Here is a 72,089-nt window from a genome sequence, read left to right on the forward strand (position 1 = left end):
CAGAGATACCCGTAGTGTACCTTTATAGCCACCCAGTTACGTTGTGACGTTTGGCACACCCAAAGCACTCCTACGGTATCCGGGAGTTGCACAATCTCATGGTCTAAGGAAATGATACTTGACATTAGAAAAGCTTTAGCATACGAACTACATGATCTTGTGCTAGGCTTAGGATTGGGTCTTGTCCATCACATCATTCTCCTAATGATGTGATCCCGTTATCAACGACATCCAATGTCCATGGTCAGGAAACCGTAACCATCTATTGATTAACGAGCTAGTCAACTAGAGGCTTACTAGGGACATGGTGTTGTCTATGTATCCACACATGTATCTGAGTTTCCTATCAATACAATTCTAGCATGGATAATAAACGATTATCATGAACAAGGAAATATAATAATAATCAATTTATTATTGCCTCTAGGGCATATTTCCAACAGTCTCCCACTTGCACTAGAGTCAATAATCTAGTTCACATCGATATGTGATTAACACTCAAGGTCACATCCCCATGTGACTAACACCCAAAGAGTTTACTAGAGTCAATAATCTAGTTCACATTTACCATGTGATTAACACTCGATGAGTTCTGGGTTTGATCATGTTATGCTTGTGAGAGAGGTTATAGTCAACGGGTCTGAACCTTTCAGATCCGTGTGTGCTTTACAAATCTCTATGTCATCTCCTAGATGCAGCTACCACGTTCTATTTGGAGCTATTCCAAATAACTGTTCTACTATACGAATCCAGTTTACTACTCAGAATAATCTGGATTAGTGTCAAAGTTTGCATCAGCGTAACCCTTTACGACGAACTCTTTTACCACCTCCATAATCGAGAAAATTCCTTAGTCCACTAGTTACTAAGGATAACTTTGACCGCTGTCCTGTGATCCATTCTTGGATCACTCTTGTACCCCTTGACTGACTCATGGCAAGGCACACTTCAGGTGCGGTACACAGCATAGCATACTGTAGAGCCTATGTCTTAAGCATAGGGGACGACCTTCGTCCTTTCTCTCTATTCTGCCATGGTCGAGCTTTAAGTCTTAACTTCATACCTTACAACTCAGGCAAGAACTCCTTCTTTGACTGATCCATCTTGAACACCTTGAAGATCATGTCAAGGTATGTGCTCATTTGAAAGTACTATTAAGCGTTTTGATCTATCCTTATAGATCTTGATGCTCAATGCTCAAGTAGCTTAATCCAGGCTTTCCATTGAAAAAAAAACCTTTCAAATAACCCTATATGCTTTCTAGAAATTCTACGTCATTTCTGATCATTAATATGTCAACAACATATACTCATCAGAAATTCTATAGTGCTCCCACTCACTTCTTTGGAAATACAAGTTTCTCATAAACTTTGTATACACCCAAAATCTTTGATCATCATCAAAGCATACATTCCAACTCCGAGATGCTCACTCCAGTCCTCAGAAGGATTGCTGGAGCTTTGCATACTTATTAGCATATTTCAGGATAGACAAAACCTTCCGGTTGTATCACATACAACCTTTCCTCAAGAAATCGTCGAGGAAACAATGTTTTGACATCCTATCTGCAAGATTTCATAAATAATGCAGTAATTGCTAATATAATTCCAACAGACTCTTAGCATCGCTACGAGTGAGAAAGTCTCATCGTAGTCAACTCCTTGAACTTGTCGAAAAACATCTTAACGACAAGTCGAGCTTTCTCAATGGTGACACTTACCATCATTGTCTGTCTTCCTTTCAAAATCCATATGTACCTAACAGCCTTACGACCATCAAGTAGTTCTTCCAAAGTCTACACTTTGTTTTCATACATGGATCCTCTCTCGGGTTTTATGGCCTTGAGCCATTTATCGGAATCCGGGCCCACCATCGCTTCTCCATAGCTCGTAGGTTCATTGTTGTCTAGCAACATGACTTCCAAGACAGGATTACGTACCACTCTGAAGTAGTACGCATCCTTGTCATCCCACGAGGTTTGGTAGTGACTCGATCCGAAGTTTCATGATCACTATCATAAGCTTCCACTTCAGTTGGTGTACGTGCCACAGGAACAACTTCCTGTGCCCTGCTACACACTTGTTGAAGTGACGGTTCAATAACCTCATCAAGTCTCCACCATCCTCCCACTCAACTTTTCGAGAGAAACCTTTCCTCGAAAAAGGACCCGATTCAAGAAACAATCCCTATTGCTTTCGGATCTGAATTAGGAGGTATACCCAACTGTTTTTGGGTGTCCTATGAAGATGCATTTTATCTGCTTTGGGTTCGAGCTTATCAACCTGAAACCTTTTCACATAAGCGTCGCAGCCCCAAACTTTCAAGAAACGGCAACTTAGGTTTCTCCAAACCATAGTTCATACGGTGTCGTCTCAACGAAATTATGTGGTGCCCTATTTAAAGTGAATGTGGTTGTCTCTAATGCCTAACCCATGAACGATAGTGGTAACTCGATAAGAGACATCATGGTATGCACCATATCCAATAGGGTGCAACTATGACGTTTGGACACACCATCACACTATGGTGTTCCAGGCTGTATCAGTTGTGAAACAATTTCCACAATGTCTTAATTCTGTGCCAAACTCGTGATTCAGATATTCATCTCTATGATCATATCATAGATCTTTTATCCTCTTGTCACGACGATCTTTCAACTTCACACTGAAATTACTTGAACCTTTCAATAATTCAGACTCGTGATTCATCAAGTAAATATACTCAACATCTACTCGAATCATCTGTGAAGTAAGAACATAACGATATTCACTGCATGCCTCAGCACTCATTGGACTGCACACATCAAAATGTGTTACTTCCAACAAGTTGCTATCTTGTTCCATCTTACTGAAAACGAGGCTTTTCAGTCATCTTGCCCATGTGGTATGATTTGCATGTCCCAAGTGATTCAAAATCAAGTGAGTCAAAACGGTCCATTTGCATGGAGTTTCTTCATGCATATACACCAATAGACATGGTTCGCATGTCTCAAACTTTTCAAAAACGAGTGAGCCCAAAGATCCATCAATATGGAGCTTCTTCATGCGTTTTATACCGATATGACTTACGTGGCAGTGCCACAAGTAGGTGGTACTATCATTACTATCTTTTGGCATGAACATGTGTATCACTACGATCGAGATTTAATAAACCATTCATTTTAGGTGTAAGACCATTGAAGGTATTATTCAAATAAACAGAGTAACCATTATTCTCCTTAAATGAATAACCGTATTGCGATAGACGTAATCCAATCATGTCTATGCTCAACGCAAACACCAAATAACAATTATTTAGGTTTAACACCAATCTCTTTGGTAGAGGGAGCGTGCGATGCTTGATCATATCAAGCTTGGAAAAACTTCCAACACATATCGTCAGCTCACCTTTAGCTAGTCTCCGTTTATTCCGTAGCCTTTTGTTTCGAGTTACTAACACTTAGCAACCGAACCGGTATCTAATACCCTGGTGCTACTAGGAGTACTAGCAAAGTACACATTAACACAATGTATATCCAATATACTTCTATCGACCTTGCCAGCCTTCTTATCTACCAAGTATCTAGGGTAATTCTGCTCTAGTGGTTGTTCCCCTTATTACAGAAGCACTTAGTCTCGGGTTTGGGTTTTACCTTGGGTTTCTTCACTAGAGCAGCAGCTGATTTGCCGTTTCATGAAGTATCCCTTCTTGCCCTTGCCCTTCTTGAAACTAGTGGTTTCACCAACCATCAACAATTGATGCTCCTTCTTGATTTCTACTTTCGCGGTGTCAAACATCGCGAATACCTCAAGGATCATCATATCTATCCCTGATATGTTATAGTTCATCACGAAGCTCTAACAGCTTGGTGGCAATGACTTTGGAGAACCATCACTGTCTTATCTGGAAGATCAACTCCCACTCGATTCAAATGATTGTTGTACTCAGACAATCTGAGCACAAGCTCAACAATTGAGCTTTTCTCCTTAGTTTGCAGGTTAAGAAAGTCATCGGAGGTCTTATACCTCTTGACATGGGCACGAGCCTGAAATCCCAATTTCAGCCCTCAAAACATCTCATATGTTTCGCGATGTTTCAAAAACGTCTTTGGTGCCTCAACTCTAAACCGTTTAACTGAACTATCACGTAGTTATCAAAACGTGTATGTCAGATGTTCGCAACAACCACAGACAACGTTCGAGGTTCAGCACACTGAGCGGTGCATTAAGGACATAAGCCTTCTATGAAGCAATGAGGACAATCCTCAGTTTACGGACCTAGTCCGCATAATTGCTACTATCAACTTTCAACTAATTTTTCTCTAGGAACATATCTAAACAGTAGAACTATAGCGTGAGCTACGACATAATTTGCAAAAACCTTTTGACTATGTTCAGGATAATTAAGTTCATCTTATGAACTCCCACTCAGATAGACATCCCTCTAGTCATCTAAGTGATTACATGATCCGAGTCAAACTAGGCCGTGTCCGATCATCACGTGAGACGGACTAGTCATCATCGGTGAACATCTTCATGTTGATCGTATCTTCTATACGACTCATGTTCGACCTTTCGGTCTCCGTGTTCCGAGGCCATGTCTGTACATGCTAGGCTCGTCAAGTTAACCCTAAGTGTTTCGCGTGTGTAAATCTGTCTTACACCCGTTGTATGTGAACGTTAGAATCTAACACCCGATCATCACGTGGTGCTTCGAAACACGAACTGTCGCAACGGTGCACAGTTAGGGGAGAACACTTCTTGAAATTGTTGTAAGGGATCATCTTATTTACTACCGTCGTTCTAAGCAAATAAGATGTATAAACATGATAAACATCACATGCAATCAAATAGTGACATGATATGGCCATCATCACTTTGCTCCTTTTGATCTCCATCTTCGGGGCTCCATGATCATCATCGTCACCGGCATGACACCATGATCTCCATCATGATCTCCATCATCGTGTCTTCATGAAGTTGCCTCGCCAACTATTACTTCTACTACTATGGCTAACGGTTAGCAATAAAGTAAAGTAATTACATGACGTTTAAGTTGACACGCAGGTCACAAATAAATAAAGACAACTCCTATGGCTCCTGCCGGTTGTCATACTCATCGACATGCAAGTCGTGATTCCTATTACAAGAACATGATCAATCTCATACATCACATATATCATTCATCACATCCTTTTTGGCCATATCACATCACATAGCATACCCTGCAAAAACAAGTTAGACGTCCTCTAATTGTTGTTTGCATGTTTTACGTGGCTGCTATGGGTTTCTAGCAAGAACGTTTCTTACCTACGCATGAACCACAACGTGATATGCCAATTGCTATTTACCCTTCATAAGGACCCTTTTCATCGAATCCGATCCGACTAAAGTGGGAGAGACAGACACCCGCCAGCCACCTTATGCAACTAGTGCATGTTTGTCGGTGGAACCGGTCTCACGTAAGCGTACGTGTAAGGTTGGTCCGGGCCGCTTCATCCCACGATGCCGCCGAATCAAGATAAGACTAGTAACGGCAAGCATATTGAACAATATCGACGCCCACAACTACTTTGTGTTCTACTCGTGCAAAGAATCTACGCAATAGACCTAGCTCATGATGCCACTGTTGGGGAACGTAGCAGAAATTCAAAATTTTCCTACGTGTCACCAAGATCTATCTATGGAGAGACTAGCAACGAGGGGAAGGAGAGTGCATCTACATACCCTTGTAGATCGCTAAGCGGAAGCGTTCAAGTGAACGGGGTTGATGGAGTCGTACTCGTCGTGATTCAGATCACCGATGATCCTAGTGCCGAACGGACGGCACCTCCGCGTTCAACACACGTACAGCTCGACGATGTCTCCCACGCCTTGATCCAGCAAGGAGAGAGGGAGAGGTTGAGGAAGACTCCATCCAGCAGCAGCACAACGGCGTGGTGGTGATGGAGGAGCGTGGCAATCCTGCAGGGCTTCGCCAAGCACCTACGGGAGAGGAGGAGGTGTCACGGGAGGGAGGGAGGCGCCAAGGGCTCAGGTATGGATGCCCTCCCTCCCCTCCACTATATATAGGGGCAGGGGAGAGGGGGGAGGCGCAGCCTTGCCCCTTCCTCCAAGGAAGGGGTGCGGCTAAGAGGGGGGGAGGAGTCCATCCTCCCCAAGGCACCTCGGAGGTGCCTTCCCCCTTTAGGACTCTCCCCTTTTTCCTATATCTTGGCGCATGGGCCTCTAGGGGCTGGTGCCCTTGGCCCATGTAGGCCAAGGCGCACCCCCTACAGCCCATGTGGCCCCCCGGGGCAGGTGGCCCCACCCGGTGGGCCCCCGGGACCCTTCCGGTGGTCCCGGTACAATACCGATGACCCCGAAACTTGTCCCGATGGCCGAAACAGGACTTCCTATATATAAATCTTTACCTCCGGACCATTCCGGAACTCCTCGTGACGTCCGGGATCTCATCCGGGACTCCGAACAACATTCGGTAACCACATACAAACTTCCTTTATAACCCTAGCGTCATCGAACCTTAAGTGTGTAGACCCTACGGGTTCGGGAGACATGTAGTCATGACCGAGATGTTCTCCGGTCAATAACCAACAGCGGGATCTGGATACCCATGTTGGCTCCCACATGTTCCACGATGATCTCATCGGATGAACCACGATGTCAAGGACTCAATCAATCCCGTATACAATTCCCTTTGTCTAGCGGTATGGTACTTGCCCGAGATTCGATCGTCGGTATACCGATACCTTGTTCAATCTCGTTACCGGCAAGTCTCTTTACTCGTTCCGTAACACATCATCCCGTGATCAACCCCTTGGTCACATTGTGCACATTATGATGATGTCCTACCGAGTGGGCCCAGAGATACCTCTCCGTTTACACGGAGTGACAAAATCCCAATCTCGATTCGTGCCAACCCAACAGACACTTTCAGAGATACCCGTAGTGTACCTTTATAGCCACCCAGTTACGTTGTGACGTTTGGCACACCCAAAGCACTCCTACGGTATCCGGGAGTTGCACAATCTCATGGTCTAAGGAAATGATACTTGACATTAGAAAAGCTTTAGCATACGAACTACATGATCTTGTGCTAGGCTTAGGATTGGGTCTTGTCCATCACATCATTCTCCTAATGATGTGATCCCGTTATCAACGACATCCAATGTCCATGGTCAGGAAACCGTAACCATCTATTGATTAACGAGCTAGTCAACTAGAGGCTTACTAGGGACATGGTGTTGTCTATGTATCCACACATGTATCTGAGTTTCCTATCAATACAATTCTAGCATGGATAATAAACGATTATCATGAACAAGGAAATATAATAATAATCAATTTATTATTGCCTCTAGGGCATATTTCCAACAGCATTGTCACCTCGTCCTTCGCCAGTCTCCACTTATTCCACAGCTCCTGTTTTGAGTTACAAATATGAGCAACCGCACCAGTATCAAATACCCGGGAGCTACTGCGAGTACTGGTAAGGTACACATCAATAACATGTATATCACATATACCTTGGGTGTTGCCGGCCTTCTTGTCCGCTAAGTACTTGGGGCAGTTCCGCTTCCAGTGACCACTTCCCTTGCAATAAAAACACTCAGTCTCGGGCTTGGGTCCATTCTTTGGCTTCTTCCCAGCAGCTTGCTTACCGGGCGCGGCAACCCCCTTGCCGTCCTTCTTGAAGTTCTTTTTACCCTTTCCTTTCTTGAACTTAGTGGTTTTATTCACCATCAACACTTGATGTTCCTTTTTGATTTCCACCTCCGCTGATTTCAGCATCGAATATACCTCGGGAATTGTCTTTTCCATCCCCTGCATATTGAAGTTCATCACAAAGCTCTTGTAGCTAGGTGGGAGCGACTGAAGGATTCTGTCAACGACCGCATCATCCGGGAGATTAACTCCCAGCTAAGACAAGCGGTTGTGCAACCCAGAGATTTTGAGTATGTGCTCGCTGACGGAACTATTCTCCTCCATCTTACAACTGTAGAACTTGTCGGAGACTTCATATCTCTCGACCCGGGCATGAGCTTGGAAAACCATTTTCAGCTCTTGGAACATCTCATATGCTCCGTGTTGCTCAAAACGCTTCTGGAGCCCCGGTTCTAAGCTGTAAAGCATGCCGCACTGAACCAGGAAGTAATCATCAACACGGGACTACCAAGTGTTCATAACGTCTTGGTTTGCTGGGGGTGGTGCTTCACCTAGCGGTGCTTCAAGGACATATGCTTTCTTGGCAGCTATGAGGATGATCCTCAAGTTCCGGACCCAGTCCGTATAGTTGCTACCATCGTCTTTCAGCTTGGTTTTCTCTAGGAACGCATTGAAGTTGAGGACAACATTAGCGTGGACCATTTGATCTACAAGACATATTGCAAAGATTTTAGACTATGTTCGTGATAATTAAGTTCATCTAATCAAATTATTAATGAACTCCCACTCAGATAGACATCCCTCTAGTCATCTAAGTGATACATGATCCGACTCAACTAGGCCGTGTCCGATCATCACGTGAGACGGACTAGTCATCATCGGTGAACATTTTCATGTTGATCGTATCTTCTATACGACTCATGTTCGACCTTTTGGTCTTACGTGTTCCGAGGCCATGTCTGTACATGCCAGGCTCGTCAAGTCAACCTAAGTGTATTGCGTGTGTAAATCTGGCTTACACCCGTTGTATGCGAACGTTAGAACCTATCACACCCGATCATCACGTGGTGCTTCGGAACAACGGATCTTAGCAATGGTGCACAGTTAGGGGGAACACTTACTTGAAATTATTGCGAGGGATCATCTTATTTATGCTACCGTCGTTCTAAGCAAATAAGATGTAAAACATGATAAACATCACATGCAATCAAATAGTGACATGATATGGCCAATATCATTTTGCTCCTTTTGATCTCCATCTTCGGGGCGCCATGATCATCGTCGTCACCGGCATGACACCATGATCTCCATCATCATGATCTCCATCATCATGTCTTCATGAAGTTGTCTCGTCAACTATTACTTCTACTACTATGGCTAATGGTTAGCGATAAAGTAAAGTAATTACATGACGTTTATGTTGACATGCAGGTCATAAATAAATTAAGACAACTCCTATGGCTCCTGCCGGTTGTCATACTCATCGACATGCAAGTCGTGATTCCTATTACAAGAACATGATCAATCTCATACATCACATATATCATTCATCACATCCTTTTGGCCATATAACATCACACAGCATATGCTGCAAAAACAAGTTAGACGTCCTCTAATTGTTGTTGCAAGTTTTTACGTGGCTGCTATAGGTTTCTAGCAAGAACGTTTCTTACCTACGCCAAAACCACAACGTGATATGCCAATTTCTATTTACCCTTCATAAGGACCCTTTTCATTGAATCCGATCCGACTAAAGTGGGAGAGACAGACACCCGCTAGCCACCTTATGCAACTAGTGGATGTCAGTCGGTGGAACCAGTCTCACGTAAGTGTACGTGTAAGGTCGGTCCGGGCCGCTTCATCCCACGATGCCGCCGAATCAAGATAAGACTAGTAACGGCAAGTAAATTGACAAAATCAATGCCCACAACAACTTGTGTTCTACTCGTGCATAGAAACTACGCATAGACCCAACTCATGATGCCACTGTTGGGGAACATAGTAGAAATTAAAAAAAATTACGCATCACCAAGATCAATCTATGGAGTCATCTAGCAACGAGGGGAAGAGGAGTGCATCTACATACCCTTGTAGATTGCGAGCGGAAGCTTTCAAGAGAACGGGGTTGATGGATTCGTACTCGTCGTGATCCAAATCACCGATGACCGAGCGCCGAACGGACGGCACCTCCACGTTCAACACATGTACAGTTGGGAGAGACGTCTCCTCCTTGATCCAGCAAGGGGAGAGGAGAGGTTGATGGAGATCCAGCAGCACGACGGCGTGGTGGTGGAAGCAGCGGGATCTCGGCAGGGCTTCACCAAGCACCAACGAGAGGGAGAGGTGTCACGGAGGGAGAGGGAGGTGCCAGGGACTTAGGTGCGGCTGCCCTCCCTCTCCTCCACTATATATAGGGGCCAAGGGGCGCCGGCCCTTCTAGATCCCATCTAGATGGGGGGGGGGGCGGCGGCCAAGGGGTGGCTTGGCCCCCAAGCCAAGTGGAGGCGCCCCCCACCCCTAGGGTTTCCAACCCTAGGCGCAGGGGGAGGCCCAAGGGGGGCACACCAGCCCACCAGGGGCTGGTTCCCTTCCTACTTCAGCCCATGGGGCCCTCAGGGATAGGTGGCCCCACCCGATGGACCCCCGGGACCCTTCCGGTGGTCCCGGTACAATACCGGTGACCCCCGAAACTTTCCCGATGGCCGAAACTGGTCTTCCTATATATAAATCTTTACCTCCGGACCATTCTGAAACTCCTCATGACGTCCGGGATCTCATCCAGGACTCCGAACAACTTTCGGGTTACCGCATACTAATATCTCTACAACCCTAGCGTCACCGAACCTTAAGTGTGTAGACCCTACGGGTTCGGGAACCATGCAGTCATGACCGAGACAACTCTCCGGCCAATAACCAATAGCGGGATCTGGATACCCATGTTGGCTCCCACATATTCCACGATGATCTCATCGGATGAACCACGATGTCGAGGATTCAATCAATCCCGTATTCAATTCCCTTTGTCAATCGGTATGTTACTTGCCCGAGATTCGATCGTCGGTATCCCAATACCTTGTTCAATCTCGTTACCGGCAAGTCACTTTACTCATTCCGTAACACATCATCCCGTTACCAACTACTTAGTCACACTGAGCTCATTATGATGATGCATTACCGAGTGGGCCCAGAGATACCTCTTCGTCATACGGAGTGACAAATCCCAGTCTCGATTCGTGCCAACCCAACAGACACTTTCGAAGATACCTGTAGTGTACCTTTATAGCCACCCAGTTACGTTGTGATGTTTGGCACACCCAAAGCACTCCTACGGTATCTGGGAGTTGCACAATCTCATGGTCTAAGGAAATGATACTTGACACTTAGAAAAGCTCTAGCAAATGAACTACACGATCTTGTGCTATGCTTAGGATTGGGTCTTGTCCATCACATCATTCTCCTAATGATGTGATCCCGTTATCAATGACATCCAATGTCCATGGTCAGGAAACTATAACCATCTATTGATCAACGAGCTAGTCAAATAGAGGCTTACTAGGGACATGTTGTGGTCTATATATTCACACATGTATTATGATTTCCGGATAACACAATTATAGCATGAACAATAGACAATTATCATGAACAAGGAAATATAATAATAACCATTTTATTATTGCCTCTAGGGCATATTTCCAACAGCTACTATGTTAGCCTTTCCGGGATGATAATGCAATCTCATATCATAATCCTTGATGAGCTCCAACCATCTCCTTTGCCTGAGATTTTGCTCCTTCTGCGTGAAAATATACTTCAAACTCTTGTGATCCGTGTATACTTCACAATGGTTTCCAATAAGAAAATGTCTCCAAGTCTTCAATGCATGCACTACGGCTGCTAACTCCAAACCATGCGTGGCATAATTCAACTCATGAGGTTTCAGCTATCGTGAAGCATACAAAACAACTCTTCCCTCCTGCATAAGCACTGCTCCAAGTCCTCGACGTGAAGCGTCGCAATATACTTCGTAATCCTTGCGCTGATCTGGCAGAATCAACACTAGCGAGGTAACCAAACGTTTCTTCAACTCCTGGAAACTGGCCTCACATTCCTCAGTCCATTTGAACTTGGTATCCTTCTTCAACAACTCCGTCATAGGCTTCGCAAGTTTTGAGAAATTCTCTATGAATCTCCAGTGGTATCCTGCAAGTCCAAGAAAACTCCGGATCTCTCCAACTGTTGTTGGTGCTTCCCAATTTGTCACAGTGACAACCTTGGTGGGATCTACTGCTATACCTTCTCCGGATATAACGTGTCCGAGGAATCCAACTTCCTTCAACCAAAACTCACATTTGCTGAACTTGGCATATAGCTGATGTTCTCTGAGCTTCTCAAGTACCAAACGCAAATGCCCCTTATGCTCCTCTTCATTCTTTGAGTAGACCAAAATATCATCAATGAACACCACGACGAACTTATCCCAAAACTCCATAAACACCTTGTTCATCATGTTCATGAAATATGCAGGTGCGTTAGTCAGACCAAATGACATAACAGTATACTCGTACAGCCCATACCTGGTGGTAAAAGCCGTCTTAGGTATATCCTGCTTTCGTATTTTTAACTGATGGTATCCTGATCGCAGATCGGTCTTGGAAAATACCTTAGCTCCTTGTAATCGACCAAACAGATCATTGATCATCGGCAGTGGGTACTTGTTCTTGATTGTTACCTCATTCAATCCTCGATAATCAACAACCATCCTTAACGATCCATCCTTCTTCTCCACTAGAAGTACCGGCGATCCCCAAGGCGAAGAACTTGGGCGAATATAACCTTTATCCAGTAACTCTTTAATCTGCTTCTTAATCTCCTCCAAATCTTTTGCGGGCATCCTGTATGGTCTCTTAAATATGGGCCATGTGCGTGGCAAAAGCTCAATCAGAAACTCAATATCTCTATCCGGTGGCATGCCTGACAACTCCTCTGGAAATACGTCAGGGAAATCCTTCACCACTGGTACTTCCTCCTGCACAACTCCTGATAAGGAATTTACTTGGATCCTCTTCGGCACATGCCGAGATACATACTTGATCCTTCTTCCTTCTGGCATCGTAAGAAAAATTGACTTACTGGCGCATTCAATGTTCCCTCCATACTTCGATAACCAATCTATGCCTAATATCACATCCAATCCTTGAGATTCCAATACTATTAGGTCCGAGGGGAATACATAGTTACCAATCCTTAATGGTAATCGATCACACCATAGACTAGCCATATACTCTGCTCCAGGCGAGGTTACTAACATGGGTGACCTAAGGGCTTGGGTTGGCAGTTTATACTTATCCACAAATCCCCTTGAGATGTATAAATGCGATGCACCAGTATCAAAAAGGACGAGTGCAGTAAATGACTTAACCAAAAACTTACCTATTACTGCATCTGGCTGAGCTTCAACCTCCTCCACATTAACGTGGTTCACCTGTCCCCTATTGAAAGGGTTCGGCTTCTTCCCAGAGCTTACATTGCCATTTCCATTCTGGGCTTCAGGACATTCATTGGCGTAATGTCCAGTCTTCTGGCACTTATAGCAAGTGACTTGGCTCAGGTCTCTCTTGGCTGGTGTTGATGGGTTGGTATGGTTCTGGCCATTGCTTCCTCCATTCCCATTACCATTCTTGGGGCCATTATGATTGTGCGAGCTGCCTCCTCCGTGGGTATGCTGAAAATGTCCTCCCGGTTTAGGGGTAAAATGTGGCTTCTGCTGAGCTCCAGAATTGTACTGCCCTTGTCCATACTTCCTCTTGCGGTTTTCAATCTACTGTTGTTTCCCTTCAATCATAAGAGCGTGATCTACCAACTCCTGATAGTTGTTGAAGCTTGCTACCATCAACTGCATGCTCAACTCATCATTCAGTCCTTCCAGAAACTTCTCCTACTTACCTACATCCGTAGCAACGTCATCTGGGGCATAACATGCTAGCTTACTAAAGTCATCCACATACTGACCAACTGTCCGTCCTCCTTGGCGCAAGTTGCGAAACTCACGCTTCTTCATGGCCATAGCTCCTGCTGAAACATGGGCGGTACAGAAAGCCTGCTGAAATTGGTCCCATGTCACCGTGGCTATAGGGTAGGTGATAGTGTAATTCTCCCACCATGATGCTGCTGGTCCATCTAACTGATGTGCGGCAAAGCGCACCTTCTCAGCATTAGTACATCCTGTAGTGGTTAACTCCCTTCCAATCTTGCGGAGCCAATCATCTGCTACTATAGGCTCGGTGCTACTAGAGAACACTCGCAGATTCAGCCTAAGAAAACGGGTTAAGTGATCAACATGTGGTGGCTGTGGGTTGTTTTTGTTGTTGTTCCCCTGATTCTGATTCTGGACTAGCAACTGCATCAACGTATTCTGCTGCTGGATCAACTGAGTGAGCTCCGGTGGGAAAGCAAATCCATTATCACGTCTCAGAGGCATCTGGGGTTTAGAAAAGATGAGACTATAGAATAGAATGAGGTCTAGAGGGAAAACACTACCCATATGCACATGAGGCAAATGCAAACAAAATCACTTCATTCAATTAAACAAGGGCATACAACGGTCTATCTATCGTTACAAAAGTGCTCGGGCTATACTAGATACATGGGAGAATACTACTACTGATATGGTGGTCGACTAGAAAAACTGCTCCAATGAAGACTCCATGATATCTGCTCCAGCTTCATCAACATAGTCATCATCACTATCATCCGGGTCCGAGTCGGTGTCGTCGATGGTGATGTAGTTCTCTGGACAAGTGTAATCTTCGTCTTCTCCTCCAGTTGCGGGAAATCCCATGAACACTTTTAGCTTCTTCTTCAGATCATCACTCTTCTCTACTAGTGTTGCTATTTCCTCCTCATATCCATCGCGTGTAGACTTGAGTTCTTCCTCCAGCTCCGTGATCTTGGTCATGGCCTTCTTCAGGTCTATCATGCATGCGCATATCTGGTTCTCCTGGCGTCGAATGTGCTGGTTTAACTCCTGGATGAAAGCTGCAATTGATCTATCCTTCCTGGTGCTGATCATCTCCCATTGCTCATCCCGGCACCCACAAATCTGATAGATAGTATCCTTGAGATCCTTGTGGTAAACTTCTCCAATGCGCCCCATAGTGATGTGGGCTGCCATACTCTTTCCTAGACTCCAGGTTGGTGCATCAAAGGAAAACTCTATGGGCTCAGTGACGGGCATGAACGTCCTTCCTGGAACTTGAACTTGAATCATCCAACATTCCTCTTCAGGTAAAGTGGCATTGTAGGTCCCGGTGAAGCTTGGTACTCCGATGTTCAGGTATCTAGTGACTTCCTTCAAGTGACGTCCAAAGGGTGTATCTTCATCTGGTTGCGTGAACTTGTTCCTTGCATCCGCCATCCTAAAAGAGTAGAAAAGATGAGGAGTCAGAAATGAGAAGAGTGAGTAGTGATCTAGGGCTTTTAGCTTAGTGGTCGTGTTCTACAGTCAGCGTGGGCTCTGATACCATCTTGTAGCGACCAGACCTCAAGCAGTCTGATCTCTGTGCTTTAGTGTCATCCTTGGATCAGTAATGCTGACACGCACAGTACTTGAAGGATTTATAACAGAGTAGCAATTACACACTTATTACATCAAATGTCTCAAAAGAGAACTTATTACAATAAATATGGCTTAAGGCCATCTAATAACGATAACAGTGGAAGGCTTGGAAGATAAGTGAGTCCATCAACTCCAACGGCATCACTGAGTATAGAACCACTACCTAAAGGCACCTTACTCGTCATCTGAAAAGTCTGCAACATGAACGCTGTAGCTCGAAAATGGGTCAGCACATGGAATATGCTGGCAATGTAACACATAGAGAGTAATGAAATAATAAAGCTATACTACATGCATATTTGGCTGGTGGAAAGCTCTATGGTTACAGTTTTGCATAAAGCCAATTTTTCCCTACTACAAAGGAATAAATTTTATTTAACTATCATGGTGGTTGTTAAACATTGAGAAGATAGACATCCTCTCAATCCCAATTAAGTATCATCATTAAAACCCAACAATATTAATTTAAAGTAACATGATGAGATTCACATGATAATCCAAGTACTAGATACTCAAGACGTCCATAACTGGGGACACGGCTAACCATGATTAGTTTATACACTCTATAGAGGTTTGCACACTTTTCCCCACAAGACTCGATCTCCTCCGTTGGGATTCTCGCACTGCATGATGTTTGAGAAATGGATGACCGAGACATAGTCTTTTAGAAGTGCTAGCACCTTACGATCGGGTAAACAGTACCAACCTACATCCCCTACATCTACTAGTCTACCACTGTAAGAGTTCGCATGACTTAGTTAACTATGCTAGAGCCCATAGTAGCTTGTGGATGCACACGGAAGTTTCTAGTATGAATAATCTCATGATCCCTTTGAGCCTGGGTGGAGGTCCATAAAGAAAAACAGGCAATCGCTGGAATACCCAGGTGCCTCAATCCACCCAGATGAGTGTTTAAGTTGCCACCTTAAATAAACCATTAATTTATCAATCTCACATCTGTCATGGATACACTCACCCAATCCACGTCTACTAGCATAGCATGGCATAATAAGCAAACGTAGAAGTAACTCCCAAGGGTTTGATAATAAAACAGGTAATAGGTACTGCCTCATCTACTTCCCAAAACCCACAATTTAATTAGATCCTAATCATGCAATTGTTTGAGGATTGATCTAATGCAATAAAACTGGGTAGTAAAGAGGTATGATCAAAGTGTTACTTGCCTTGCTGATGATCCGCGAAACCTATAAATTCAAAGTAGCAAGCGGCGCACTCCGGGTACTCTATCGTAAAAAAACAAGCATACAATAAGTACTCATCTAATGCACGGGTAAAACTCAAATAAGAAAACTAACCAGAAAATTCAACTTAAGAACTCCGGTTTGCAAAAAGAATCAAATCGAACGAAACAACGAAAGTCAAACAGCAAAAGAAACAAACTTCGTTTACTAATCTGGATCTAAGTCAAATTTTACAGATGAAAAACTTGTTTGAGTTGGTTAAACGGAAAGAGGGTTTCGAGACGAAACTCCAGGCGCTTGAATCCCCTGATTCCGATAAAAGAGCGAAAAAATAAACTAAAACAAAAATCGGATCAGAAATAGCGATCATAAATAACCACGGAAAATCCAAGAAAAAGAAAAGCTGACGAACAGATTAACGAACAAACGTTCGTTTTCTGAAACTAAACGGTGAACGCGTTCGTTAAAATGAATGAACGAGCGAACGCTCACTAAACAAATAAACCAGGAAAACCGATTTATAAAAAAACGAAACTAGGGTTTCTAAAAAAACGGATCGGGTTTAAAAAAACGGACCACGGCGGCAGCGGCGGCTATACCTCCGGCTCGGCTCCGGCGGGACAACGCGGGGTGGCGGGGCTGCGGCGGCGGCGGCGGCTCCTGGCGGCGGTGCAAGGTGGCTCGGCGGGGCTGGGCGGCGACGACGCTAGGCGGCTCGGCAGGGCTGGGACGGGGTGAGGGCGGCGGGGTGGCGGCGTATTTATAGGAGGGGGGCTCGGCCGGCTTGGGGAAGGGGCGACGGCGAAGGCGGCTCGGGGTCGGACTCCTCGAGTCCGACGGTGACACGGCGGGGCTGGCGGTGGCGCTGGCGAGGCCGGCCCGGCTCGGCTGGGCCTTGGCCCAGTCAGGCTCTCGCGCATTTTTTAAATAATTCCACCGAACTGAAAATAAATTCTAAAACAATAAATAAAAATCTAAAAATGCCAAAACAAATTTTCACCGTCTAAATAAAATATTTAGAATAGGATGAACATTTTCTTGGCCCTAAAATGCAGTTTTGAAAACGTGCAATTTTTCCTAAATTCAAATAAAATAGCGAGAAAATCCGAAATAAAAATCTTACTTGATTTTTTATTAAACCTTCAATATTTCTTTATTTTGGGAAAGTCATTTTATTCTCTCTCTCTCATATTTTATTATAGAAATAATTGAAGAAAAAATAAATAAAATCAATGATCCTATTTTCAAAATTTGAGAAAAACCCAAATATGAAAATAACGAAATCCCCAACTCTCTCCGTGGGTCCTTGAGTTGCGTAGAATTTTTGGATCAGGCCAAAAACAAATAAAATATGATATGCGGTGATGACCTAATGTATAACATTCCAAATTGAAATTTTGGGATGTTACATAATACTAGTAGTGATGGACAGGAAACACGCTAGTACTAGTTAAATTAGCAGTAGCACTGGATAAACACGCGCCGCGGCTATATGTCTTAGCAGTAGCGTGTGCCGCACGCGCTACTTCTAAGTAATACCTGTAGCGCCTTACTAGTAGCGCGGTTCCCCGCGCTACTAATAGGCATTAAACCCACGCTACTACTAGGCTTTTCCCTAGTTGTGGGTGGTCCAGGTGAAAGCAGCGGCTCGAGGAGGCAGGCAGTCGTCCAGGCAGCGTCTCGAGGGGGCTTCCTCCTATCTGGACCTGTGCCTGCGCAGGGACGACGGCTCGGCTTGTCATGGCCGTGGCTGGAGGATGGAGGAGGTACCGGGGTAGCTGCCCCGTGGAGAAGGTGGATGGTGGTGCGGTGGATGTGCGACTCTTGTGGCGGAGCATGGCGGATTGTGGTGTTGTCTCTCCCATTGGCGAGGCTTGAGGCGCCGTTTGTGGTGGGATTGTCCTTGGTCGTGGGGCACGGTGCTGGGCGAGCGTTGCTCCGATGACACTGGGCAGTGCGATGGTGGCACATTGCCTCCTCTCGATTGTAGGCGGTCTTGACACTGGTGGCCTAGGCCCGGCGAGCATGGTGGCTTGGAGGGTTGGTTGTCGGTGGTGGTCTTGGCGGTGGGTGGTTTCAGCTCCGTGTGCGAGGTGGTGGTGGAGGCGGTTGTGTTGCGTAATGCGACGCCTCCTATAGTGTTGGTCGACCTGATTGAACAACTCCGGAACTTTGGATTTTTGTGATCTTGGGCTCGGAGAGATTCCTGCTTCGTAACACCGGGCCTAGCAATGGCGACGTCCGTGGACGACGTTCCCTCCTTGGAGGCGTTGCTTTGGCCCCGATTCGACTCCCTCCCTCGTGCTCAGGGGAAACCCTTGGTCCGAGCTCTAGACCAGGAGGCGGCGACGTCATAGCGTCGTTAATTCATTGGAGGCCGTCTTGTAGCTCGAGGAGTCCCAGTGACATGGCTCAAGTCGGTATTGGCTACTACTCTGGGCGTGGGCCTCCGAGGCGCAATGTACACCATCATTGGCGCCCTCCTGACGACATCGTCTTTAGGTCTTCCTAGGCCCCATCGTCCACTTGTCGACTTTTTCTTGGCGCAATTGGTGGGGTAAGTTGGCATGTGTTGTCATTGAGTCTTGGTCTTGTTGTAGAGGTCTCCGGCGTCAGTTGTGATGTGGCTTGGTTGCTATGTGGCTTGCCTCGCTCATCGTCTTTGGCATGAGGTTGACCTAGGTGTAGCATCGTATCGTAGTTCACGTGATGGATGTGTTCGGTGGATGTGGATATCAATCCTTGTGATTGGTGTGGTAATGGCCAAACGACGTTGTATCCGGCTTCTTTGCCGCTTGTTCTTTACTTTTGCAGGATAAAACATAGTTTTATTCCATGGTAATACTGCTAAAACAATATATGATACACATGCTTATGAGTATTCTAGAAAGGAAAGAATATAAATATTTTTCTCTAGAACACTCATCCGTTATATATTTTTGCATTAATAGTTTGTTCACTACAGACAAAGTAATCAATTATTGCAAGCCAGATGTAGTTAATTATCGGATTCCCTGATACTTTCCAAAAACAAGAACTCAGTTTGTTTGTACATAAATACTACCTCCTCCGTTTCTAAATAATAGTCTTTTCAGAGATTTTAATATAGACTATATACGGAGCAAAATGAGTAAATCTACTATCTAAAAATATGTGTATAAACATCCGTATGTAGCCCGTATTGAAATCTTAAAAAAAAACTTTTATGTAAAAACGGAGGGAGTAACTAATTGTTCATTTTTTTAGAAAAGGATATGATGGCTAGCTTTATTGAATTAGAAAACAGATACATCGTTTAAGAGTTTATCAACAATGCAATATGGGGGATCATTCACCCAGCTACTCAAACACTTATTACAAAAACTATAGCAACAAAATTTACCAAATGATAACAATGTTTAAATTTGACCTTCCCAATCAAAGACGCCGTATCAACACAATCTGCAAAAATAGATGTAGCCGCATCCCACCATTGACTTTGGCCAGTGCAAAAATTGATCACATTCAGTAAATCAGACTCAGCTTCTACCCGATTGAATCCAAGTGAATTAGCAAGCATTAGTCCATCCTTTATTGCCATAGCTTCCATAGTCATCACATCTGCAGCAAAAGGAACAAATCGACATTGTGCAAAAGGAACGAACCATTACGTAGCACGACCGCCGTTGCACCTGAACCTTCATCCTCAAAAAATGCAGCATCAACATTGGCCTTAATGAATTTTGGATCCGGCTTCGTCCACTTTTGAAGAAAAGAACACTAATTGTTCAACACCACCCAAATCATATGTGGTCCTCGATGGAAATAATTAGTAAAGCTTGGCAGATCAATATAATCTACTAAATAAAATATCCAAAAGTACAGATGAATTGCAAAAAATGATTTAAAGCTTGGCAGATAAAATATAATTTGCTAAAATATCCAGATGTACACAATAAATTACAAAAAAAAGATTACACCACCTTGGGTCAGCGTGATCTGCTCCGAAATAATTAGTAAAGTTTGGCAGATCAATATAATCTACTAAATAAAATATCCAAAAGTACAGATGAATTGCAAAAAAATGATTTAAAGCTTGGCAGATAAAATATAATTTGCTAAAATATCCAGATGTACACAATAAATTACAAAAAAATATTCCACCACCTTGGGTCAGCGTGATCTGCTCCGAAAATTGAGGCATTTATATACGAAAAAAACGCGTGGACGGTAGGATTCGAACCTACGCGGGCAAAGCCCATATGATTTCTAGTCATACCCAATAACCACTCTGGCACGTCCACTGCTTGTGTTGACGACTGCACCCGGTGTTATATATACGGTGTTTTTGTCAGGCCTGTCATCTCCATAATCCGCAATGCTAGACGTGACTGTCGTGTTTCGTACTTCGGGGTCAGCATTATGACAGCAAAACATATTACTTAATAAATCAATTTTTCGTACTCTATCAATTAGTACTCATATTAGCAAGAAAATATATGATGATTCAAGACATCTCAATGTATGCTTCTTTGTTTGTTAGGGTAAAAGACAACACCATTACTTACAAAAGCAAACTGCCGGTTTAGTAAAGCCTAGTTGAATGCCTGTGTGCTGCTACGAAAAAAAAAAATATAGACCCAAATATATGCCATTTATGATGGCATGTGGTTTCAATTAATATAGGGTTCGGTTTTCTCCTGCTTCTTTCATCCTTGGCAATCGTCATGTCTCCTTAACCACCATATCCTTGTATGAAAACAAAGTAACATATTTCATCTGGGTCCTCCTACACCCTTGACTTCCATTCTCTTTACCACATTGCTCTAGCATTGTCACCACTTCAAGAGTCTAGTACATTGTACCTCTGAGTTACAAATGAAATGCTTCTAACCAATCTTGAGAGATAATGACATATTAAAATTCTTATTTACAAGATGCATGTAGTGCAATGACAATGTTTGTCTCCTTATTCTTCGATGTCAACAAAGATAACGCTTTTGTGTCCACAAGAAACATAGAGAAAGTAATATGGTGTATATATATGAGAAAATAAACAAAAACAAATGTCCGAGTAACAAAGTGGCAATTCCCTTAGACTTCTCCTATTTTTTCATGTTATGCATATCGTCCAATGATGAGTTGTGATTTAGAAATTTAACTATAACACATGGATAGTACGAACCCAGAGTCACATCCATTTATTTAAACCAAGTTTCTTCACTGGAAGTATCATGCACTACTTCCCCACGACCAATTGACGTTAGTTCGGCTCTAGCCATTCGGAGCGCAAACCCCCATGGCAGCATGCCCATCAAGAAGCTTCACCGGCTAGGTCTTCCACGTCTACGGATATGAGGGAGAAGCTAGACACACATCTGACGCCGTTGTCTCTTCATCTTCTTCCGGTGCAAACCGTTCACTATTGTAGCTCCCTAGCACGAATAAATTATTTAGCCGTTGGAACACTTCAGGCCCCCTCCCCTCATTTCCTTTAGTGCTTGCTCAGCTGACCAATAGACAATCTAAATGCATGAATATCAATATTTAATTTCATATATTTTTAATTCACAAAACAAATAGTTTCCAAAGTAGATTAATTAAGGCATAAGCTAATTTGATTATATGACTAAAGGTTTCATATTTCTATCCCCGGTCGAAGTAAAATTTTGCTCTAAATGCAACACATGTATGATGTCTTAGCTAGATCTATACGAGGGCCCAATTCATATTTTTGAAGACTAATAGAAATTACAGTATGACTACGTATCTTGTCCCTCTATTTGAAAAAAGGAAGAAGCATCTAGTAGTACTTCTGAAATAGCAAGGTCTTGCGAACCAACCTATGGTTGGATGGTTAGTAGGATAGGTATCCTCAACCTATCAGAGTTCAAGTCCTAGACTTGACACTGGTGCTTAGATTTTCCTGGTTTTATTTTAGGCCTTTCGGCGATGCGTGTTTAGTGCGAGGAGACGTTCCTGTCGATTACGAAGATGCCTATGATGACTTCAACAATCTCAAGATGATATGCCGACTCAGTCTCTCGAAGGTGGTCGTAGGAGTAGGATGTGCGTTTGTGCATTCATAGGGGTGAGTGTACATGTGTTTGTATGAGCATCTGCGTCTGTACCGTGTTAAAAAAAAGAAATAGCATGGTCTTGATTGTCCATGTTTCCTTGCTATTTGTAACAGAACCATGCCATCCAAATCTAGTATCTTTTGTTGTAAAATAGTACAATATTCCTTTTTAAAAAACATCACAAATATTATAGTGGTCTATATGTGGTTAATTAAGGACACCCATTTTGTAGAGCCGCGAGTTTACTATACATGCTATGAATTTCTTATTGTGTCATTTCTTTTACCTTTAATTGAACACGGGACACAACAAAGAACATGACCTTATCAACCCTGTTGAGATACCTTCATTGATGTTTTATAGCCAATTCCATATTTTCTTGACGGTCTTCATAGGGCCGATGCAACCATACTGCCCTTTGATGAGGCAATCACATATTAGGTCCTTAGCTTAAGCATCAAGTTGTCTATTTCGTTTGTCGTCCTGAGTGACGTTGGATGGTCCAAGAATCACTTAACCTTCTACAATCACTCTCCAGAGTTCTTCACCGACATCATTAAGGTGCATTCACATTTTATTCTTCCAATACAGGTAGTTTGTGCCATCAAGATTGGGCGCTTGGCGGGAGTCCTGAAATTTTCTTTAGTCGGCATAACTATAAAGTAAATCACACAGAATAAGGGATCATCTTGCTCTGCTACCAATTATAAGAATGATTAATCGACTAGAGGGAGTGAATGAGAGATTTTAAGAAATTATTCAAAGAAACCAGTTCTTCAAAGAACAAAGAGTTAAACTAAACAGAATATAACAGATTAAACTAAATAGTGCATGCAATCAGAGTCATCAGAACGGTAGATGGCATGCAGGTGATGAAATTGAATGTGTAAACTATCTTAACAAAGAACAAATACAATTCATCACGACAACATTGAATAAGCCAAGCATAAGAAAATGAAGTGGATCCTCAAAGTATTCAATGAAAGTCTTCATAGAGAGAGGGGCGATCAAATTCTTTAGAACATGCAAATTATTTAAAGTAAACATAACCGAAGAATATGGGACCAGGGGCTCAGTGAAGACATTCAATATTTTTTGCACCAGTTCAAGTTGTTGTGATAACTCTACGTGTGATTGCGGGGGGGGGGGGGGGGGGGGGTTGAACTCGGAAGAACGAGTCTTCACCCCGTTCTCTTTGAGCTAATATCACTTAGACCTCGCCCAATCAATCATGGGAGATCTCCAAACCTTCATAGACTTGTTCGCCCGACAATCCACAATTACTATTGGATGCTCTGAACTGACGCCTAACCGTCTAGAAGATCACAATCTTCAAGAGTAACAAGTCCTTCAGTGAGCTCACACATATTCTTCAGTGATGCTAAATCACATTGGCTATTACACACTGAGTTTTTCCTCACAAAGGATTCGCTCAAAATCATGATCAGCATGGGTTGCTCAGTCGACACTTGTCTCAATTTCACTCGAAGCAACCATCCAACTTATGGTGGAAATGGGTGGCTATTTATAGTCGGCGTCATAGCATAAGGGCCGGCATGACCGTTGGACAGGGAAGGCCTGCCAACCATCTGTCGCCGGCAAGGCAATGGTTGGAAAATTGAACTCTCAAATTCCTCATGGTGGGAGAACCAAACTGTTGGTTTTCTAACTCTTCAGCGACGACTTCGACTAAAGCGTCCCGAAGAATATCATTTCGGACACTGAATAAAAATATTATGTATTAAAAGAGATTTCCAAAGTCTTCACTCGGAGAAATAGGTTTGGATTGAGAAAACTTTGGAAATATTGTCTTTTTATCACCTGGACCCCTCCCCTTTAATAGTATAAAGTGTCATATGACTAAATGTAGAATAAAAAGAACTATAAAAATACTAAGTCTTGACGATCTAGTTCTTCGGCTAATTCTTCACAAATGGCATGCTGAACTCTTCTATGTTTCCTTCACATTTTAGAGGTCACTATCATTGTTTAAACCAAATCTTCAAGGACTTTCACCAGTGTATACACAGACATATTAATCCTTAACTAATTTTGTTATCAATACACCAAAACCACGGGCACTAGATGTTGGGGAACGTAGTAATTTCAAAACAATTCCTACGCACACGCAAGATCATGGTGATGGATATCAACAAGAGGGGAGAGTGTTGTCTACGTACCATCGTAGACCGTAAGCGGAAGCGTTATGACAACGCGGTTGATGTAGTCGTACGTCTTCACGATTGACCGATCCTCAGTACCGAACGTACGGCACCTCCGCGTTCAGCACACATTCAGCTCGGTGACGTCCCATGAACTCACGATCCAGTAGAGCTTCCGAGAAGAGCTTCGCCATCACGATGGCGTGGTGACGGTGTTGATGAAGCTACCGACGCAGGGCTTCGCCTAAGTACCGCCACGATATGACCGAGGTGGATTATGGTGGAGGGGGGCACCGCACACGGCTAAAAGATCAATGATCAATTGTTGTGTCTCCAAGGAGTGCCCCCTCCCCGTATATAAAGGAGTGGATGAGGGGGAGGGGGCGGCCTCCTATGGCGCGCCCCATGAGGAGTCCTACTCCCACCGGGAGTAGGACTCCCCCCTTCCAAGTAGGAGTAGGAGAAGGGAAGGAAGGGAGAGAAGGAGAGAAGGAAAGGGGGGCGCCGCCCCCCTCCTTGTCCAATTCGGACTAGAGGGGGAGGTGGTGCGTGGCCGCCCTTGGCCACCCCTCCTCTTCTCCCACTAGGGCCCATTAGGCCCAATATACTCCCTGGGAGGTTCCGGTAACCCCTCGGTACTCTGATATATGTCCGAAACCTCCCGAAACACTTCCGGTGTCCGAACATAGTCGTCCAATATATCGATCTTTACATCTCGACCATTTCGAGACTCCTCGTCATGTCCGTGATCATATCCGGGGCTCCGAACTACCTTCGGTACATCAAAAACTCATAATACCAATCGTCACATAACTTTAAGCGTGCGGACCCTACGGGTTCGAGAACTATGTAGACATGACCGAGACATGTCTCCAATCAATAACCAATAAAGGAACCTGGATTCTCATATTGGTTCCTACATATTCCACGAAGATCTTTATCGGTCAAACCGCATAACAACATACGTTGTTCCCTTTGTCATCGGTATGTTACTTGCCCGAGATTTGATCGTCGGTATCTCAATACCTAGTTCAATCTCGTTACTGGCAAGTCTCTTTACTCGTTCCGCAATGCATCATCTCGTAACTAACTCATTAGTCACATTGCTTGCAAGGCTTTTAGTGATGTGCATTACCGAGAGGGCCCAGAGATACCTCTCCGACGATCGGAGTGACAAATCTTATTCTCGATCTATGCCAACTCAACGAACACCATCGGAGACACTTGTAGACCACCTTTATAATCACCCAGTTACGTTGTGACGTTTGGTAGCACTCAAAGTGTTCTTCTGGTAATCAGGAGTTGCATAATCTCATAGTCATAGGAACATGTATAAGTCATGAAGAAAGCAATAGCAGTAAACTAAACGATCAAGTGCTAAGCTAACAGAATGGGTCATGTCAATCACATCATTCTCCTAATGATGTGATCTTGTTAATCAAATGACAACTCATGTCTATGGCTAGGAAACTCAACCATCTTTGATCAACGAGCTAGTCAAGTAGAGGCATACTAGTGACACTATGTTTGTCTATGTATTCACACATGTATTATGTTTCCGGTTAATACAATTCTAGCATGAATAATAAACATTTATCATGATATGAGGAAATAAATAATAACTTTATTATTGCCTCTAGAGCATATTTCCTTCACTAGATGCACTTAAATGGAGGCTATGGTTAGTTTTGCTCCTGAAGTGGACAAGGTATTTCGTCCGTAGTACTTGAGAGAAGCAAATGACAAAGACACAACAAGAATCATGATACTTGGAGAATCAAGAGAGTTTCCAGGTATGCTCGGATCTCGGGATGCATGTACTAAAAATGAAACAAATGACCATATGCTCAATAAGGGCAATACTGGGGCCATCACAAAAATACTACCATTATTCTTGAAGCACTTGCATCACAAGACCTCTGGATTCGACACTCTTTCTTTGGAATGTCAGGATCTCACAATTGAAACAACGTGCTGCAGTGGTCTCCTTTGTTTGCCTGGTTGTGTGCGGGCGAAGCTCCTGCGTGCAATTATACCATCCATGGGCATGACTACAACATGGGGTATTGTCTTTGTGACGATATATATCCTTCATGAACGACAATTGTCAAGACCATCTCCTATCCAAGAGGTAACAAAATCACTTTGATGCAAGACAAAAAGGTGCTCGAAAGGATGTGGAGTGGGCATTTGGAGTGCTAGGAGTTCGTTTTGCAGTTGTTTGTGGGGCTGCTAAACAATGAGATCCAGAGACACCGTGGGAGGTGATGACAAATTGTGTGATCATGCATAAACATAATTGTGGATGATGAGGGTGAGGGAATGTGCCATGGTCTGAAATTTTAAAACACGGGTGATTTTGTACAGCTTCCAGAGTAGAATCTACGACATATGAGGAATTTCTCAAATTGCGTCATCAGAATCATAATCGAGAAACTCATATGTAGCTTCAGAATGATCTCGTTGAGAATTTTTTAGCGTTTCATATGGACAATTAGAACATGTGTCCGAATTAATTGAAATCAAATTTGAACTATTTATTTAGTAATTATATATTTGGATTGTAATACTTTTATTTGATTATAGTTGCATTGAAATATTTATCTTTGAGTTAGAAGCACTGCGATATTTTCCTTTGATTCTTTTCAAACCATGTAAGAGATTTGCGTGTGATTCATTAAGAGAGCAATGGTATAACGTCAAAGAAGGCAAGACCATTATAAAGACCACATAGGGATAACCCAACTAAAGAAACCAAACCATTGATGATTCACAATTAATAAACCAACAAAACCAGCCTAAACTAGAGCAAGGGCACCACACATGACAACAAAGTAGAAAAACATTTTCAGTGCATAAGACTACAGTCGACAACAACAATATACCAACACGGCCACGACAACGACAACATCGATTAAAACCCAAAGAACACATGAAGAAGGCATGACATCACCGAGCAACGAGGCGACAAACCCACCATCGCCGGGCTGGCTGCCACCAAGGCCATAGAAGAAGGACCGTGGGGTGCATAGACACAAACCGGAGCAGGAGGCACACAAGCAAGTCCACCACGACCAACAAAGACGACACCAACCACGATCAAGTACCAGAAACAGGGGAGGAGCGAGGGAAAAGCTGTCGGAGACTCGGAGTAACACTGGAGTATTTTTCTTTGATTATTTTCAATATTCAAACTACACAAGACCAACATCTGATACCAAACATTTGATAACTTCAATTGAATGATATTGGCGATGATGTCTGTTTGGTGATCCGCCCGAGATGCCAAGCTTTGTAGCCTCGCACGCGCTCGCCAACAAACTGCCTCACTCGATTGTAAAAAAAAAATGATTTTTAAAGACAAAAAAAACTGACTCACTCGTCACTACCCTACCGTCCTACGTGGCACCTGGGCGCAAGGCGACGCCGTCCTCTCCTGCCGCGCGCGTCCGCGATCACACCACCGCAAAAACCCAAACCTCTTCGCCGGTGCGTCCCACTCCCACGCTACCATCCATGCAGCCGTCCGCCCGCGCGCGCGCTGCCCGCACCACCCGCTGGCGGCCACCACGCCGCCACTCTCGCGTGAAGGCTCCGTCCGCTTCCTCCTAGTCCCACTCTCTCCCCGTGCTAGTAGTATATAGCATCCGCCCTCCGGCCCCTCCCAATCTTAGAACACCACCCCCCTGTGCCTCCGCATTTCGCTCGCGTGGGTTTAAGCAGGAGACGGGGCGGGGTCAGTCGGGCAGTTAGGTTGGATCCGATCCGGCTGCGGCGGCGGCGACGAGATGGCGTCGCCGGCATTCGCAGTTTCCGCGGCGGGCCTCGCCCGGCCGTCGGCTCCTCGATCCGGCGGGCCAGAGCGGAGGGGGCGCGGGGTGGAGCTGCAGTCGCCATCGCTGCTCTTCGGCCGCAACAAGGGCACCCGTTCACCCCGTAATTATTGGCGCTACCTTCCTCACTCCCATTCTCGTTTATTCGTAGCGGGCTGCGGTTCAGCGACCTTACGTTCCCTCCTGGTGTGGTGATGTCTGTAGGTGCCGTCGGCGTCGGAGGTTCTGGATGGCGCGTGGTCATGCGCGCGGGTGGGCCGTCCGGGGAGGTGATGATCCCTGACGGCGGTAGTGGCGGAACACCGCCTTCCATCGACGGTCCCGTTCAGTTCGACTCTGATGATCTGAAGGTAGTTTTTATTTTCTTTCCTTGCTAGTACCTTCCTGCATGACAATTGAAATCTAAGACAAAACACCATATGCGAAGCCTACACGGTAGGTTGGTTTACAACTATGTGTGCCACAGTTCGTCTGAACTTTTTGTCCTTCACATCGTGTTAGGTTCCATTCATCGATGATGAAACAAGCCTACAGGATGGAGGTGAAGATACTATTTGGTCTTCAGAGACAAATCAGGTTACTGAAGAAATTGATGCTGAAGGCACGAGCAGAATGGACAAAGAATCATCTACGGGAGAGAAATTACGCATTCTGCCACCACCGGGAAATGGACAGCAAATATACGAGATTGACCCAACGCTCCGAGACTTTAAGTACCATCTTGAGTATCGGTATGCTTCGCTTCTATTGTGTGCACTTTAAACTTTAAATACAATTTACAGTCTTTGATAAGATGTGAATGGCTGCTTGCTGTGACACAAAACTCTTGAAGTTCGTAGTCACTCTTGTGTGTTCATGGCTCTGAGGTGACATGGTAACCGAACAAAAATAGGAAAGTGGCAAGAACTGCAATGTGAGCTACCGATAAGCACCCATTGTAATTGGGTACACTGATTAATATATGTCTTGATGGGTTCTATGTTTTTTCAGTATCTATGCCAATTGAACAACAATGCCACTTCATTTCCCCTGTGTTGCTTTTGTAAGGATGAAACCCATATGTCCAGATCAAACTGTACTAGCAGTCTCACTGTGCCTTAATGGATCAAAAACAGATACAGCCTATATAGGAGAATACGTTCAGACATTGATGAACACAAAGGAGGCATGGATGTATTTTCCCGCGGTTACGAGAAGTTTGGATTTGTGCGCAGGTGAAATTTCTTGACTAGATAAGTATGTATCTACCTTTTTTCTGTATCGTATCTACATTCCTCTTCCCATGCAGCGCTGAAGGTATCACTTACCGAGAATGGGCTCCTGGAGCAGATGTATGTTCTTCTGACTGTCTGATCGTTTACCTAAGTATACTAGTTCTATCTTTCAACTGCTTGTGAATAATTAGTGCTCATCTGCTATCCTAAGGTTGGGGATTTTGCACTTCCCAGATGAACAGCATATTAAGTTGCACAACTAGCTTTATTTAGAACTAACTCTTGCTTCCAATTGCAGTCTGCAGCATTAGTTGGCGACTTCAACAATTGGGATCCAAATGCAGACCATATGAGCAAAGTATGCATGTAGTTTCACAAATATATAATTTTTTCTTTGTAAATTTGTTTCTTAAGATCTGCTTACTATTTAAATGTGGTTGAATATACACCTTATATGTATTCCGGAGTTGAGCTGTGAATATAGTTGGAAGTGTTTAGGAGTATTAAAGTCACTAGACTCTATTCTTTCACTTGCCTGTTGCACGAGCCCATTAATTACTAGATATCAATGTTGATGATGCTTTTGTTGTATAACGTCAAATTGACAACATGCATGTTACCCTTTTATATAAGTAATGCTGCACAAATATTTTTGATGATTTAGACATGATTTAATGATTTTGGTTATTGCAAGACACTGAGCGGTTTTACATAGTAATGGTATTGGAGTAGGCTGACTGGATAACCCGTGAACTGTAGCTCCATGTGGTTGATATGGATTTACAAATGCTCATATTCAATTTAATTGTTTTCAGAATGACTTGGGTATTTGGGAGATTTTTCTGCCAAACAATGCAGACGGTTCGCCACCAATTCCTCACGGCTCACGGGTGAAGGTTGTTTTCTTCTCCTCGCCAACTGTGTTAGGCTCAGGAACATGTTCTGTATTACTCACAAGCTCTTTTGAACATCTAGGTGCGAATGGGTACTCCATCTGGGACAAAGGATTCAATTCCTGCTTGGATCAAGTACTCCGTGCAGACTCCAGGAGATATACCATACAATGGAATATATTATGATCCTCCCGAAGAGGTATTTTACTTCGTCTTCTGTGCTTTTAGATTTCAGATATTTTTAATTGGAAAGAAAATTATGATTTGTTTTTCTCACGAAGCTTCCCAAGTGTTATTTCAAGTTGTTCTACTTCTTATTTGTTGTTGGCATCTTAGTTTTCTATTCACTAACCAGTTATGAAATTCTTACATGCATGTGCAGGAGAAGTATGTATTCAAGCATCCTCAACCTAAACGACCAAAATCATTGCGGATATATGAAACACATGTTGGCATGAGTAGCCCGGTATTTCATCTTTACCCTGTATTCCATAAATGAAGTTAGCTATATGCAATTCAAGTTAATTTACAATTTGTTACAATGGTATTTTTGTGTTGTTGGCCTTCTTTCGTTTTATAAGTAAAAAGCTTATCATAAATTTATGTGTTATGCCACTTGGTTAATACAATCTGAAAAATGTAACTGTGGACAATCTAGAACTAGATAATACAAATCTGAAAAAACATGCTGGAATAGTGTCATTTCAGTCAAATAGGATGTTTTGAATGCTCGAGAGAAGTACTAGATTGTGTAGCATCAAAAGCTGGTGTCCATTTGTTCGAACGTTTTACTTGATGTAACTGTGAATGTTACATCTTTTGCTACTAAAGTTCATTTTTTCACTATATTACATGTTTCATCAACAACTTAATTAACCTCATTCCTTACAAACATTTGTATTTACATTTGTTCCTACATAAATGGTTATTTTATATATCAACTTATGAATCCTGAACGTTATAATTAAGACCGATGGTATATCAACGATTGAGATAATTTGGCATATGCGGATGAATTTTGTGGCTTGTTATGCTCTTGTTTTAATAATATAATAAATAGATTATGCTTGTTGGTAGCCTTTTTACATTAACACATGGGCAATTACTTGTTTCTTTGTGCAACCAGGAACCAAAGATCAACACATATGCAAACTTTCGGGATGAGGTGCTTCCAAGAATTAAAAGACTTGGGTACAATGCAGTGCAAATAATGGCAATCCAAGAGCACTCATACTATGGAAGCTTTGGGTAGTTCTCTGGGTCGATTTCTGATTCTTTTAGTTATTTTTTGTCCATGGAACATATTTCAACTTTAGCAACTATACTATTATATTAACTTTTCAGCTATTCTCTTCCTTTTCTTACTAGTAAAGTATGTGTGTGCAATGCACGTATTAGGTAGGATATTAGTGGCACGTTATATTAGGTAAAATATATTTATGGCACATTGATATTTGCTAAGATATTAATTGCTTTCTTCGCGGGAATGGTAAAATATTAATTACATGACAGATTTCATGGGATAGCGTTGAGTCTAAACATGTTTATAACCAATGATAGTGATGGGTAATTAGAGCGTTAAACATGTTTGGTGCTCAACATTGGAGCGATTTGAACTGCTAGATTACATGATTTGACGGTTGAGATGGTTTGGATCTGCCCCTTTGGGTCTTTTTATATTGGTATAGATGTGAGAGACTGCTGCTTCTTGCTACTTCCTGTGTTCTCATTCTGAGTAGATATCTTATGAGTGGACAACTCTATGTCGACATTCTGGAAGTATCACTGGTTGATTTGGTCTAAAATAACATACTGCACAGATAGCCACATAACAGTGCGATTACACACATAATGACCATGTTTGCATAGAGTGGCGGTAGTATGTTCCTCACCATACTAGCATAATGATTTGTTATATAGGAGTATATCATATTAACTTCTTTTCCAATGACATGGAAGCTGTAACAACTTTCAAATCATATTTGTCTTTTAAGTGCTGCTTTTTTCCTGTTTGACAATTAATACAATACCACTTTTATGTGTTTTTACTTCTATTGCAGGTACCATGTTACCAATTTCTTTGCACCAAGTAGCCGTTTTGGGTCCCCAGAAGATTTAAAATCTTTGATTGATAGAGCTCACGAGCTTGGCTTGGTTGTCCTCATGGATGTTGTTCACAGGTACTTAATGTAATTTGCCGTTGGCGTGTTAGGTTCACATTAATCTTAATTCTTTATTTCAATTCCTATGGCCTCTCTCCTAGATTGGAACAGTAAAAGCATCATCCAGTTTGTATAAATTGCTAAAAGAACACTTTACATGTTAAGTATTTTCAATTACTATGAAATATAGAAAATTACATACTTATTGATTTTACGACAGAAGTACTGATCTCACAAAACGAACAATTGGTTGATCACATATCATTTCATACTACAATACAAAAAAATGAATAGAGAACGAGTTAATATTAGCCTTGGTAAAATCAGCAGCTTGTTTGGAAATAAAGTATAGTGATGCCAGTGCAAAGAACAAGGCATCAAGTTGGTTTCAGCTCCCACGGTCGGTGCTAGCTGTCGAGGGTAATTTGCAGGTAGTCGCACATAGATTTGTGTGGGAGTGGAAAATAACCACGGGTTGTCCGAGGAACACGGGACACACGTCTTACCCACAGGTTTGGGCTCCCCTTGATGCGGGTAATAGCTTTACTCCTAATATGAAATTATCTCAAGATAGATTTCAATTTGGGGTTACCCTTAGGAACTCAACAAGTTAAGGATCAACTCGATGAGTTCTATATGACCGATCTTGACGAGATATCTTGATCAAGCTAAGTAGCAAAATCCAGGCCTTGAGACGTTGAACATGTCCTTCATTTTGGGCTGGATGCCATTGGGCATAAGGTGTTGTCCTTCCTTCATGTGCTTCTTGCAGCGTATGGCATAAACTCCTCTAAGTTGGTAGATGCACGGTTCCTTTTGAGGAAATCAGGGGTAGTGCATCTAGGGAAGTTGGTCACCCAGGCATGGATCGTCCAGTCCACGCGCACACGGGCAAACACGGTGAAACCACTTCTCCTCGACACTAGCTAACTAGACATTCAAGCAAACTAAGAATATAACTTATCTCTAAATGAATTGGACAGCCTCCTTGTGCCTACACCTACATAGTACAATGCCAGCTTTGGACCGAACTCTTGTGTTCATGCATGTGCAAATCAGATAGGTTCTAACCATGATTCTAAATAGCGCGATATAGCTCCACTATAGCATGCTATAGCGTTTAGAAGATCCCGTGCTAAGGGACCTTAGTCCAAATACATGATCAAACATTGTACATAGTGCGCTATAGCGTTTAGAAGAGGTCCGCCGCTAAGAGGCATAACTCGCTATTTAAAACTATGGTTGTAACTTTTAATCTATTTTATGTCTTGGTTCAAAGCCCCTTTTTGTTCTGTAGCTTTACCTTTGGGCTGAGATCACCCTTAACCCATTGGTAATCCTGGTTGATTTACTCCATCCTTTCTTGCGTAGCTTTACTTTTGGTTTTCTGTTTCTCACAGTCACGCGTCAAATAATACCTTGGACGGGTTGAATGGTTTTGATGGCACGGATACACATTACTTTCATGGCGGTTCACGGGGCCATCATTGGATGTGGGATTCCCGTGTGTTCAACTACGGGAATAAGGAAGTATGGGACTATAGAACTTCTATTGCCATCTGTCATGTATTTATCCATTAATTAATCTTCCAACTGATATTCCAACGTTGTTATCTTTATACAGGTTATAAGGTTTCTACTTTCCAATGCAAGATGGTGGCTAGAGGAGTATAAGTTTGATGGTTTCCGATTCGACGGCGCGACCTCCATGATGTATACCCACCATGGATTACAAGTAATTCATTGCTTGATTGTCCTTGTTCTATCTTGACTACCTGGGCAACTTTGATAAGATTACACCTAGCTAATATTTCCTTTTATGTTATAGTATCAATTTTTATCTGAGCTTGGAACCTAATTTACTTCTTTTTTTCTAAATTATTGCACTCTATTTTAGGTAACCTTTACAGGGAGCTACCATGAATACTTTGGCTTTGCCACTGATGTAGATGCGGTCGTTTACTTGATGCTGGTGAATGATCTAATTCATGGGTTTTATCCCGAAGCGGTAACTATCGGTGAAGATGTAAGTGTTTCTGTAGTCATCTTTCAATATGAACTTGTTAGAACTATTTGTGGTCATCTTTTTTTGTAGTTTAGGCTATTCTGTCCATTCTTACAGGAGGTGCATACAGAAGTTGCTTTAGATTTTGAAATGCAGTGCACATTGTGCCATTACTTTGAAGTAGCTATATCGAGTTGAGACTTGAGAGCCATGGGGAATCAAGTTCCTGACGTGGCATTGCATTAGATAGTGTCAAGTTTCTGAAGTGGAGACAAAAGAAAGAACGCACCCCCCTGCCCAGAACTGTGCTGCAGCGGTTTGTGGCAGCTTGGGCATCGGCAGTGGCCCGAGTCTGCGGTGGCGGCGTGTCTGGCGTCCGGAGGTGCAGCGATTGTGCGGTTGTGTGGCTCAGGCTCGGAGGGCGTGCGGGCTGCCAGGTCCGGCCAGATCTGGCCTCGAGTGGCTTCGTGCGGGACGGTGGCTGTTGCGGGCCCGTGGGCCGAGGTTCGGGTGTGGCTGCTGCTTGCCCGGACCGGGTGGTGCGTGAGGATGCCGGGGCAGCGTCCTCGGGTCGTCGAAGTGGGCGCTTCTCCGGTAGCTTCAGGGGGTGATTCGTCGCAGCGGGTGGTGCACTGGGGGTCGGGATGGAGGCGCTCGGCTGATTGTGGCGCCATGGTGGTGGTGGTTGTTGGCGGTAGCGAGGTGACTGGTGCACACGGCTAGGGTTTCGGCGGATGGACGGACTTGATGCAATGTCTTAGGGCGTGGTGAACTTCAGGTAAATACGTAGCACCAACCTGCCGCTGGTGTCCTAGGACGTCGTTATCCTCATTGAAGGCGTTGTGTGGATCCCCTTTACCTCCCTGCGCATTTGTATCTCGAGCTCTCTAGTGAAAACACAAGCTTTGGATTTGGCCGGAGTGGGCGGTGGGCCAGTGGCGGCGTAACCGTCGCTCCCCCCTTGGGGATGTTGTCTTGGAGGTCCAGATTTCTGTTAGGCGTCAGTGGTTGGTGTGGTCCTGAAGGTTCGTCATCGGTTTGGCAGGAGCACAGCCTCGGGGTTGGTGTGGAAGCAAGAGAGGCAGCTCCGGAGAGTGCATTTGTGTTGCATATGGTGCTGAGTCTGGTCGCTTGGGTAGCAGAGTCGTCGGTTCGTTGGGTACATGACCTCAGGGCTGGTGTGGTAGCAGGAGCGGCGGCTCGGGAGAACGTCCTTTATGTTATAGGGTATCGATTTTGGTCACTTGAGTTACAGAGTGGTCGACTCGTCTCGTCAGGTACGTGGCCTTGGGACCGATGTGTGTGTATGTTTGTGTGTTGTTGAGGTTTGTACGCCAGGGCGGCGGCTCCAGGTCGTGTTGTGTGGTGTCTGACTCGAGTCGTTAGGGTGACTGAGTCGCCGGCTCATTTGGGGTGCAGCCTTGGGGCTGGTGTGTGTGTGTGTGTGTGTGTGTGACAACCGTTTTTGAGCTAGTTTTTCTTGTTAACCTGTCAATTCTCTCCTTCTATATGAAAAGGCAGAGCTTTTGTCGGTTACTCGAAAAAAAATTCCTGCCGTGGAAAACTATTTTCTATTCATTTCATGTAGTGACAACTTTTCTTTTTCTTGAGTGAGACTCCTAACTTTTCATGAAAGTCAGATGAAAATCAACAACTTCTATAAATAAATAGAACTTCCCAGAAATAAGCAACGAATTGTTGGATATATCAGCAATTTTTCAACATGTGAGTGCCTGCATAAAACATGCATATCTCTTAACATAGTGAGTACTACAAACTGACGAACCAAGCACAAGTGGGATGAATGGATCATACCCTCCCGTAGCAAAACTTAGGGGTTAGGGCCGTGGCAACAACAACATTGGCATTGGTGGCCTTCTTCAAGGCACCATTGTTCCCGCCCATGGGTTTGGTTGGGAAAGTCAAGAAAGTAGTCGAAGTCATGGATGCAAAAGGACGGAAGGGAGCCATCACGGAGACACGCTCCCCAATAACCTTATTGATATATCCAACATTTGTTAGGGGCACAGCCTCGGTGCATGGTTCTGTTGCGCAGCACAGAGAAAATGCACACGTGTACCACTCCTCTTCTCATGCTCCAATGGGTCATGGAAGAGAGTTTCTTATATACTGGTCCAAACTCTCCTCCACTCCTGGGGTCGGACTAAATTTCCAACCATTTCATGAAACCACTAATGGGTCTTCGAGATTATGCAAGAGTTATTAATTATATAATATGGTCTAAGATTCATCTAACGTTCAACAATAATAACTTAATTGTTCAACTGAGGTGTTGGTTTTTCATTTGAATTCTCAGGTTAGTGGAATGCCTACATTTGCCCTTCCTGTTCAAGTTGGTGGAGTTGGTTTTGACTATCGCTTACATATGGCTGTTGCCGACAAATGGATTGAACTTCTCAAGTAAGTGTTTCATAATTGGTATGTATATGTTAATATTTTATTGGACAGAAGATCTGACTGTACAGTGTATGTTAATGCAATTAAAATGTTCCTTTGTGTAACACTATTGCACATATGGACTTTCACATGAATGTCCAAAAACATGTATCGTTATTTTGTAGTTTATGCAGTATATAATAACAAAAGTAGAATACACATACCAACTTTAGGAATTCTTATAATGATATTACACTTCTTTAATATGCTATATCCTTACTTGCATCTCTCATCATTTCTATTGTCTCATTGTTTCAAGTTTCTGTTTTGGAACTGTAAAAGTTTGGTTTTGTGTTCTGGTTATTGATGTGAAGTATCTTGTATCTGAAACATGAATTGCAACATTTTATTCTAAACAGAGGAAATGATGAAGCTTGGGAGATGGGTAATATTGTGCACACACTAACAAATAGAAGGTGGTTGGAAAAGTGTGTTACTTATGCTGAAAGTCACGATCAAGCACTGGTTGGAGACAAGACTATTGCATTCTGGTTGATGGACAAGGTAACCACATTATTTGTCCAGACTTTACCTACTACCATTTATGTTGTTTCGTCAATTTCCTTACATCTATACTTTTTTAAGAATACTTATCTCTCTTGATTTTCCTCCACCACAAAAATGCAAGCTATATTTTTTTCTCAAAAAGTATGCAAAGTTTGTGCCTATGCATTTATAGAATGAAAGTATTTACCAGCTAAGAATAGGCGACAACCGACCACTCAAGAGAAGTCCACAATCAAACGGTTGTTAGACACGTTACCGAACTACTGTTAGCCTAAATGCCAACCACACAAACGCACTGGGTTGCCCCTGCTCTGGATAGAATCAATGGCCCCTACACTGCCGGTCTCACCTCGGAACCGCCAACCGCCCTGGCCGCCTGAATGGTGAACCATCACACATTGCCATATCCTATATCTATTGAAACTTACATCCGCAACCGTACTCGATCGTGCCCCCAAGATGCCACATCACGGGATTGGCACATGGCTGATGCAAGTAGGAACCGCTGGAAGAGCGAAGGCTTGTGTTCATACCAATTGAAGGAAACCTCGAAGAACAAAGTTATCGGAAAGGTATCAACATCAACCGTGCTAATTGGTATTCCTTGACAATGCCCCCAAGGTGGAAACGGTGTTAGGAAGGCGTCACCATCATCATCAGTGACAGTGGGAATATCAAGTGCCCCTAACATTTAAGTGTTCCCGTGTCTAGAAAAAACAATTTTAAATGTTTCAAAAAAATTCTTTTTTGTGAATGTTCATAAAACATGTGTTTGCAACCCCTAAAAAGTACAAATGCAAACTCGAAATACCTATAGGACAACACAAAAGACAAATCTAGATGTGAACATTGTCATTTTTGTTTTTGATTCTATTCATGATGAATTTGTCTTTTTCCTCTAAGTATTTTGACTTCAATTTTTTAGGGGCCATAGACACATCTTATGAACTTTCACAACTTTTTTTCTAGAATCGTTTGAAACATTTAAAAATGATTCTCTAGACTGGGGAATGAGAGTGCCTAAGTGTTGGGAGCACTATATATCCTCCCAGCATCTACATTGTCGGGGATGGTTTTCGTCCGAAGCCGCATGACCACCTCTCACGCCATGGTTGCAGCCCCACAAAGGCTCCTTCACAAAATCGTATCACCACCCACAATCACACTAGCTCGACAGCCTGATTGCCATGCCATTCCCACCAACAAAGACTACCATGCACTTCACATCAGGACCAACATAGACTGACTGCAACGAGCCGGAACATGATCTAGGAGCCTATGTATTTGGAAACCTATACCTGCAGTGAGGTCCGGATGTACGACAACACCTCTAGAGCACACATCATCAACCCTGGGTAAAGCATGACAAATGATGCCAGGTACATTCATCTATACATGTCGCAAGATGACGCTGGATGGGAACTAAGAGCATCTCGAATAACTTGTAGAATGTTAGTTTGTTACAAAACATAGTAACCTCATCAGCCAATAAGCTAACCTACAAATACTCCAATGGAGGGTATTTAGCTTGTTGAATAGGAGGTGAGAGGATATATAAGATTGCTCCTAGGTATCGCTAAGTGATGTAGGGCAAGCCCTATGGTTTGTCCCAATCTTCACAATTTGTAGGTGGTAAAGGGGAAATTCAGAAAGAACACATAGATCTAAAGTGGAAACACTCAAATAATGTTCTCATCACACATGTCCTCTCAAGGCATCCAAGTTAATATACACATATAGATTCACACACAACAAAGGTAAGGGTAAAAAGGATAGAGTTCCCAAATCTCCAATAGGTGGGGCCTTGCAAGATGCTCTTCTCCAAACCCTAATAGGGTGGAGGTCTTATGATCTCTAGGATGATATACAAGGAGCAAGCTCTCTCAAGTTCTAGTTTAATGCTTTGCTAACCCTAATTTGAGTACATGGTACAATTTATATAGCTTAGGGATGAAGGGGGTAGGTAGGAGAGTGATACATGTCCACTTGACCCGATTTGCATGCAAGCATGGGATGGAAAGTCCGGGTTGCAAGCCTAACAGTCTGGCCATTGTAACTCGTCCAAATCAGGGCTTCCGCAGACGTTGCTCGAAGGGCTCACTCCAGGAGCCGGATAGTCTAGGCTCCAAGCTGGATAGTCAGCTTCACCAATTTAGCTTTTGTTGCCTAGCGTGTGGTAGCTGGACTAAAGGTTAGACGGTGATCCAGAGGAGGTTTACATGCGGTTGTTGGATTACAGTAGCCCATCTCCTTTGCCGTGCGCTTCCGCCTCCGCTTCCACGCTTCCTTCGCAGATGGTGGTAGGCATACTCTTGTGCTTGCCTTGGTGAATTCGCTCTCATGTTCAATATGGGTGAAAGTGTCTCTCAACTCATCACCATACGCCGCCATGTTTGAAGGGTAAGTCCCATGCTCAACCATCCCATCACTGTCGCAAGGTGTCTTCGAAGATGGAGCGGTCACCCTTGCTTGTAGTTGGTGGTCTACGTGATGTAGTCGTCGGAGCGTTGGAGCTTGAAGGAGTATCACTTGTTTGTAGCTCTAGGAAGAGACATGTTGCTTGATGTAGTATTGTGTCCATTGTTGGTGTAGATTCTTGAAGGGAACATTTCTTGTAGGCGTCATGCGTTGTTTTCTTGATGTCATGGTCGTTCCTCTTCATGATGCACTTGGAGTGTGTGGAAGCGCTCTTCTTGTAGGTGGCATTCTTCTTGTTGATGGCGTTCACGGTCAACGGTGTGGCCTTGGAACCCATCGTCGCGAAGGTGTGTAGCTTGATGTTGCTCTTGGACTTCGAGGTGTCGATGCTGGTGTGATCTTGATGACTCACGGTGGTTCAACATGTTTTGAAAGAGAGTTGTGCGTCAATCTTGGTGTCCCAACGGTCCATCTCGGCGTCGAAGTTTTTGGTGTAGGCATAGACCGGTGGTGATGTGCCCTTCCCTATTCATATTGACACTTGAGCAAAGTGTGAGTGGAGAAGAGAAAGACCAATACCAAAGTTACCTCTTTCCTATGTTGGTGAAGGATCAAGCAATCTCACACTATGGAATACTAAGAGATTACAATTGGTAAACCTTGTTCAAGCTCACCTACACACAAAAGGCTTATCGAGTAGCTTGGTAGGGCTTAGTTGCACGATATCATGCAATAGTGGATCAAGATGTTGAAAATGTTGAGTAAGATCAAAAAATGCAGATGTGGTACAAGTGGATCAATGAGTAGAGATAGAGCAAATGGATACACACACGCAAAGATAAATGGTGCTTGTGCAACCAAGGAATGAGCATACAATTTTTTCCTAGGAATGACTAAGCTCGTGTTGCACAAGCAATAGGAGAGACGCTAGCTTGATTGCTCTCGTGGGCTAGATTTGTGCTTGTGCACCAACCTATAGGAACAAGCGTATTGTTTTCCTATCCAGGTATCCTTGTCACAAATATCTTTTGATGCTCACTCTTTTTGCTTATAAGCTTGCTTTATATATTTTTATTTCACTCTTTTTTTTGCTATCTCTTTCTTTACCACTTTCCTTGAGCCTGGATCAAATATGAAAAACAAGTATCCAAGATATGTACAGAGTGACTATGGTACACGAGATGAGGCAATGTATCACTACGACGCACAAGTTAACGAGGCCCGACAATTCTCAGATAACTAGTCTCTATAGGTTTAAGGTATTCGCAAAGATTGGTCGGGCTATCAAGTGCAATGGCAAGGGAAGACATTGTGTGACGGAATCATTCGTCAACACAATACCTTTGTCGAGGTCAGAGGCAACCGGCCTTGCTTTTGCTTATGGTGTCAAAGGATGGAGTGGTTGGTGTCGTTGATGAAATTGTTGCAGCGGAGTCAAAGGTTGTTGTAGATGGTGAAGCAGTCCCTATAGCAGCCAAATCACCTTAGGTAACGAGAACCAAAGCGGAAGAATAACTGCAAATCAAAAAGGGGCGAAAGAGGAACAAATTTCAGCATATTCAGGGGAGGTCGGATAGTCCAAGTTGGTGGCCGGATGGGCGTTGGCAGTCCGGGCAGTTTGGGTAGGTCAACTTCAGTTGTTCTTCGGTGGAAATTGGATCTCGAAATTGGGAGGGAGAATTTTTTTTGGGTGGAAATGGAAGAAATTGGCTAAAGCAACGCAAAGGGAGGCCAGATCTATGAGCAACACATCAAATCCATGGACGAAAAGCAACAAAATCTCACAAGAACCACAAATTGTAAGAAATTGGGTGGAGCTATTTTTGGTGGGGATTTTCAAATTAGGTAAGAACAAAACAAAATTAGGGTAGAAGGATGAGGAGGAGGGGCTCTAAATCGTGCAAGCTCATGATACCAAATGATGTAGGGCAAGCCCTATGGTTTGTCCCAATCTTCATAATTTGGAGGCGGCAAAGGGGAAAATCACAAAGGATAGAGTAAAAAGGTACAGTTCTTCCCAAATTCTAAGAGAGATGTTCTTACTTTGGATGTTCTTCTCCATACCCTAGGAGGGTGGAGGCCGTGATGATCCTATGGAGAGTCCTTCTCCCTTAGGAGGCTTTGTTCCTCTAGGAGATACAAGGAGCAAAGCTCTCCCAAGTTCTAGTTTAATGCTTTGCTAACCCTAATGTGAGTCCATGGTACGATTTATATAGTTAGGGACGAAGGGGGTAGGTAGGAGAGGGATACATGGCACTTGGCCTGCTTTGCACGTAGACACGGGCTGGACAGTCCGGGTTAGTTGCCAGATAGTCCAGGGTCATGCTAGACAGTCTGGCCGTTGTAGCTGATTCAGATAAGAGCTTCCACATGCGCCGCTCGAAGGGCTCGCTCCAGGAGCTAGTCTGGGTTCCAAGCCGGACAGTCTGGGTTCCAAGCCGGACAGTCCGGCTTCGCCAATTTAGCTTCCGTTGCCTTGCGCGTCGTAGCTGGACGAAGGGTTGGACGGTGATCCAAAGGAGGTTTTTGTCTGGTTGTTGGATTCTAGCAGCCCATCTCCTTCGTCGTGTGCTTCCGCCTCTACTTCCATGCTTCCTTCGCAGATGGTGTAGGCGTACTCTTGTGCTTACACTCCTCCTTGACCGACGTGAAGCTCGGCTCAAACCTATGCACACATGAAGGAGGGTCAAGTAGCACACCATCCGTGAGAGAACCAAGTAGGCACACATAAAGGATATAATTCACCTTTGTATATGTCTTGTGTGTGTCCCTTGGCGAGCCAACACCATGGTGATGACCCTAGGGTGCTCCGCACCACAAAGATTATTGATTCATCCATATACAACATTGCTTTCTATTCTCAATATTTGCTACATCATAAAATCTTATATGGCAATATTTATTGACAACTATCTCACCGCTACTAGTGATGCCCTAGGACATGCGCCATTTAATGTTCTACACCATGCTGGTTACCACGTCAGGCCACACGCCAAACCTTTGCCTCCGGCTGACCACGGGTGCACGGTCGTCCAAATCAGTCATCGCACACTAAGCACGCCTTTTGGAAAACTGCCCAACCCCTTGCGTCTCACTGACAGCAAACTCCATCCCCCTCGCACACCGACCGGAGGAGGGCAGGCCCCGATATCCATGCGGCTGTCAAGGGACAATGCCGCTTGGGCACTGCCGGCCTTTGCGCATGCCAGACAAACCGATGAGAATGCTGCATCGCCATGCTGGGGAACATCTTCACTCGTGGCCACCATCACCTCCAGCATGGGCTGGATCTCCTGTCACGCTTGGAACCGAGGGAGACATGAGGCCAGCAAGGAGAGAGGGATGCGGCGGTGGTAGGGGGGAGAACGGTGGCAGAGCTAGATTATTGGTTTAGCTAGACAAGTGCCCCTGCTTTCTCTCATATCAGTTGTATGCATCTGCGATCATTTTATCCCGCATTTCTTAAAATCTTTTGCACCTGAGAATGATTGACACCAGTATTTTTGTCTGATAGAATGATATTCATAACTAAGCCTTTGACAACTGGGATTTCCTTGTTTGAAGACTTCATTGATTTATCTGATTTAATTGTTCATAGGAAAGTACATGTGGAAGCACACCATCATAAATTTTGACTAAAGAATGACAGGAGACCTCATATGTTTTACTGATGCAGGATATGTATGATTTCATGGCTCTGAACGGACCTTCGACACCTAATATTGATCGTGGAATAGCACTGCATAAAATGATTAGACTTATCACAATGGGTTTAGGAGGAGAGGGTTATCTTAACTTTATGGGAAATGAGTTCGGGCATCCTGGTGAGTTTTTTTTAAATAGAGTTTAAATATTTTGTTGCATGTTGTTTGAATCTTGACCAGACATTTCACTTGAATCTTGAGATGGTAGTTCTAATGTCTGAGGAAGGCATTAATTCTAAGGTTTTGTTTCAAACTTTTATTTTGTAGAATGGATAGACTTTCCAAGAGGCCCACAAGTACTTCCAACTGGTAAGTTCATCCCAGGAAACAACAACAGTTACGACAAATGCCGTCGAAGATTTGACCTGGTAAATTTTCTTTCGAGTGTTAACTAACAACAGTAATTTTTCTACCTCCATAGAGTCAATTTAGTTTTGGTTAAAAAGATGAGTCAATTTAGAGCTTCTTTTACCTCTTCTCTAGTGCTTTATTAAACAAGGTACCATATATGATGTTCATCTTGGTTCTCTGCTCTTATTCTCATTAGCATTTGGGTAGTAGTATCACTATTATATTTTTGAGAAAACACAAAAGCTTTACATCTCTCGATGTATTGATTGAAGAAGTAATATGTCGAAGTTTAGCCATATTTTTGACTGAGTCATCGATAAGAAAATCTCCCTTGTTTTACTTGTCAGGGTGATGCAGAATTTCTTAGGTATCATGGTATGCAGCAGTTTGATCAGGCGATGCAGCATCTTGAGGAAAAATATGGCGTATGTACTATTTACATCATTTTCTTTTCCTGTAGGTTGAGTCGCCATCATTTCGCGTCTTTCCCACTAAAAACATCATATTAGGAGTTGGTCTTTCATTCTTTCTGTATGTCATTCTATTCATATTCATTTAAACTGTCACATTAGGAGGAGTTTGGTATGATGGTACAAGGGACATGCACTAAATCTGATGAACTAATCCACATAAGAAAATGCAGCATTTTGTATTCATGTACTCTCGTTTTGTATTAATCATTTTAATATGTTGTCCGTCTTAATTATTTAGCTTAAAAAATAGCAAAATCATACTGGTGTTTCTAAGGTGTCCTCCCTCCTTAGGGGCCTGGTGCTTGTATTCTTTTCCCTACATTATTAAAATAAGGAAGAGTACACGGCCTTTCTTTTAAAAGATAACCTTAACAGAACAGTTACCTTCATATATGCTGGATAGAACAATTAAATTAGTACAGAAGGCAGTGGGGGATAATACTATAATCTTCCTTTGTTCTTTATTAAGGATCAGTCGTCCATGTTTTCCTTTCTATTATCTCCATACTTCAACAATGTCAGGAGAAAGCTGCACATTTTCTCCTCCTTTGAAAACATTTGATTTGTCTTCACTTGTGAGTGCTAAACTCAGATTTGAAATTGGGGTAGTGTATTTACAGTTTTTTTTTTATTTTTTTAGAAAAGGAGGATGACCCCCGGCCTCTGCATCTGGGAGATGCATACGGCCATTTTATTGATTATTCTCGAGGACCTTACAAAGTAGTACAACAATATGCCTGAATCCGCCATCTTGGCAACATCTGCCACTACTCCTATCCATATGATGAAGGGGGTGCAAGCTGGACCAAATACCCAGACCTCTCACCTAAGCCTAACATCTAAAGCCGGAGGCCCCGACCGAGCCACATACCGGGTTCGGGGCACAATCCGGTCTGACGCACTCACATGTGTCGTCGCCGCCATCTTCCACTAGTCCATCTTCAGAGCAGATTGAGGTGCCAACCTTGGTAGGATCCTCCGCCATCGACGCCATCAAGGCACCAAACGACGACCACCATCTACGCTAGTCCATCTCCAAGCAGAAGGAGCACTACCACAGGACGAAGACCGGCGGAGAATAGGTGAAACGCTGCACACAATGCCGCCGCCAAACACCTCACACGCACCGCAAAGCACCCACCATGCTTCCGAGGACCCCAGGCGACGCCTTCAAGAAGGAGCGCGACGAGGGTACGACGCCGTCGCTCGCAAGGGGAACTAGAGCTTTCGCCCAAAGGAAGATCACGGTGAAGGACGGGAAAGGACCTCGACAAGGCCTCCAAGAAGGGGACCGACGCCCAGCAAAGACGCCACCATTGTCGTGGCCTCCGCCGACGGCCAAGGGTTTCCCCCGGTCCCGCCCCCATCCCATCCACCCAGCCAAAGACTGGCCAGTGGAGCGCACGCAGCCGGAGAAAGCGTTGGACTTCATCGCAGCAGGCACGCCGGGTGACGGGGCACCCCAGCCCACTGTAGTAGACGTCCACCGAGACCTCGCCGCCCGCACGGCCGAAGTCGCGGACCACCAGCACCCACGACCGTCGCCCGCCGAAGAGGCAACGCCGTCCACACCGCCCGAGGCCGCCGCCCCGGCATCCATCCACCGCACACATCCTGTCAAAACATGAAGAACGACCCACACCACCGCCACCAGGGAGCACCACACCGCGATCATCCAAGCCGGGCCGAGGCAAGGCCACGCCGGCCAGATCTGGCGGATCCGGCAAACTGCGGCCCACCAGCCGCCAGATCGAGCAAGGCGACCGGATCTGATGGGCAGAGCCGTCCCCGGCGATAGACGCAGGGCGACAACGCCGGCGGCAGCCGCCACAGCGGGCCGGCCTCGGCGGCCACCAGGGAAAGCGGGCGGCGGCGCCCGATGCGGGGTGGGGGGCGGGCTCTCCAGAGGTCGAGGCAGGTGCGCGAGGAAGCCCCCGCCGCCGCCTACCGCCGCGCGGGCAAGCCCGACGACGGCTGCCGGCGGCGGCGGGGAGGGAGGAGAAGGGGAGGCGGGGGACCGGCGGCGCCTAGGGTTTCGCCCCCGGGTCGCCCGAGAGCGGACGACCCGTAGTGTATTTACAGTACCTCTACTACTGCTTTCTTGCCTTCAAATTATATCTGGTAACGTAGGCAGATCCTAGTAAGTTCATTATATGGCACCTATGAATATTCGCTGATGAAACAGGCCATGTAATTGCAGTTTATGACATCAGACCACCAGTACGTATCTCGGAAACATGAGGAAGATAAGGTGATCGTGTTTGAAAAAGGGGACTTGGTATTTGTGTTCAACTTCCACTGGAGTAATAGCTATTTCGACTACCGGGTTGGCTGTTTAAAGCCTGGGAAGTACAAGGTATTCAGCTATTGCCATTCCCCATGTTAAGTTTGTTAGTTTTCTTTGCTGTACACTTGTACTATACACATTATCTCATGCTCATCCTTGAATACGCTGATAGGTGTGGGGGGTCTTGGTAGTCTGACTAGGTTCTGTTTCGGTCTTGTTTTTAGAAAAAACCTTTATCGGGTTGCTTTTGTAGTACGAGCAAACATAGTAAGCAAAATCCAAATGCTTTATACCTGTTGGAATTAATATCTCTCTCACAAATATTTCAAGTTTAATCACAATCTCAGTTAACAATTCACCGCCTATGTTGGATACTGTTGAAGTGTTTCATCTGTTCGGATTTTTGGTTGCATTGGCTAGTGCATAAAACTCAACATGGTATTAGGGCCTAAGGTCTTGAGTTCAAGTCATGGCTCTCGAAATTTATTCAAAAATTGCTGTTGCCCCCCTCTGTGTAGCCATACCTTTGAGTCTATTCACGTGTTGACTTCTCGCGTCACACGTGAGAGGAGGTGTTAAAATGTATATGTGGATTGCCTAGTCCTTTTTATCAGTTCGGACTTTTGGTTGCATTGGCTAGTGCACGAAGCTTAACAAATAGTTTTATTTCATCTTTACTTGTAAATGACTTGACTATTATATGATGAATAAAGTTCTTTACCCTTGAAAAAAGAATTGACCACCTATGTTGGGTAGTTCTATGCCTAATCTTTTGATCCTCCCATTGTTCAGCCTGCTTTTTTTTCGAGCAACCGGTAGGAGCTCTGCCTTTTCATTAAGAAGAATAAGAATTGGCCCGTTAATAAGGAAAATTGTCTCAAAACCGATACATCGTGAATGTATCGGTTTTCTAAGTCACCGCTCGTGAGGCCGTGCACCTGACGAGTCGCCGGCTCCGCCACCCAAGCAACTGGAGCCGACGCCCTACAACCAGATCCGAAGCCGCCGCTTCGACATCCATGACAGCCCCGAGACCGTGCACCAGATGAGTCGATGACAGAAGTCACTCAAGCAACCAGAGCCGACACCCTACAACACCATGACGGTTTTCTAAGTCGCCGCTCCGACTTACAAAAGAAAGAACAAGCATACACGCCGACCCGAGGCCGCGCACCAGGCGAGGGGCTGTGAACCCAAGCAACCGGAGCCGACATCCTGCAACCATCTCCAAAGCTGCTGCTCTAACCTCGACACTGGCCCTGAGGCCACACACCAGGCTGGCCAACGGCACTACCACCCAAGTGACCAATGCCTGACACCCTTCCTTGACGTCAAGATCTGGAGCCACCACTTCGACTTCCATGCCAGCCCCGAGGCCGTGCACCACACTGGCCGATGGTTCGACCATGACGTCCACTATGCACACCGCAATGTCACGCGGTGCATGCTTGTCTGGCTAGGCCATGGCCTCCTAAGGCGATGCCTCCAAGGAGGAAGTGATGAGGATGCCACCATCACCCACTCCAGGAGCTCGAACTTTCGTCTGGAGGAACCAACGGCAGTGAAGGTAAGAGATGAGCCAAAGCACCCACGATGATGCCTCCAGGGAGGGGGCGGCGCCCACGGTCGCCATCGTCTTCGACACCAACCAAAGTGCAGTTGGGCTTTCGCCCGAGGCTCCACCACTCCCGCATCGGCCACCATCCGAACCACACGCCCGTGTGTGACGAGCCACTGTAGACGCTGCCGCCAACCATGCCCGCAACCACCACCCACCTCCGCACGTAGCACCCACCATAGCACCTCATGCAATGGCAGGCACCACCGCGCCAACGTCCACAGCCTAGGGCCGCCGCCCCATCCTCCTTGCGCCTGCACCTGCCGACCACTCCCTGGCCAGATCCCCTGCAGCTCGACACCCAGGACCCCGGATTCGGCACCACCAGGAGCACACCACACGCCACCCGACGGCCCAAGCTGCCGCCTCCCCGGACCGAAGTTGTGCGAGCCAGCGCGCCTCCCAGAACGACACCTAGCCAGGTTCGCTGATGAAGGGAACCGCCCCGCGCGCGCTGCGACCAAGAACCCAGCTAGGCCTGCGACGACCTCGGCACCTCCAGCACCCTGCAAGCGCGCAACCCACACTAGCGTGCGCGATGACAGCCGCCGCCCGGCCGACCACAGTTACGCAGCAACACCGCATGTCCACCGTGAGTCCGCCCGGTGCCACGTTCAGAGTAGGGCCCGCTGCCACCACGGAGATCTGAGCGGCAGCGGCGGAGGAAGGGAGGTGCTGGCGGGGGAGCCTGGCAGCGGTGCTAGATTTTCCCATGAGTCGCCCAAGTGGAGCGACGCGGGGGTCGAGAGTGCAAAGTTTTTATTCCGAGTGTATTGTTCAGCCTATTCATGTTTTGGAATTTACTCAAAATTCCTCGAATTAGTTCTGATTTCTAAAGCAGGCACAGATATACCTTCTTGTGTTGGGTGTGCTGAAATTGTATTCTTTCTACCAGGTTGTCTTAGACTCAGACGCCGGACTCTTTGGTGGATTTGGTAGGATCCATCACACTGCAGAGCACTTCACTTCTGTAAGCCTTTTCCTCAGATGTGGTTTGCTTCTACGTAGTATACTACGAGTACTTGTGTAATCTCATTCCTGGTAAACCTGAAGTAACATATGCTTCACATGTAACTTGCAGGACTGCCAACATGACAACAGGCCCCATTCGTTCTCAGTGTACACTCCTAGCAGAACCTGTGTTGTCTATGCTCCAATGAACTAAACAGCAAAGTGCAGCATACGCATGCACGCTGTTGTTGCTAGCACTAGCAAGAAAAAATCGTATGGTCAATACAACCAGGTGCAAGGTTTAATAAGGGTTTTTGCTTCAACGAGTCCTGGATAGACAAGACAACATGATGATGTGCTCTGTGCTCCCAAATTCCCAGGGCGTTGCGAGGAAAACATGCTCATCTGTGTTATCATTTTATGGATCAGCGAGGAAACCTCCCCCAAATACCCATGCCTCCTTAAACTTTTGTGGTCCTAAACCATGGCTACTATCCTCTAAATTGGCAGTTTAGCATAGAGGTTTTACTTTTGTAAAAATTTTTTGACAGTTAATAGACTCTATTCCTCAAATAATTGACATGTCCTTTACAAGAAGATGAGAAATAAAATCAGGGATTGAAGAATCCCAAAAGCTAGATGATCTAGAGCTAAAAGATCTTTTTGCTGAGGGCAACTCCAACCGGCCAACCCACACGTACAAAAGATTTATCATTTTTGTTTTGTCTGCCGCCCATAGATGCGCCCAACGCAGACCGACGCATTTCACACTTGGGGCGTATTTTGGAATTAAAAAAAAGAGCCCACCAAAGTCAATCTTACATTAATTAAAACTAGAAAACATTAAAATAAACAGCCATCCAACAATGATAGATCTAGGCGGCGGCGTCCTCCTCGGTCAGGTCGATGAAGACCGGTGTCAGCATCCATGACAACGTCTACTGGAAGGCTGCCAACCCAGCCGCCTGCTGTTGCATATCTTGTGCCGCTACCTCTTGCTGCGCCTTGACCTCCAACGTGTGCTGCTCAGCCTACTCATCGGACGCGCCTAGCCACACGGGCATGCACGACACCTACATCGGTGCCATGCTCGTCCACAACCAAGATTGGCCCTCTAGCTCTCACAGCTCCTCCACATGTGTGGGCATGGTTGTTGCCGGTGGAGACGTGTTCGCCTCTACCCTGGCCGCCGATTCGGCTAGCGTCTATGAATGGCTAGGGCACTTGGTGAGCTCCTTGCGCTCGGACTCCTCGAGGTCCGCAATGTAGGCCTCCTCGGCCGTCTAATCCTCCTCCATCTTCGGGGTGGTGGTGGAGTGGCGAGTGCAAAAGTGGCTCGCCACCTTCAAGACCCCGGAGCTCACCGCGCGCATGTGACGCGGTGGCGGTCCAGTATAGCCGAAGGTTGGCCAAGCTCGACTTCCCGAGAAGGCCGACCACACATAACTCCTCACCTCGCCCATGTAAATTGTGTCCCTTGAGGAGGAGAAGGCGCACTGCTGGGCAAGACCAATGATCAGTTGTACATGGCAAAGTTTGCCAAGGCCAACTCGGCATGGTGGCGGAGCTTTCATTCTACACTACTAGGGGAAAGCCTAGTAGTAGCGCCGGTTTTTGGCCTATCAGTAGCGCGGGTAGGCGCGCTACTGATAAGGCGCTACAGCTAATGCTTAGCAGTAGCGCCTACAGGCACTCGCTACTGCTATATCTACTTAGTAGTAGCGCTTGCCTAGTCAAGCGCTACTGCTAATTACTAGTAGCGCTTTAAAAAACAATCGCTACTACTATCATTCCCTATTCCATTTCTCTTGAATTTTAGGCCGTATTCATATACATGTATACAATTTTTCATACAGTAGCAATTTAGAGATTGTTTTTATATCATAATGAGTTATTAAATCACTAGGTGAAAGAACCTTGGATTAGTTTCAAGTGCATGGATCCAAAGTAACCAATGGTCACTTTGGATCCATCCATTTGAAACTAATCGGCGGTTCTTTCACCCAATGACATAATAACTTATCATCATCATCATAATATCATTAACAACTTATCATAATAATACATCATTGTCACATAACTCCTCATAATCATCATTTTCGTCCAATGTCATATAACAACTTCGTCACTAGTTATAATAACAACTCCTCATCATCATCATCATAGTAATCATAATCACTACTCCTACTCAGCATCACCATCAAGTCTAAGACATTGTAGTCATATATAAGCTAACCTACTCCTCTCTCCTAGCTAAAATACCATAAAACAGATAAACCGGTCCTTCACCATAATGGAGAATGGACATAAACTTATCTCCAACTTGTGGCTTGCGCACATTCATTTTGTCTCCAATTATTTGCGTGTGCGCATTCATCACTTTGCTCCATTCTTTGATTTTGAGACTTCCATCATTTGAAGAAATCGAGTATGCAGTATGGTAAGCCTCTGAAGGAGTTGGTCGTAAGCTAACCATATGCATATCACCTTCAGTAAATAGCATATCAGGCACAACCTGCTTCGGGAGCCTCTGTTCAAAAATGGAATAGTAACATATATAGTTAGCAATGGTTTACTTAAGAATAATGTATGCAATGAAGTTACCATCATTAACAAAATCTTACCAAGTTTTTGGTAATGAAGTTATCATCAAGCAATGTATGGACTAGTGGCACGTATCTAGTATAATTTGGGCTGATAGAGTGACTGTTTTTGAAGGCCTCAACATCTTCTATGAATGAGACAAGATAACCTTTCTCCTCACAATTAAGCTTGGAGTCATAGTTGTAGTATGTGTTCTCTACTACCTTCCGAGTATTTCTTGAAGATAAGAAATAAGCTGAAAATTATAAATAAATAAGTTTAGTACGGATGAACACCAAATAGTTTTAAATTAACAACATAAATTACTGAACTTAACAAATTAGTTTGGCAAACTCACATCTAGGCAAAACTGGAGGCATATCCACATCCACCCAGATGTCGATATTATCATCATCATCATAATCTTTGGGACGAATATCAAATCTTATTCGCATTCCCTCCTCGAATCCATATGACTTGCAGAGAGCTTCCCAATTAGAGCAACCAAAATGGGAGCGATCGGCCGCATTGTAGAACTTAACCAGAAACTCATAACCATGTTTAGTTCCTAAGTGAACCCTCCTCGTCTCCACATTCTCAAAGTCATCTAAACCAAAACCAAACTTCTCCAATACATATGGTCTAGCATGGCACAGGATGTACTAATAGAATTGAAAAAAATCCATAAATTACACGTTGAACAAAAGAAGCACAAGTGATGATATTAATTACGATGAAATGCTTGTCGTTGTGTACCGTACAAACATCGAAGGTCCCTTCCAGCTTCACGGTGAAAAACCTATCGTTTTGCAGGTGAGGAAACCTATCGCACACACCTCGGTCATTGTAGCAGTACACACACTCCGGGATCCCATCGTCATCAGACATCTCCTGTGTTCAAAATTCAAAGATTATAACTCGACGGCAAAACCCAAAAAATCCGGCATGACCTTTGCTAAAAAAGGACATATCGAGCGCCTGAAATTTGCCGGAACGGAAATTAATCAACACTCCGGCAAAACATAGGCCACTTATCGATGGTCATTGCATTTCAATGGTTCAAAATATGAAAAAAAAACATTTGAAAATATCTTATATATAATCCTAACACTAAATAAACTAGTTTTATTAACTACTTACTAAATAAACTAGTTTTATTAACTACTTACTAAATAAACTAGTTCTATTAAGCACTTACTAAATAAACTAGTTCTATTAAGCACTTACTAAATAAACTAATTCTATTAAGCACTTAATATAAATAAACTAGTTATAATAATCACTTACTAAATAAACTAGTTACCTATGATTTGCAAAAACAGAGACAAGGGAGGGAGGGAGGTGTTGGAAATATGCCCTAGAGGCAATAATAAATTAGTTATTATTATTATATTTCATTGTTCATGATAATCGTTTATTATCCATGCTAGAATTGTATTGATAGGAAACTCAGATACATGTGTGGATACATAGACAACAACATATCCCTAGTAAGCCTCTAGTTGACTAGCTCGTTGATCAATAGATGGTTACGGTTTCCTGACCATGGACATTGGATGTCATTGATAACGGGATCACATCATTAGGATAATGATGTGATGGACAAGACCCAATCCTAAGCCTAGCACAAAGATCGTGTAGTTCGTATGCTAAAGCTTTTCTAATGTCAAGTATCATTTCCTTAGACCATGAGATTGTGCAACTCCCGGATACCGTAGGAATGCTTTGGGTGTACCAAACGTCACAACGTAATTGGGTGGCTATAAAGGTTCACTATAGGTATCTCCGAAAGTGTCTGTTGGGTTGGCACGAATCGAGACTGGGATTTGTCACTCCGTGTAAACGGAGAGGTATCTCTGGGCCCACTCGGTAGGACATCATCATAATGTGCACAATGTGACCAAGGAGTTGATCACGGGATGATGTTTTACGGAATGAGTAAAGAGACTTGTCGGTAACGAGATTGAACAAGGTATCGGATACCGACGATCGAATCTCGGGCAAGTACAATACCGCTGGACAAAGGGAATTGTATACGGGATTGATTGAATCCTCGACATCGTGGTTCATCCGATGAGATCATCGTGGAACATGTGGGAGCCAACATGGGTATCCAGATCCCGTTATTGGTTATTGGCCGGATAGTTGTCTCGGTCATGTCTGCATGGTTCCCGAGCCCGTAGGGTCTACACACTTAAGGTTCGATGACGCTAGGGTTATAGGGAAAGTATGTACGCGGTTACCGAATGTTGTTCGGAGTCCCGGATGAGATCCCGGACGTCACGAGGAGTTCCGGAATGGTCCGGAGGTAAAGATTGATGTATAGGAAGTATGGTTTTGGCCACCGGAAGTGTTCCGGGTATCACCGGTAGTGTACCGGGACCACTAGAGGGGTCCGGGGGTCCACCGGGAGGGGCCACGGGCCCCGGAGGCATACATGGGCCAAGTGTGAGAAGGTACCAGCCCCTAGGTGGGCTGGGGCGCCTCCCCACCAAGGCCCATGTGCCTAGGGAGAAGAGGGGGCAAACCCTAAGGGCAGATGGGCCCTAAGGCCCATGCCTGGTGCGCCTCCCTCTCCCCCCCCCCCACTTGGCCGCCACCCCAGATGGGGATTGGGGCTGCCGCCACCCCTAGGGTGGAAACCCTAGGTGGGGGCGCAGCCCTCCCTCTCCCCCTATATATAGTGGAGGCAAAGGGGCAGCCCAACACATGAAGTTCCTCCCCTGTTGGCGCAGCCCTACCCCTCTCCCTCCTCGTCTCTCGTAGTGCTTGGCGAAGCCCTGCTGGAGTCCCGCGCTCCTCCACCACTACCACGCCGTCGTGCTGCTGCTGGATGGAGTCTTCCCCAACCTCTCCTTCTCCCCTTGCTGGATCAAGGCGTAGGAGACATCACCGGGCTATACGTGTGTCGAACGCGGAGGTGCCGTCCGTTCGGCACTAGGATCATCAGTGATTTGGATCACGACGAGTACCACTCCATCAACCCTGTTCACTTGAACGCTTCCGCTTAGCGATCTACAAGGGTATGTAGATGCACTCTCCTTCCCCTCGTTGCTAGATTACTCCATAGATTGATCTTGGTGATGCGTAGAAAATTTTGAATTTCTGCTACGTTCCCCAACAGGAGGGAGGAAAGAGGAGGGGAAGGGGGCGGCCGGAGGAGGAGGAGGAGGGGCTGGCCGGAGGAGGAGGAGGGAGGGGCGGTCGGAGGAGGAGGATGGAGGGGCTGTGGGAGAGGGCTTCCGGCGGAGGAGGGAGGAGGGGGCGGCCGCAGGCGGAGGGAGGAGGAGGGAGGAGGGCACGGTGGGAGGAGGAGGGACGGAAGGAGGGAGTACCTCGGTGGCGGACGGACGATGGCGGCCGGCGGCGGCGACGAACAACAACGGTTATCGGCGTGGGCGGGAGTGACTGAGAGAGGGAGAGTGAGTGAGAGAGACAGGGTCGGCCGTACGTGTGGGGATAAGGTAGGGTTAGTAGTAGCGCGGGCATGAGAAAGCGCTACAACTAAGGAGAATAGCAGTACCGCTGTAAGGCATAAGGCGCTACTGCTATAACTAGCTGGACGGTGAGGTCATGGCAATGGGAGCAGCAGCGCGGTTTAGAGATGACGCGCTGCTGCTATTTTCTATTCAGCAGCGTGTTTTCCCGGAACGCACTGCTGCTAAATAGCAGTAGCGTCGTATTTTGAAGAGCGCTGCTGGTAATATTCTATGTATAAGGTTTTCCCTAGTAGTGCTACGTCAAAATGGACACGACGCCTAAGAAGGAGGATGCGGGGGATCATCACAGCAGGATAGAGGCCGAGGTCGATGAGTTGTTTGACCAGTTCGACAGGTAGGGCTTGGACTGAAGGAAATATGCCCTAGAGGCAATAATAATGTTATTATTTTATTTCCTTATATCATGAAAAATGTTTATTATCGTGCTAGAATTGTATTATCCGGAAACATAATACTTGTGTGAATACATAGACAAACCAAACGTCACTAGTATGCCTCTACTTGACTAGCTCATTAATCAAAGATGGTTATGTTTCCTAACCATAGACATGTGTTGTCATTTGATTAACGGGATCACATCATTAGGAGAATGATGTCATTGACATGACCCATTCCATTAGCTTAGCACCCGATCGTTTAGTATGTTGCTATTGCTTTCTTCATGACTTATACATGTTCCTATGACTATGAGATTATGCAACTCCCGTTTGCCGGAGGAACACTTTGTGTGCTACCAAACGTCACAACGTAACTGGGTGATTATAAAGGAGCTATACAGGTGCCTCCAAAGGTAAATGTTGGGTTGGCGTATTTCGAGATTAGGATTTGTCACTCCGATTGTCGGAGAGGTATCTCTGGGCCCTCTCGGTAATGCACATCACATAAGCCTTGCAAGCATTGCAACTAATGAGTTAGTTGCGAGATGATGTATTACGAAACGAGTAAAGAGACTTGCCGGTAATGAGATTGAACTAGGTATTGAGATACCGACGATCGAATCTCGGGCAAGTAACATACCGATGACAAAGGGAACAACGTATGTTGTTATGCGGGCTGACCGATAAAGATCTTCGTAGAATATGTAGGAGCCAATATGAGCATCCAGGTTCCGCTATTGGTTATTGATCGGAGACATGTCTCGGTCATGTCTACATTGTTCTCGAACCCGTAGGGTCCGCACGCTTAAGGTTTCGATGACAGTTATATTATGAGTTTATGAGTTTTGATGTACCGAAGTTAGTTCGGAGTTCCGGATGTGATCATGGACTTAACGAGGAGTCTCGAAATGGTCGAGACATAAAGATTGATATATTGGACGGCTATATTCGGACACCGGAAGTGTTCCGGATGATTTCGGAGAAAACCGGAGTACTAGAGGGTTACCGGAACCCCCCGGGAGAAGTAATGGGCCATATGGGCCTTAGTGGAGAAAGAGAAGGGCAGCCAGGGTGGGCCGTGCGCCTCCTCCCCCTGGTTCGAATTGCACTAGGAGAAGGGGGGCAGCGCCCCCCTTTCCTTCTCCCTCTCCACTTCCTTCCCCCTCCTAGTAGGAGTCCTACTACTACTAGGAGGAGGACTCCTCCTTGGCGCGCCTATAGGGACGGCCGGCCTCCTCCCCTTGCTCCTTTATATACGGGGGCAGGGGGCACCCCTAGACACACAAGTTTATCCACGTGATCGTTTTCTTAGCCGTGTGCGGTGCCCCCTTCCACCATAATCCTCGATAATATTGTAGCAGTGCTTAGGCGAAGCCCTGCGACGGTAGAACATCAAGATCGTCACCACGCCGTCGTGCTGACGGAACTCTTCCCCGACACTTTGCTGGATCGGAGTCCGGGGATCATCATCGAGCTGAACGTGTGCTAAAACTCGGAGGTGTCGTAGTTTCGGTGCTTGATCGGTCGGGCTGTGAAGACGTACGACTACATCAACCGCGTTGTGCTAACGCTTCCGCTGTCGGTCTACAAGGGTACGTAGATCACACTCTCCCCTCTCGTTGCTATGCATCACCATGATCTTGTGTGTGCGTAGGAATTTTTTTGAAATTACTACGTTCCCCAACAGTGGCATCCGAGCCTAGGTTTTATGTGTTGATGTTATATGCACGAGTAGAACACAAGTGAGTTGTGGGCGATATAAGTCATACTGCTTACCAGCATGTCATACTTTGGTTCGGCGGTATTGTTGGACGAAGCGCCCGGACCGACATTACGCGTACGCTTACGCGAGACCGGTTCTCCCGACGTGCTTTGCACAAAGGTGGCTAGCGGGTGTCAGTTTTCCCAACTTTAGTTGAACCGAGTGTGGCTACGCCCGGTCCTTGCGAAGGTTAAAATAGCACCAACTTGACAAACTATTGTTGTGGTTTTGCTGCGTAGGTAAGATTGGTTCTTGCTTAAGCCCGTAGCAGCCACATAAAACTTGCAACAACAAAGTAGAGGACGTCTAACTTGTTTTTGCAGGGCATGTTATGATGTGATATGGTCAAGACATGATGCTAAATTTTATTGTATGAGATGATCATGTTTTGTAACCAAGTTATCGGCAACTGGCAGGAGCCATATGGTTGTCGCTTTATTGTATGCAATGCAATTGCGCTGTAATGCTTTACTTTATCACTAAGCGGTAGCGATAGTCGTGGAAGCATAAGATTGGCGAGACAACAATGATGCTACGATGGTGATCAAGGTGTCGCGCTGGTGACGATGGTGATCATGACGGTGCTTCGAAGATGAAGATCACAAGCACAAGATGATGATGGCCATATCATATCACTTATATTGATTGCATGTGATGTTTATCTTTTATGCATCTTATCTTGCTTTGATTGACGGTAGCATTTTAAGATGATCTCTCACTAATTATCAAGAAGTGTTCTCCCTGAGTATGCACCGTTGCGAAAGTTCTTCATGCTGAGACACCACGTGATGATCGGGTGTGATAGGCTCTACGTTCAAATACAACGGGTGCAAAAAAGTTGCACACGCGGAATACTCAGGTTATACTTGATGAGCCAAGCATATACAGATATGGCCTCGGAACACAGAGACCAAAAGGTCGAGCTGTTGGAAATATGCCCTAGAGGCAATAATAAATTAGTTATTATTATATTTCCTTGTTCATGATAATCATTTATTATCCATGCTAGAATTGTATTGATAAGAAACTCAGATACATGTGTGGATACATAGACAACACCATGTCCCTAGTATGCCTCTAGTTGACTAGCTCGTTGATCAATAGATGGTTACGGTTTCCTGACCATGGACATTGGATGTCGTTGATAACGGGATCACATCATTGGGAGAATGATGTGATGGACAAGACCCAATCCTAAGCCTAGCACAAAGATTGTGTAGTTCGTATGCTAAAGCTTTTCTAATGTCAAGTATCATTTCCTTAGACCATGAGATTGTGCAACTCCCGGATACCGTAGGAATACTTTGGGTGTGCCAAACATCACAACGTAACTGGGTGGCTATAAAGGTACACTAGAGGTATCTCCGAAAGTGTTTGTTGGGTTGGCACGAATCGAGACTGGGATTTGTCACTCCGTGTAAACGGAGAGGTATCTCTGGGCCCACTCGGTAGGACATCATCATAATGTGCACAATGTGACCAAGGAGTTGATCATGGGATGATGTGTTACGGAGCGAGTAAAAGAGACTTGCTGGTAACGAGATTGAACAAGGTATCGGGATACCGACGATCGAATCTCGGGCAAGTACAATACCGCTAGACAAAGGGAATTGAATACGGGATTGATCGAATCCTCGACATCGTGGTTCATCCGATGAGATCATCGTGGAACATGTGGGAACCAACATGGGTATCCAGATCCCGTTGTTGGTTATTGACCGGAGAACGTCTCGGTCATGTCTGCATGGTTCCCGAACCCGTAGGGTCTACACACTTAAGGTTCGATGATGCTAGGGTTATAGGGAATAGATATACGTGGTTACCGAATGTTGTTCGGAGTCCCGGATGAGATCCCGGACGTCACGAGGAGTTCCGGAATGGTCCGAGGTAAAGATTTATATATGGGAAGTCATGTTTTGGTCGTCGGAAAAGTTTCGGGTTTTAGCGGTAACGTACCGGGACCACCGGGAGGGTCCCGGGGGTCCACCAAGTGGGGCCACCAGCCCCGGAGGGCTGCATGGGCCAAGTGTGGGAGGGGACCAGCCCCAGGTGGGCTGGTGCGCCCCCCCACCAAGGCCCAAGGCGCAAGGGAGAGTGGAAGGGGGCAAACCCTAGGCTCAGATGGGCCTAAGGCCCACCTGGTGGTGCGCCTCCCTCTCTCCCCCTCTTGGCCGCCCCCTCAAACCCATTTAGTGCTGTCGCCCCTCTAGGGGTGGGAACCCTAGAGGGGGCGCACCCTCCTCCCCTCCTCCTATAAATAGTTGAGGTTTAGGGCTGCCCAACACATGACGATTTGATCTCTTCTTGGCGTAGCCCTACCCCTCTCTCCTCCTCGTCTCTTGCGGTGCTTGGCGAAGCCCTGCTGGAGTACCACGCTCCTCCACCACCACCACGCCATTGTGCTGCTGCTGGATGGAGTCTTCCTCAACCTCTCCCTCTCTCCTTGCTGGATCAAGGCATGGGAGACGTCACCGGGCTGTACGTGTGTTGAACACGGAGGTGTCGTCTGTTTGGCACTAGGATCTCCGGTGATTTGGATCACGACGAGTATGACTCCTTCAACCCCGTTCTCTTGAACGCTTCCGCATAGCGATCTACAAGGGTATGTAGATGCACTCTCCTTCCCCTCATTGCTGGTTTCTCCATAGATAGATCTTGGTGACACGTAGGAAAATTTTGAATTTCTGCTACGTTCCCCAACAGTGGCATCATGAGCTAGGTCTATTGCGTAGATTCTATGCACGAGTAGAACACAAAGTAGTTGTGGGCGTTGATTTTGTTCAATATGCTTACCGTTACTAGTCCAATCTTGATTCGGCGGCATTATGGGATGAAGCGGCCCGGACCGACCTTACACGTACTCTTACATGAGACTGGTTCCACCGACTGACATGCACTAGTTGCATAAGGTGGCTAGCGGGTGTCTGTCTCTCCCACTTTAGTCGGATCGGATTCGATGAAAAGGGTCCTTATGAAGGGTAAATAGCAATTGGCATATCACGTTGTGGTTTTTGCGTAGGTAAGAAACGTTCTTGCTAGAAACCCATAGCAGCCACGTAAAACATGCAAACAACAATTAGAGGACGTCTAACTTGTTTTTGCAGGGTATGCTATGTGATGTGATATGGCCAAGAAGAATGTGATGAATGATATGTGATGTATGAGATTGATCATGTTCTTGTAATAGGAATCACGACTTGCATGTCGATGAGTATGACAACCGGCAGGAGCCATAGGAGTTGTCTTTATTAATTGTATGACCTGCATGTCATTGAACAACGCCATGTAATTACTTTACTTTATTGCTAACCGGTAGCCATAGTAGTAGAAGTAATAGTTGGCGAGTAACTTCATGGAGACACGATGATGGAGATCATGGTGTCATGCCGGTGACAAGATGATCATGGAGCCCCAAGATGGAGATCAAAGGAGCTATATGATATTGGCCATATCATGTCACTATTATTTGATTGCATGTGATGTTTATCATGTTTTTGCATCTTGTTTACTTAGAACAACGGTAGTAAATAAGATGATCCCTCATAATAATTTCAAGAAGGTGTTCCCCCTAACTGTGCACCGTTGCGACAGTTCGTTGTTTCGAAGCACCACATGATGATCGGGTGTGATAGATTCTAACATTCACATACAACGGGTGTAAGACAGATTTACACACCGAAACACTTAGGTTGACTTGACGAGCCTAGCATGTACAGACATGGCCTCGGAACACAAGAGACCGAAAGGTCGAGCATGAGTCGTATGGTAGATACGATCAACATGAAGATGTTCACCGATGATGACTAGTCCATCTCACGTGATGATCGGACACGGCCTAGTTGACTCGGATCATGTAATCACTTAGATGACTAGAGGGATGTCTATCTGAGTGGGAGTTCATAAGATGAACTTAATTATCCTGAACATAGTCAAAAGGTCTTCACAAATTATGTCAAAGCTCGCGCTTTAGTTCCACTGTTTAGATATGTTCCTAGAGAAAATTTAGTTGAAAGTTGGTAGTAGCAATTATGCGGACTAGGTCCGTAAACTGAGGATTGTCCTCATTGCTTCATAGAAGGCTTATGTCCTTAATGCACCGCTCAGTGTGCTGAACCTCGAACGTCGTCTGTGGATGTTGCGAACATCTGACATACACATTTTGATAACTACGTGATAGTTCAGTTAAATGGTTTAGAATTGAGGCACCGAAAACGTTTTTGAAACGTCGCGAAACATATGAGATGTTTCGAGGGCTGAAATTGGGATTTCAGGCTCGTGCCCACGTCAAGAGGTATAAGACCTTCGACGATTTTCTTAGCCCACAAACTAAGGGAGAAAAGCTCAATTGTTGTGCTTGTGCTCAGATTGTCTGAGTACAACAATCATTTGAATCGAGTGGGAGTTGATCTTCCATATGAGATATTGATGTTTCTCCGAAGTCATTACCACCAAGCTGCTAGAGCTTCGTGATGAACTATAATGTATCGGGGACATATATGATGATCCTTGAGATATTCGCGATGTTTGACACCACAAAAGTAGAAATCAAGAAGGAGCATCAATTGTTGATGGTTGGTGAAACCACTAGTTTCAAGAAGGGCAAGGGCAAGAAGGGATACTTCATGGAACAACAAATCAGTTGATGTTCTAGTGAAGAAACCCAAAGTTGAACCCAAGCCCGAGACTAAGTGCTTCTGTAATAAAGGGAACAGCCACTGGAGCAGAATTACCCTACATACTTGGTAGATGAGAAGGCTGGCAAAGTCGATAGAAGTATATTGGATATACATTGTGTTAATGTGTACTTTACTAGTACTCCTAGTAGCACCAGGGTATTAGATACCGGTTCGGTTGCTAAGTGTTAGTAACTCGAAATAAAAGCTACGGAATAAACGGAGACTAGCTAAAGGTGAGATGACGATATGTGTTGGAAGTATTTCCAAGGTTGATCAAATATCGTACGCTCCCTCTACCATCGAGATTGGTGTTTGCGTTGAGCATAGACATGATTGGATTATGTCTATCGCAATACGGTTATTCATTTAAGGAGAATAATGGTTACTCTGTTTATTTGAATAATACCTTAAATGGTCTTACACCTAAAATGAATGGTTTATTGAATCTCGATCGTAGTGATACACATGTTCATGCCAAAAGATAGTAATGATAGTACCACCTACTTGTGGCACTGCCACGTAAGTCATATCAGTATAAAACGCATGAAGGAGCTCCATGTTGATGGATCTTTGGGCTCACTCATTTTTGAAAAGTTTGAGACATGCGAACCATGTCTATTGGTGTATATGCATGAAGAAACTCCATGCAAATGGACCGTTTGGACTCACTTGATTTTGAATGACTTGAGACATGCAAATCATACCACATGGGCAAGATGACTGAAAGCCTCGTTTTCAGTAAAATGGAACTAGAAAGCAACTTGTTGGAAGTAATACATTTTGATGTGTGCAGTCCAATGAGTGCTGAGGCATGTAGTGGATATCGTTATGTTCTTACTTCACAGATGATTTGAGTAGATGTTGAGTATATTTACTTGATGAATCACGAGTCTGAATTATTGAAAGGTTCAAGTAATTTCAGGGTGAAGTTGAAAGATCGTCGTGACAAGAGGATAAAATATCTATGATATGATCATAGAGATGAATATCTGAATTACGAGTTTGGCACAAAATTAAGACATTGTGGAAATTGTTTCACAACTAATACAGCCTGGAACACCATAGTGTGATGGTGTGTCCAAACATCATAACTGCACCCTATTGGATATGATGCATACCATGATGTCTCTTATCGAATTACCATGATAGTTCATGGGTTAGGCATTAGAGATAACCGCATTCACTTTAAATAGGGCACCACGTAATTCCGATGAGATGACACCGTATGAACTATGGTTTAGAGAAACCTAAGCTGTCATTTCTTAAAAGTTTGGGGCTGCGACGCTTATGTGAAAAAAGTTTCAGGCTGATAAGCTCGAACCCAAAGCGGATAAATGCACCTTCATAGGACACCCAAAACAGTTGGGTATACCTCCTGTCTCAGATCCGAAAGCAATAAGGGATTGTTTCTAGAATCGAGTCCTTTCTCGAGGAAAAGTTTCTCTCGAAAGAATTGAGTGGGAGGATTGTGGAGACTTGATAAGGTTGTTGAACCGTCTCTTCAACTAGTGTGTGGCAGGGCACAGGAAGTTGTTCCTGTGGCACCTACACCAATTGAAGTGGAAGCTTATGATAGTGATCATGAAACTTCAGATCAAGTCACTACCAAACCTCGTGGATGACAAGGATGCGTACTACTTCAGAGTGGTACGTAATCCTGTCTTGGAAGTCATGTTGCTAAACAACAATGAACCTACGAGCCATGGAGAAGCGATGGTGGGCCCGGATTCCGATAAATGGTTCGAGGCCATAAAATCCGAGAGAGGATCCATGTATGAAAACAAAGTGTAGACTTTGGCAGAACGGCTCGATGGTCGTAAGGCTATTGAGTACAGATGGATTTTAAAAGGAAGATGAACAATGATGGTAAGTATCACCATTAAGAAAGCTCGACTTGTCATTAAGATTTTTTCCGACAAGTTCAAGGAGTTGACTATGATGAGACTTTCTCACTCGTAGCGATGCTAAGAGTCTGTTGGAATTATATTAGCGATTACTGCATTATTTATGAAATCTTGCAGATAGGATGTCAAAACATTGTTTCCTCGATGATTTTCTTGAGGAAAGGTTGTATGTGATACAACCGGAAGGTTTTGTCAATCCTGAAAGATGCTAATAAGTATGCAAAGCTCCAGCAATCCTTCTAAGGACTGGAGTAAGCATCTCGGAGTTGGAATGTATGCTTTGATGAGATGATCAAAGATTTTGGGTGTATACAAAGTTTACGAGAAACTTGTATTTCCAAAGAAGTGAGTGGGAGCACTATAGAATTTCTGATGAGTATATGTTGTTGACATATTGTGGATCAAAAATGACGTAGAATTTCTGGAAAGCATATAGGGTCATTTGAAAGGTGTTTTTCAATGGAAAACCTGGATTAAGCTACTTGAACATTAAGCATCAAGATCTATAAGGATAGATTAAAAACGCTTAATGGTACTTTCAAATGAGCACATACCTTGACATGATCTTGAAGGTGTTCAAGATGGATTAGCCAAAGAAGGAGTTCTTGCCTGAGTTGTAAGGTATGAAGTTAAGACTTAAAGCTCGACCACGGCAGAAGAAAGAGGAAGGACGAAGGTCGTCCCCTATGCTTTTGTCATAGGCTCTATACGGTATGCCATGCTAAGTACCGCACCTGATGTGTGCCTTGCCACATGTCTGGCAAGAGGGTACAAAGGTGATCCAGGAGTGGATCACTAGATAGCGGTCAAAAAATTGTCCTTGGAGTAATAAGGACATGTTTCTCGATTATGGAGGTGATAAAGAGTTCGGCGTAAAGGGTTACATCGATGCAGGCTTTAACACCTATCGAATGACTCTGGGTAGCAAACCGGATACGTATAGTGGAGCAACCATTTGGAATAGCTCCAAGTGGAGCATGGAGGCAGCATTTATAATATGACCTAGAGATTTGCGAAGTACATACGGATCTGAATGTTGCAGACCCGTTGACTAAAACCTCTCTCACAAGCAAAACATGATCAAACCCAGAACTCATTGAGTCTTAATCACATGATGATGTGAACTAGTTTAGCGACACTAGTAAACTCTTGGATGTTGGTCACATGGTGATGTGACCTGTGAGTGTTAATCACATGACGATGTGAACTAGATTATTGACTCTAGTGCAAGTGGGAGACTGTTGGAAATATGCCCTAGAGGCAATAATAAATTAGTTATTATTATATTTCCTTGTTCATGATAATCGTTTATTATCCATGCTAGAATTGTATTGATAGGAAACTCATATACATGTGTGGATACATAGACAACACCATGTCCCTAGTAAGCCTCTAGTTGACTAGCTCGTTGATCAATAGATGGTTACGGTTTCCTGACCATGGACATTGGATGTCGTTGATAACGGGATCACATCATTGGGAGAATGATGTGATGGACAAGACCCAATCCTAAGCCTAGCACAAAGATCGTGTAGTTCGTATGCTAAAGCTTTTCTAATGTCAAGTGTCATTTCCTTAGACCATGAGATTGTGCAACTCCCGGATACCGTAGGAATACTTTGGGTGTGCCAAACGTCACAACGTAACTGGGTGGCTATAAAGGTACACTACAGGTATCTCCGAAAGTGTCTGTTGGGTTGGCACGAATCGAGACTGGGATTTGTCACTCCGTGTAAACGGAGAGGTATCTCTGGGCCCACTCGGTAGGATATCATCATAATGTGCACAATGTGACCAAGGAGTTGATCACGGGATGATGTGTTACAGAACGAGTAAAAGAGACTTGCCGGTAACGAGATTGAACAAGGTATCGGGATACCGACGATCGAATCTCGGGCAAGTACAATACCGCTAGACAAAGGGAATTGAATACGGGATTGATCGAATCCTCGACATCGTGGTTCATCCGATGAGATCATCGTGGAACATGTGGGAACCAACATGGGTATCCAGATCCCGCTATTGGTTATTGACCGGAGAACGTCTCGGTCATGTCTGCATGGTTCCCGAACCCGTAGGGTCTACACACTTAAGGTTCGATGACGCTAGGGTTATAGGGAATAGATATATGTGATTACCGAATGTTGTTCGGAGTCCCGGATGAGATCCCGGACGTCATGAGGAGTTCCGGAATGGTCCGGAGGTAAAGATTTATATATGGGAAGTCCTGTTTTGGTCGCCGGAAAAGTTTCGGGTTTTATCGGTAACGTACCGGGACCACCGGGAGGGTCCCGGGGGTCCACCAAGTGGGGCCACCAGCCCCGGAGGGCTGCATAGGCCAAGTGTGGGAGGGGACCAGCCCCAGGTGGGCTGGTGTGCCCCCCCACCAAGGCCCAAGGCGCAAGGGAGAGTGGAAGGGGGCAAACCCTAGGCTCAGATGGGCCTAAGGCCCACCTAGTGGTGCGCCTCCCTCTCTCCCCCTCTTGGCCGCCCCCTCAAACCCATCTAGGGCTGCCGCCCCTCTAGGGGTGGGAACCCTAGAGGGGGCGCACCCTCGTCCCCCCCTCCTATAAATAGTTGAGGTTTGGGGCTGCCCAACACATGACGATTTGATCTCTTCTTGGCGCAGCCCTACCCCTCTCTCCTCCTCGTCTCTTGCGGTGCTTGGCGAAACCCTGCTGGAGTACCATGCTCCTACACCACCACCACGCCGTTGTGCTGCTGCTGGATGGAGTCTTCCTCAACCTCTCCCTCTCTCCTTGCTGGATCAAGGCATGGGAGACGTCACCGGGCTGTACGTGTGTTGAATGCGGAGGTGCCGTCCATTCGGCACTAGGATCTCCGGTGATTTGGATCACGACGAGTATGACTCCTTCAACCCCGTTCTCTTGAACGCTTCCGCATAGCGATCTACAAGGGTATGTAGATGCACTCTCCTTCCCCTCGTTGCTGGTTTCTCCATAGATAGATCTTGGTGACACGTAGGAAAATTTTGAATTTTTACTACGTTCCCCAACACGAGCGTGAATCATATAGTAGATATGATCAACATAGTGATGTTCACCAATGAAACTACTCCATCTCACGTGATGATCGGACATGGTTTTGTTGATTTGGATCACGTAATCACTTAGAGGATTAGAGGGATGTCTATCTAAGTGGGAGTTCTTTAGTAATATGATTAATTGAACCTAAATTTATCATGAACTTAGTACCTAATAGTATCTTGCTTGTTTATGTCTGATTGTAGATAGATGGCCCGTGCTGTTGTTCCGTTGAATTTTAATGCGTTCCTTGAGAAAGCAAAGTTGAAAAATGATGGTAGCAATTACACGGACTGGGTCCGTAACTTGAGGATTATCCTCATTGCTGCATAGAAGAATTACATCCTGGAAGCACCGCTGGGTGCCAGGCCTGCTGCTGGAGCAACACCAGATGTTATGAACGTCTGGCAGAGCAAAGCTGATGACTACTCGATAGTGCAGTGTGCCATGCTTTACGGCTTAGAATCGGGACTTCAACGACGTTTTGAACGTCATGGAGCATATGAGATGTTCCAGGAGTTGAAGTTAATATTTCAAGCAAATGCCCGGATTGAGAGATATGAAGTCTCCAATAAGTTCTATAGCTGCAAGATGGAGGAGAACAGTTCTGTCAGTGAGCATATACTCAAAATGTCTGGGTATAATAATCACTTGATTCAATTGGGAGTTAATCTTCCAGATGATTGCGTCATTGACAGAATTCTCCAATCACTGCCACCAAGCTACAAGATCTTCGTGATGAACTATAATATGCAAGGGATGAATAAGACTATTCCCGAGCTCTTCGCAATGCTAAAAGCTGCAGAGGTAGAAATCAAGAAGGAGCATCAAGTGTTGATGGTCAATAAGACCACTAGTTTCAAGAAAAAGGGCAAAGGAAAGAAGGGGGGAACTTCAAAAAGAACAGCAAGCAAGTTGCTACTCAAGAGAAGGAACCCAAACCTGGACCTAAGCCTAAAACTGAGTGCTTCTACTGCAAGCAGACTGGTCACTGGAAGCGGAACTGCCCCAAGTATTTGGCGGATAAGAAGGATGGCAAGGTGAACAAAGGTATATGTGATATACATGTTATTGATGTGTACCTTACTAATGCTCGCAGTAGCACCTAGGTATTTGATACTGGTTCTGTTGCTAACATTTGCAACTCGAAACAGGGACTACGGATTAAGCGAAGATTGGCTAAGGACGAGGTGACGATGCGCGTGGGAAATGGTTCCAAAGTCGATGTGATCACGGTTGGCACGCTACCTCTACATCTACCTTCGGGATTAGTATTAGACCTAAATAATTGTTATTTGGTGCCAGCGTTAAGCATGAACATTATATCTGGATCTTGTTTGATGCGAGACGGTTATTCATTTAAATCAGAGAATAATGGTTGTTCTATTTATATGAGTAATATCTTTTATGGTCATGCACCCTTAAAGAATGGTCTATTCTTATTAAATCTCGATAGTAGTGACACACATATTCATAATGTTGAAGCCAAAAGATGCAGAGTTGATAATGATAGTGCAACTTATTTGTGGCACTGCTGTTTGGGTCATATCGGTGTAAAGCGCTTGAAGAAACTCCATACTGATGGACTTTTGGAACCACTTGATTATGAATCACTTGGTACTTGCGAACCGTGCCTTATGAGTAAGATGACAAAAACACCGTTCTCCGATACTATGGAGAGAGCAACAGATTTGTTGGAAATCATACATACAGATGTATGTGGTCCGATGAATGTTGAGGCTCGTGGCGGATATCGTTATTTTCTCACCTTCACAGATGACTTAAGCAGATATGGGTATATCTACTTAATGAAACATAAGTCCAAAACATTTGAAAAGTTCAAAGAATTTCAGAGTGAAGTTGAAAATCATCGTAACAAGAAAATAAAATTCCTACGATCTGATCGTGGAGGAGAATATTTGAGTTACGAGTTTGGTGTACATTTGAAACAATGCGGAATAGTTTCGCAACTCACACCACCCGGAACACCACAGCGTAATGGTGTGTCCGAACGTCATAATCGTACTTTACTAGATATGGTGCGATCTATGATGTCTGTTACTGATTTACCGCTATTGTTTTGGGGATATGCTCTAGAGACGGCCACATTCATGTTAAATAGGGCACCATCAAAATCCGTTGAGACGACGCCTTATGAACTGTGGTTTAGCAAGAAACCAAAGTTGTCATTTCTGAAAGTTTGGGGCTGTGATGCTTATGTGAAAAAGCTTCAACCTGATAAGCTCGAACCCAAATCGGAGAAATGTGTCTTCAAAGGGTATCCAAAGGAAACTATTGGATACACCTTCTATCACAGATCCGAAGGCAAGACTTTTGTTGCTAAATTCGGAAACTTTCTAGAGAAGGAGTTTCTCTCGAAAGAAGTGAGTGGGAGGAAAGTAGAACTTGACGAGGTAACTGTACCTGCTCCCTTATTGGAAAGTAGTACATCACAGAAACCAGTTTCTGTGACACCTACACCAATTAGTGAGGAAGCTAATGATGATGATCATGAAACTTCAGAACAAGATACTACTGAACCTCGTAGATCAACCAGAGTAAGATTCGCACCAGAGTGGTATGGTAATCCTGTTCTGGAAGTCATGCTACTAGATCAAGATGAACCTACGAACTATGAGGAAGCGATGGTGAGCCCAGATTCCGCAAAATGGCTTGAAGCCATGAAATCTGAGATGGGATCCATGTATGAGAACAAAGTATGGACTTTGGTTGACTTGCCCAATGATCGGCAAGCAATTGAGAATAATTGGATCTTCAAGAAGAAGACTGACGCTGACGGTAATATTACTGTCTACAAAGCTCGACTTGTCGCAAAAGGTTTTCGACAAGTTCAAGGGATTGACTACGATGAGACCTTCTCACCCGTAGCGATGCTTAAGTCTGTCCGAATCATGTTAGCAATTGCCGCATTTTATGATTATGAAATTTGGCAGACGGATGTCAAAACTGCATTCCTGAATGGATTTCTGGAAGAAGAGTTGTATATGATGCAATCGGAAGGTTTTGTCGATCCAAAGGGAGCTAACAAAGTATGCAAGCTCCAGCGATCCATTTATGGACTGGTGCAAACTTCTCGGAGTTGGAATAAACGCTTTGATAGTGTGATCAAAGCATTTGGTTTTGTACAGACTTTTGGAGAAGCTTGTATTTACAAGAAAGTGAGTGGGAGCTCTGTAGCATTTCTGATATTATATGTAGATGACATATTACTAATCAGAAATGATATAGAATTTCTGAATAGCATAAAGGGATACTTGAATAAAAGTTTTTCAATGAAAGACCTCGATGAAGCTGCTTACATATTGGGCATTAAGATCTATAGAGATAGATCAAGACGCTTAATTGGACTTTCACAAAGCACATACCTTGACAAAATTTTGAAGAAGTTCAAAATGGATCAAGCAAAGAAAGGATTCTTTCCTGTGTTACAAGGTGTGAAATTGAGTAAGACTCAATGCCCGACCAATGCAGAAGATAGAGAGAAAATGAAAGATGTTCCCTATGCTTCATCCATAGGCTCTATCATGTATGCAATGTTGTGTCCCAGACCTGATGTGTGTCTTGCTATAAGTCTAGCAGGGAGGTACCAAAGTAATCCAGGAGTGGATCACTGGACAGCGGTCAAGAACATCCTGAAATACCTGAAATGGACTAAGGATATGTTTCTCATATATGAAGGTGACAAAGAGCTCATAGTAAATGGTTACGTTGATGCAAGCTTTGACACTGATCCGGACGATTCTAAATCGCAAACCGGATACGTGTTTACATTAAACGGTGGAGCTGTCAGTTGGTGCAGTTCTAAACAAAGCATTGTGGCGGGATCTACATGTGAAGTGGAGTACATAGCTGCTTTGGAAGTAGCAAACGAAGGAGTCTGGATGAAGGAGTTCATATCCGATCTAGGTGTCATACCTAGTGCATCGGGTCCAATGAAAATCTTTTGTGACAATACTGGTGCAATTGCCCTGGCAAAGGAATCCAGATTTCACAAGAGAACCAAGCACATCAAGAGACGCTTCAATTCCATCCGGGATCTAGTCCAGGTGGGAGACATAGAGATTTGCAAGATACATATGGATCTGAATGTTGCAGACCCGTTGACTAAGCCTCTTCCACGAGCAAAACATGATCAGCACCAAGGCTCCATGGGTGTTAGAATCATTATTGTGTAATCTAGATTATTGACTCTAGTGCAAGTGGGGGACTGAAGGAAATATGCCCTAGAGGCAATAATAATGTTATTATTTTATTTCCTTATATCATGATAAATGTTTATTATTCATGCTAGAATTGTATTATCCGGAAACATAATACTTGTGTAAATACATAGACAAACCAAACGTCACTAGTATGCCTCTACTTGACTAGCTCATTAATCAAAGATGGTTATGTTTCCTAACCATAGACATGTGTTGTCATTTGATTAACGGGATCACATCATTAGGAGAATGATGTGATTGACATGACCCACTCCATTAGATTAGCACCCGATCGTTTAGTATGTTGCTATTGCTTTCTTCATGACTTATACATGTTCCTATGACTATGAGATTATGCAACTCCCGTTTGCCGGAGGAACACTTTGTGTGCTACCAAACGTCACAACGTAACTGGGTGATTATAAAGGAGCTATACAGGTGTCTCCAAAGGTAAATGTTGGGTTGG

The 72,089-nt window shown here is 44.5% G+C and overlaps 1 protein-coding gene and 1 non-coding gene across 2 annotated transcripts; one reads left to right on the plus strand and one right to left on the minus strand.

The window, feature by feature from the left end:
• Positions 1 to 20,661: 20,661 nt before the first annotated feature.
• TRNAS-AGA (transfer RNA serine (anticodon AGA)) lies at positions 20,662 to 20,743 on the minus strand. The gene has a single exon. It is a non-coding gene; the product is annotated as a tRNA-Ser (tRNA).
• A 7,547-nt stretch (positions 20,744 to 28,290) lies between these two features.
• On the plus strand, positions 28,291 to 50,192 carry LOC123189301 (1,4-alpha-glucan-branching enzyme 2, chloroplastic/amyloplastic). Its single transcript, XM_044601689.1, has 22 exons — positions 28,291 to 28,617; positions 28,719 to 28,864; positions 29,016 to 29,245; positions 29,630 to 29,728; positions 29,803 to 29,845; positions 30,027 to 30,086; positions 30,544 to 30,624; positions 30,704 to 30,820; positions 31,004 to 31,087; positions 31,748 to 31,869; positions 32,682 to 32,801; positions 34,184 to 34,313; positions 34,408 to 34,518; positions 34,681 to 34,809; positions 37,106 to 37,209; positions 37,605 to 37,749; positions 43,847 to 43,994; positions 44,142 to 44,242; positions 44,573 to 44,650; positions 46,899 to 47,054; positions 49,499 to 49,573; positions 49,685 to 50,192. Exons 1-22 carry the CDS (start codon positions 28,470 to 28,472, stop codon positions 49,766 to 49,768), a joined length of 2,511 nt encoding a protein of 836 aa, XP_044457624.1. The 5' UTR covers positions 28,291 to 28,469; the 3' UTR covers positions 49,769 to 50,192.
• Positions 50,193 to 72,089: the final 21,897 nt, after the last annotated feature.

This window comes from Triticum aestivum, chromosome 2A (genome assembly GCF_018294505.1).
Source record: "Triticum aestivum cultivar Chinese Spring chromosome 2A, IWGSC CS RefSeq v2.1, whole genome shotgun sequence".
Taxonomy (NCBI): domain Eukaryota; kingdom Viridiplantae; phylum Streptophyta; class Magnoliopsida; order Poales; family Poaceae; genus Triticum; species Triticum aestivum.

What these genes read in the sequence shown, in the direction of transcription:
- LOC123189301 (XM_044601689.1), top strand. Translation starts at nt 28,470, where the DNA reads ATGGCGTCGCCGGCATTCGCAGTTTCCGCGGCGGGCCTCGCCCGGCCG. An exon ending in AAGTACCATCTTGAGTATCG is followed by an intron (nt 29,246 to 29,629) that starts GTATGCTTCGCT and finishes GATCAAAAACAG; the next exon opens with ATACAGCCTATATAGGAGAA. An exon ending in CTGCAGAGCACTTCACTTCT is followed by an intron (nt 49,574 to 49,684) that starts GTAAGCCTTTTC and finishes TGTAACTTGCAG; the next exon opens with GACTGCCAACATGACAACAG.